Source organism: Ovis aries, chromosome 4 (assembly GCF_016772045.2).
Source record: "Ovis aries strain OAR_USU_Benz2616 breed Rambouillet chromosome 4, ARS-UI_Ramb_v3.0, whole genome shotgun sequence".
Classification (NCBI taxonomy): Eukaryota; Metazoa; Chordata; class Mammalia; order Artiodactyla; family Bovidae; genus Ovis; species Ovis aries.
The window spans coordinates 114,297,734-114,369,822 of record NC_056057.1 but is presented as its reverse complement, the minus strand read 5'-3'; the positions used below and the strand labels follow the sequence as shown (position 1 = coordinate 114,369,822).

General features: G+C 42.2%; 1 protein-coding gene across 2 annotated transcripts; it reads left to right on the top strand.

Moving 5' to 3' along the window:
• Positions 1–14,036: 14,036 nt before the first annotated feature.
• Positions 14,037–21,558, top strand: LOC105601949 (GTPase IMAP family member 4-like). 2 transcript variants are annotated; one of them, XM_027968982.2, is made up of 4 exons: positions 14,037–14,298; positions 14,923–15,029; positions 16,338–16,391; positions 20,523–21,558. In XM_027968982.2, the coding sequence occupies exons 2-4, from the start codon at positions 14,936–14,938 to the stop codon at positions 21,431–21,433; spliced, it is 1,059 nt and encodes a 352-aa protein (XP_027824783.1). In that variant the 5' UTR covers positions 14,037–14,298; positions 14,923–14,935; the 3' UTR covers positions 21,434–21,558. The 2 variants fall into 2 exon arrangements, with proteins under 2 accessions (XP_027824783.1, XP_060271185.1); XM_060415202.1 differs by lacking the exons at positions 14,037–14,298; positions 14,923–15,029; positions 16,338–16,391 and adding an exon at positions 16,423–17,784.
• Positions 21,559–72,089: the final 50,531 nt, after the last annotated feature.

The window sequence follows — 72,089 nt, the reverse complement described above, 5'->3', positions numbered from 1 at the left end:
TATACATAGCTTTTCCAGTGGCAAAGAGTAAAGTGGAGGTATGGTTACACATGGGTTTAGGGATTATGCCCAAGGGTTGGTCATATGAACTGTTTTGGGAATTTCTAGATATGCGAAAAGGAGCTGGTTGTAATACTGTTACTTTCTGGGTGATAGGGCCTCCAATTGGAGGTTTCCTGTTGTAGGAGGGAAGGTCACTGAGCAAAGATTCTGAGTTTGTCCAAATTCTGGGTTTGATGACTAGTGTGAAGATATTTAAGATATGAGACAAATAAAGGCTCCCCGTGATATGAGTGGTGTAGGGATATGCTACCAGTGGTCCAGTCAAGGATGGATGTGAGGAGGACTGAATCTCCCAGAGGAGTTATGGATAGACATATCCAGCAGTCTTTAGCCAATTGTGGGTCAGAAGCATTGAGAGTATGGGTTAAATTAAGGGTCCAGAATAGATAGTTGAAGTTAGGATTTTGAAAGTGTTCTTCCATCAGAGGAAAACAAACAAACAAAAAAAAGATAAGAATATGCTAACCAACATTTGGGGAAGTGAATGTAAGACTACTATGGAGAAGAATTAGATTTCAAACGGATAAAAGTTATAAAAGATTCTTTGCAGCCACAGGGTGGAGATGTAATCTTCAACATGTTTGAATGTGGATCTTTGAGGACTTGAGACCCAGATATCTGCCATGAGTTGTTCCAGAAATAATTGTAACCGTGAAACTGACAGGCTTATCTGAAGTCAGTTGGGGTTGGTGGAAGCTGTGAGAACTTTAGAGTTGTAGGGCCTGTGTGAGAAACTTGGTAAGTATTATTCTGGCAAACGTTCTTATTATTGAGCTGCATAACCTTTTTTAGTCGAGTAATGTGCACCCAAGGGGTGATTTCTTTTAATTTTGCAGCAGTAGGGGTCAGCAGAATTACCATATAGGGTCCTTGCCATGTAGGGTTTAGATCTGAGTGGGACTGACCTGTCATATAGACTTTGTCTCCTCTTTGGAGGGATGGTACGGGAGATTGGGATGTGGTCGAGGGAGTAGGTTATCCATACGTTGCCAAAGAGCATCTCCTATCTGGGCAAGTAAGGGAAAAGGAAGGTGGGATGGCAGTTTGGGACCATCCTGGGAGAAGGAAAGACCCAAAGGTGTTATGGGCCTCCCATACATGGCCTCAAATGGACCAATACTTAGAGGGTTTTGGTAAAGCCCAGACCTTAAAGAGGGCTAAAGGGAGGAGTTCAGTCCAATCTTAATGAAGTTTGATTGTTAATTTGGTCAGAGTTTCATTTAGGACTCGCTTGGTTCTCTCAACGTTACCAGAGGACTGGGGGTAATAAGGAATGTGAAACCTCCAAGGAATTTGAAGGGTTTGTGCAATATTTTGGGTGATTTGGGTTATGAACTCGGGCCCATTGTCAGAATGGAGGGAGGAAGGCATTCCAAATATAGAGAAGGTTTCAGTGAGAATAAGGCGAACCACAGTAGGGGCTCGTTTGTTAGTAGTCAGAAAAGCTTTAATCCATCCAGAAAGTGTATCTACGAAGACTAGATGAAATTTAATCCTTTTACGGGTGGAATGTGGGTGAAATCTAGTTGCCAGTCTTGTGCCAGAAAGATGCCTGTGAATTTGGTGAGTGGGAAAAGGAGGGGGTGAATGTTAGAATTAGGATTTGTCCACTGAAAAATGGTACAAGTTTGGGTGAGATTATTTAAATAAGTTGCATCGTCCTTGCTCAGCTCAATAAAGTTCTGAAGGAAAGACTTAAGTACTTTTGCAGAGGGTTGGAAAAGGGAATGTAAATATGAGAGTAATGTGTGGATGTTGCTAAGTCGCTTCAGTCATGTCCGACTCTGTGCAACCCCATAGATGGCAGCCCAACAGGCTCTCCTATCCCTGGGATTCTCCCGGCAAGAACACTGGAGTGGGTTGCCATTTCCTTCTCCAATGCATGAAAGTGAAAAGTGAAAGTGTGAATGTTAGGCTCATCAATTTGGGCTCTAGTAAAGACAGGACAAACAGAGGCAGCCTGAGGTTTTGCTTCGTGATTTGCTCTATTGTTATAAAAGGAGATAGGACTGTGTCGCTGATGTCCCCGGCAATATATTACAGCGTCTTGTTTTGGGAGCTGAGCCACATGGAGGAGTTCAGAAATAAAAGAAGCACTGAAAATAAATGTGCCCTATTGAGTTAGGAATCCGCTCTCCCTCCAGATTGTAATATTAGAATGTAGTTTGTTATAGACACACTTGGAGTCAGCGCAAATGTTTACCTTTTGGTCTTTGACTAGGGTCAAGGCTTGTGTAAGAGCTGTCAGTTCAGCCTGCTCTGAGGATGTGAGCTGGGAGTGTGGCTGACTTGATGAGGTAAGGGGGAATAACTTTGTTGGGCTGTCCCCGGACATTAGCTTATCTAGCCCCAAGTGGGGCTTGTTTCTGGCCACTGCCATCTATGAACCAGAATGGGACTATGGGGTCAGTCATGGCCTGATTGGTTATATGTTCAAAGGGATTAGGTGACATATCCAAGTTCTGAACACAGTCATGAGATAGATGCTCTGCTTCTGGATCTGGTGTAGGGAATAAACTAACTGGATTAAGAGGTTTCACCTCAGTTCAGTTCAGTTGCTCAGTCGTGTTCGACTCTTTATGACCCCATGAATCACAGCATGCCAGGCCTCCCTGCCCATCAGCAACTCCCAGATTTTACCCAAACTCATGTCCATCGAGTTGGTAATGCCATCCAGGCATCTCATCCTCTGTTGTCCCCTTCTCCTCCTGCCCCCAATCCCTCCCAGCATCAGGGTCTTTTCCAATAAGTCAACTCTTCACATGAGGTGGCCAAAGTATTGGAGTTTCAGCTTCAGCATCAGTCCTTCCAAAGTATACCCAGAACTGATCTCCTTTAGGATGGACTGGTTGGATCTCCCTGAAGTCCAAGGGACTTTCAAGAGTCTTCTCCAACACCACTCTTCAAAAGCGTCAATTCTTCAGAGCTCAGCTTTCTTCACAGTCCAACTCTCACATCCTTTCATGACCACTGGAAAAACCATAGCCTTGACTAGATGGACCTGTGTTGGCAAAGTAATGTCTCTGCTTTGTAATATGCTGTCTAGGTTGGTCATATATTTCCTTCCAAGGAGTAAGCATCTTTTAATTTCATGGCTGCAGTCACCATCTGCAGTGATTTTGGAGCCCCCCCAAATTAACTCAGCCACTGTTGCCACTGTTGCCACTGTTTCTCCATCTATTTGCCATGAAGTGATGGGACCGGATACCATGATCTTAGATTTCTGAATGTTGAGCTTTAAGCCAACTTTTTCACTCTCCTCTTTCACTTTCACCCAGAGGCTCTTCAGTTCTTCTTCACTTTCTGCCATAAGGGTGGTATCATCTGCATATCTGAGGTTATTGATATTTCTCCTGGCAATCTTGATTCCAGCTTGTACTGCATATAACTTAAATAAGCAGGGTGACAATATACAGCCTTGACACACTCCTTTTCCTATTTGGAACCAGTCTGTTGTTCCATGTCCAGTTCTGACTGTTGCTTCCTGACCTGCAATCAGATTTCTCAAGAGGCAGGTCAGGTGGTCTGGTATTCCCATCTCTCAGAATTTTCCAGTTTATTGTCATCCACACAGTCAAAGGCTTTGGCATAGTCAATAAAGCAGAAATAGATGTTTTCCTGGAACTATCTTACTTTATCGATGATCTAGCAGATGTTGGCAATTTGATCTCTGGTTCCTCTGCCTTTTCTAAATCCAGCTTGAACATCTTCAACCAACTTGAAGTTCACAGTTCACATATTGCTGAAGCCTGGCTTGGAGAATTTTGAACATTACTTTTCTAACGAGTGAGATGAGTGCAATTGTGCGGTAGTTTGAGCATTCTTTGGCATTGCCTTTCTTTGGGATTGTTTCCTTAATTTCACCTTTTAATAGTTCTTTGTTAGTGTATAGAAATGCAACAGATTTCTGTGTGTTAATTTTGTATTCTGCACTTCACTGCCCTCCCTGATGAGCTCTAGTAGTTTTCTTTAGGATTTTCTATATGTAGTATCAAGTCATTTGCAAACAGTGACAGTTTCTTCTCCCTTTCTGATGTGGATTCCTTTTATTTCTTTTCTTTTCTGATTATCGTGGCTAGGACTTCCAAAACTATGTTCAGTCAAAGTGGCAAGAGTGGGCATTATCAACTTGTTCCTGATCCTAGACTGAGTGCTTTCAGCTTTTCACTGTTGGGTATGATGTTTGCTATGGGTTTGTCATTGTTGTTATTTAGTCACTAAGTCATGTCCAACTCTTTTGGGACCACTTGGACCATAGCTGCCTGGCTTTTCTGTCTGTGGGACTTCCTAGGCAAGAATATCAGAGTGGTTAGCCATTCCCTTCTCCAAAGGATCTTCCCCACTCAGCTATTGAACACACATGTCTTGCATCAGCAGGCAGTCTCTCTCCCACTGAGCCACCAGGTAACCCATGGGTTTGTCATGCTGCCTCTAAGTCACTTCAGTCATGTCTGACTCTGTGTGACTCCATAGATGGCAGCCCACCAGGCTCCCCCCATCCCTGGGATTCTCCAGGCAAGAACACTGGAGTGGGTTGCCATTTCCTTATCCAATGCATGAAAGTGAAAAGTGAAAGTGAAGTCACTTAGTCGTGTCCGACTCGTGTCCGACTCAGTCTTATCGACCCAGGCAAGAGTACGGGAGTGGGGTGCCATCACCTTCTGCGATGAGTTTGTCATATATGGCCTTTATTGTGTTGATGTATGTTCCCTTTATGTCCCCTTTCTGGAGATTTTTTTATTATAAATGGAGGCTGAATTTTATCAAAACCTTTTTCTACATCCATTGATTATGATTGGATTTTTTTATTCTTCAATTTGTTAGCATGGTATAACACATTGATTGTTTTGCAAAAATCGAAAAATCTTCATATCCCTAGGATAAATCCCACTTGATCACGGTATATGACCCTTTTAACAAATTATTAGATTTGGTTTGCTAATTTTTTTTAATTTTACTATTCATAAGACTGAAGGGAAAGAGAAAATATTGGCCACAAACAATGAACAAAAGACAAATACAAACAGCAGTTAACATTTCTGAATTTCTAGATGTAAGTTCTAAAAGGACGTCAACACTCAGGACACTATGACATGGAATCATGATGTCAATCACCTCAAAAACAGAAATCTAATTCATGAGAAATGCTTTCTTTTAATAACAGAAAGGCATTTTTCATGATGGGCAGAGCTCTCCCAAAAGAAAACCAACAGTTGCAATTTATGGAGCCAATAAGAAAGATATTTTAAAAGTGTCCCACTCCTTAATAAGCTATACTCCAGTACTAAATATAAAAATACTTTTAAAAGTCTCCCACTCCAATAGATGCTCTACTCACAAGTTTTGCTTTTCATAAATACTTAAACTTTTTAGAATGTTGTTGTTCAGTAGCTAAGTGGTGTCCAAATCTTTGCAACCCTGTGGAATGCAGCATTCTGGGCTTCCCTGTCCATCACCAACTCCCAGAGCTTGCTCAAACTCATGACCATCAAGTTTGTGATGGCATCCAACCATCTCATCCTTCCTCTTCCCCTTCTCCTCCTGCTTTTAATCTTTCCCAGCATTAGCGTCTTTCTCAGTGAGTTAGCTCTTTGCATCAGGTGGCCAAAGTATTGGACTTTCAGTCTCAGTATCAGTCCCTCTCATGACTATTCAGAATTGATTTCCTTGAGGATTTACATGTTTGATCTCCTTGTAGCCCAAGGAACTCTTAACAGTATTCTCTAACACTACAGTTCAAAAACATCAGTTCTTTGATACTCAGCCTTCTTTATAGTCCAACTCTCACATGCATACACAACTACAGGAAAAACCAGTAGTCATTTTAGAATGTAGGAGTGAGTTAAAAGTGATTTTTCAATTTTACTATTTTTATTTCATTTGTCTAAAATAATATGCTATTCATTTTTGCATAAACTAGTCTCCTAGTCCTAACTTTGGAAAATCATTTATTTTATTCATCCATAAAAGTCCAGATACAGAACTTTAAGCTTTCAAAGTTGGACATACTTGCTTTTGAAAAGAAAATATTGTTATACCACAACATGTTCAGTTCAGTTCAGTTCAGTTTAGTTACTCAGTCGTGTCCAACTCTTTGCGACCCCATAAATCGCAGCACGCCGGGCCTCCCTGTCCATCACCAACTCCCAGAGTTCACTCAGACTCACGTCCATCGAGTCAGTGATGCCATCCAGCCATCTCATCCTTGGTCGTCCCCCTTCTCCTCCTGCCCCCAATCCTTCCCAGCATCAGAGTCTTTTCCATTGAGTCAACTGTTCGCATGAGGTGGCCAAAGTACTGGAGTTTCAGCTTTAGCATCATTCCTTCCAAAGAAATCCCAGGGCTGATCTCCTTTAGAATGGACTGGTTGGATCCTCCTTGCAGTCCAAGGGACTCTCAAGAGTCTTCTCCAACACCACAGTTCGAAAGCATTATTAGCTATCATAAATAATTCACCCACAGAATCTGGGTTGTATGAATGTGATGTTTCTGTAACATTTTACATAATAGTTTTAGATGATCCAAAGAGCCTGCAATGCAGGAGACCCGAGTTCAATCCCTGGGTTAGGAAGACATCCTAGAGAAGGGCATGGCAACCCACTCCAGTATTCCTGCCTGGAGAATCCCATGGACAGAGGAGCCTGAGGGGCTACAGTCCATGGGGTCACAAAGAGCCAGACACAACTTTGCATGACACAACACAGTCAGATACTATGTCTATATGGTCAGAAGGGAAACTTACTAGCAGAGCTTTAGGACGGCTGCAATCCGAACACTCAGATTTGAGGGATTCTGTAGAAAAAATACAAGAAAAAATGGAGAAAATGAATTTATGATAACTTAGATGATGAGGAAGAGAAACAATCAATAAAAATGAAAAATAAAGGCCACAAGAATGATAGAAGTCAAGAACAGATCTTTGTCAATCGACCAACTGCACCTTTGGTAGACCCCTGCTTTCAATCCTGAAAGCCCTTGGGATGATGGATTTGCTTTTAAACACAGATATCTATGCCTAATAAAATGACACCTTTACAAAAGGGCTTCCCTGGTGGCTCAAAGGTTAAGGCATCTGCCTCCAATGCGGGAGACCCGGGTTCGATCCCTGGGTCGGGAAGATCCCCTAGAGAAGGAAATGGTAACCCACTCCAGCATTCTTGCCTGGAGAATCCCATGGACGGAGAAGCCTGGTAGGCTGCAGTCCACGGGGTCGCAAGAGTCCGACATGACTGAGCAACTATACTTTCCACACCTTACAAAAGGGAGTTCTATGGCACAATTGCACGGGAAGAAGATGCTGTTTCTTCCTGTGGCTGTAACTCAAATCCTACTAGATCCTCAATTCTCACAAGGAGGAATGCACTATGATTATAATGCCATACCTTCAAAAACCATAAAGGAGATGAAACAGGCATGTACCCAATATGGAACCAATCCTCCTTATACCATGGGACTAATTCAGGTACTTTCACAAGCTGACTGGTTAATTCCTTATAATTGGGAAATGATAGCCAGAACTTGGTATCCACCTCAGAAGTTTTAAAATTTAGGTCCTGGTGGCAAGATGAGGCAAATCAACAAGCTCACAGAAATGTGACAGCCAACCCGCCAGCTGATAGAACACTTGATCAATTTGGGTAGTGGGGCACATTTTGGCATTCAAGCTCAGTTACAATTAGATCATTAATTACTCATTCAAGTGAGAATGATATGTTTAAAAGCCTAGGAGAGAATAAATCCACCCAGACAAGCCTCTATTTCATTTACCCAAATTAAACAATCAAATGGGGAACCTTATGTAGATTTCATTGCCAGGCTACATCAAAATTTAAATAAAACAGTTTCACAACCTGGGTTGAGAGATTTGCTGATGCAAGTTCTTGCTTATGACAATGCTAACTCAGGATGTAAAAAAGGTGATTCAGCCTATCAAAGCACAAGGTGCCCTTCTAGAAGAATATCTTAAAATTTGCCAAGATATTGGGTCAGAACCATATAAAATGCAACTTCTGGCTCAAGCATTGTCTAAAGCTAATAAAAAGACAGATATGAGATGTCACCAATGTAAAAACTTAGGATACATTAAAATAGACTGGAAAGGAAGAAGAAGGGAGTCAGTTTACAAATCATACTATTGGCTCTGATGCCACTCCTATTTGTATTGGTCTTGGAAGTATATGTCTTAAAACAGGATATCAAAAATGGCTGTCAGTTGTCAAGGAATCAAATACCAATAAGACTTCCCTCTTTCTGTTAACTGCTCTTATGTTTTTAGAAAAAGAGGAAACTTCCAGCATGATGAATCCACCTGACCTTCCTGATTGTGTTGCTGAAATTAGCCATGGTATTGAAAATTGGTTAAGATGGAAATTATGTAAAGGATCAGAAGGCCATTTATTATTAAATGTTGCAGAAGGTCCCATTATCGACTGGGGACCCTGAGGAATCCCTAAACGTATAGACTCTACAGTGTCTTTCCCATGGGTATAGACTGATAAGGAGATTAGTACTTACGGTAGTCAACCCCTTGTATGGCATGGGGTAGGATTAGCTCCCCCTGTGCCTCGTTTAGATCATTACCCTATTCAAGATGAAATATGGGAAACGCCCATAGCATTGAAAGAACTATGGCTTGGAATGGACAATATACTGAATATATTTTAAATGACCCAAAAGCTACCTTTAATTTTACAAAAAACTTTACCCACACTATTCAGACTTATATAAGAATTCCTTTTATTTTCATGATCAGACCAGCAAAATATGATCCCATTCGGGATTAGTAACATGTATTAACTGTTCATTTTATACATGTATAAATAATACCATTCCTTTTGGTAAAAGTTGGCAGAGTATTTACATTCTTAAAACAAGAATGATTCCAGTTGAATGGGTTCCAGTTGATTTACAAGAACCTTGGCAGGAAAGCCCTACATTATATGTTATTGAAGAAATACTGAAAAATCTTAAACGTGTTAATGTGTTTTGGGATTGCTCATTGCTGCCATCTTAGGTATGATCACTATTACCACTACGGCAGCCATAGCCAGAGTGGCTCTTCATAAATCTATACAAACAGTTCATTTTGTACAAGAATGGCATAAAGATGCCTATGTCCATTGGACCACTAAACAAAAAACTGATGGAAATTTGGCCTCCCAAGTGTCCGACCTTCAACAATCTGTTATTTTATTAAGAGATCAATTAGTCAGTTTACAAAAACAGGTGAGACTAAGATGTGATTGGAACTATACTTCCTCTTGCATAACGGCTTTCAAAAATAAAAGACAAAAGTCAATTGGGATAAAGTTAAATGACCCCTATTGAGTCAAGGTAATATTTCTGTAGATATTCAAGATCTACAACAAGATATACTAAAAGCTTTCAATAAACACCTTGATGTAATTTCTGGATCAGATTTTCTTGATACTGTTGCTAATAATCTTTCTTCTCTTAATCCCTTAAAACAGATCAAGACATTTGGATACCGAATTGCTCTGGTTATGGGAGTGCTATTAATTTTGCGTTTGTGTTTCCATCTAGTCTGGAGAAGAACGGTCAAGAGACAACGAAGCCAACAACAGCAACTAGCATTTCTCACCATTTCTCGTCACATGCAAAATCAAAAAGGGCGCGATGTAGGAGACAGGAAGAATAAAAGAAAAGCAGGCCTTGGCAAGGGCCGCAAGAGAAATTGATAATTATTGATAACCTGGATACTATAAGGCATGAGACTCTTGGAACAAGTCCAGAGGGAACGGTTTATAATCTTGAAAACAAGATATGATCCTGGGGTTGGAAAACCGACCCAAGACTGTTTCCCAACTGGCGTCTCAGAGTCACATGTTTTACGTGTCTGTTGGAAAATCTATAGATAAGAATATTGGTCTTAGTTACTGATTTGTTATTGATTACGGTTTCCTAATTACTCCACGGTTAATGATCATTTTGTTCTTTGGCCCTGAAGGCCACATGAGTTACAGTTTAACTCCCCACATATTCCTTCATTCACGGCTGAAAGTCTAATAAAGCTGGCTTGGATTCAGTTTCGGCACCTTCACCTTGCAGCAGTCTTGGTCCCCTGATCCTCGCTTTTCTCTGAATGGGTAACAATGGGGCAAACTCCTAAGCACAGTGACTATATGCAAGTGTTAAAAACTTAGTTAAAAGGTTTGGGAGTTGAGATATCTCACACCTCTTTTAAAGAATTGTTTTCTGCCATTGAAATATATTGCTACTGGCTAGATCCAGATAAAAGGACTTTGAGACATGAGGAATGGCAAGAAGATATGCGTTGTCTGTACCTTGCCTCCCAATGCAGTGAAATGATTCCTTTGTCTGTATGGTCAGTAGGGAATCTTATTAGCAGAGCTTTAGGACTGCTGCAATCTGAAACCTCGGATTCAGGGATTCTGGAGAATAAATACAAGAACAAGCGAAGGAAATGAATGTATGTGATAACATAGGTGATGCGGAAGAGAAACAAGCAATAAAGAAAAAAAAAAAAAAAAGAGCCACAAAAATGATAGAAGTCAGGAACAGATCTTTCTCATTCAACCAACTGCACCATTGGTGGAGCCCCCTCCTTTCAATCCTGAAACCAGTTGGGATGATGGATTTGCTTTTAAACCACAGATAACTGTGCCTAATAAAATGACACCTTCACAAAAGGGAGTTCTATGGGACAATTGCAGGGGGATGAAGACCCTGTTTCTTCCTGTGGCTGTAACTCAAATCCTACTAGATCCTCAATTCTCACAAGGAGGAATGCACTATGATTATAATGCCATACCTTCAAAAACCATAAAGGAGATGAAACAGGCATGTACCCAATATGGAACCAATCCTCCTTATACCATGGGACTAATTCAGGTACTTTCACAAGCTGAACAGTTAATTCCTTATGATTGGGAAATGATAGCCAGAACTTGCCTATCCACCTCAGAAGTTTTAAAATTTAGGTCCTGGTGGCAAGATGAGGCAAATCAACAAGCTCGCAGAAATGAGACAGCCAACCCGCCAGCTGATAGAACACTTGATCAATTAATGGGTAGTGGGGCACATTTAGGCATTCAAGCTCAGTTACAATTTGATCATCAGTTACTCATTCAAGTGAGAATGGTATGTTTAAAAGCCTGGGAGAGAATAAATCCACCCGGACAAGCCTCGATTTCATTTACCCAAATTAAACAATCAAATGGGGAACCTTATGTAGATTTCATTGCCAAGCAATGTCAAAATTTAAATAAGACAGTCTCACAACCTGGGTTGAGAGATTTGCTGATGCAAGTTCTTGCTTATGACAATGCTAAGTCAAAATGTTAAAAGGTGATTCAAAGCACCTCAAAGCCTCTCAAAGCACAAGGTGCCACTCTAGAAGAATATCTTAAAGTTTGCCAAGATATTGGGTCAGAACCATATAAAATACAACTTCTCAAGCATTGTCTAAAGCTAACAAAAAGACAGATATGAGATGTCATCAATGTGGAAAATTAGGACACATTAAAATAGACTGGAAAGGGTGACGAAGGGAGTCAGTTGACAAATTATACTATTGGCTCTGATGCCACTCCTATTTGTATTGGTCTAGGAAGTATATGTCTTAAAACAGGATATCAAAAATGGCTGTCAGTTGTCAAAGAATCAAATGAGGATAAGACTTCCTTCTTTCTGTTAACTGCTCTTATGTTTTTAGAAAAAGAGGAAACTTCCAGCATGATGAATCCACCCGACCTTCCTGATTGTGTTGCTGAAATTAGCCATGGTATTGAAAATTGGTTAAGATGGAAATTATGTAAAGGATCAGAAGGCCATTTATTATTAAATGTTGCAGAAGCCTCCATTATCGATTCTGGACCCCAAGGAACCCCTAAAGTTAATAGACTCTACAGTGTCTTTCTCATGGGTATAGAATGATAAGGAGATTAGTACTTACGGTAGTCAACCCCTTGTATGGCATGGGGTAGGATTAGCGCCCCCTGTGCCTCGTTTCGATCATTATCTTATTCACGGTGACACACGGAAAATGCCCATAGCATTGAAAGAACTAATGGCTTGGAATGGACAATATACTGAATATATTTTAAATGACCCAAAAGCTACTTTTAGTTTTACAAAAAACTCTATCCACATTATTCAGACTTGTGTAAGAATTCCTTTTATTTTCATGATCGAACCAGCAAATTATGATCCCAATTTGGGATTAGTAATGGACTTCCCTGGTGGCTCAGACGGTAAAGTATCTGTCTACAAAGTGGGAGACGGGGGTTCAATCCCTGGGTTGGGAAGATCCCCTGGAGAAGGAAATGGCAATCCACTCCCCTAAAGCTACCTTTCATTTTACAAAAACTTCTACCCACACTATTCAGACTTATATAAGAATTCCTTTTGTTTTCATGATCGGACCATCAAAATATGATCCCATTCGGGATTAGTAACATGTTCATTTTATACATGTGTAAATAATACCATTCTTTTTGGTGAAAGTTGGCAAAGTATTTACATTCTTAAAACAAGAATGATTCCAGTTGAATGGGTTCCAGTTGATTTACAACAACCTTGGCAAGAAAGCCCTACATTATATGTTATTGAAGAAATACTGAAAAATCTTAAATGTGTTAAACGTGTTTTGGGATTGCTCATTGCTGCCATCTTAGGCATGATTGCTATTACCACTACGGCAGCCATAGCCGGAGTGGCTCTTCATAAGTCTACACAAACAGTTCATTTTGTACAAGAATGGCATAAAGATGCCTATGTCCATTGGACCACTCAACAAAAAATTGATGGAAAGTTGGCCTCCGAAGTGGCTGACCTTCAACAATCTGTTATTTTAATAGGAGATCAATTAGTCAGTTTACAAAAACAGGTGAGACCAAGATGTGATTGGGTCTATCTTTCCTTTTGTGTAACGGCTTTCAAATATGATAAGGCACAGTTCAATTGGGATAAAGTTAAACAAGGCCTATTGAACCAAGGTAATATTTCTGTGGAGAAGGCAATGGCACCCCACTCCAGTACTCTTGCCTGGAAAATCCCATGGATGGAGGAGCCTGGTAGGCTGCCATGGGGTCGCTAAGAGTCAGACACGACTGAGCGACTTCACTTTCACTTTTCACTTTCATGCACTGGAGAAGGAAATGGCAACCCACTCCAGTGTTCTTGCCTGGAGAATCCCAGGGACAGAGGAGCCTGGTGGACTTCCATCTATGGGGTCACACAGAGTCGGACACAACTCACGTGACTTAGCAGCAATATTTCTGTAGATATTCAAGATCTACAACAAGATATACTAAAAGCTTTCAATAAACACCTTAATGTAATTTCTGGATCAGATTTTCTTGATACTGTTGCTGATAATCTTCCTTCTCTTAATCCCTTAAAACAGATCAAGACATTTGGATGCTGAATTTTTCTGGTTATGGGAGTGCTATTAATTATGTGTTTGTGTTTCCATCTAGTCTGGAGAAGAACAATCAAGAGACAGCAAAGCCAACAACAGCAACTAGCATTTCTCGCCATTTCTCGTCATGTGCAAAATCAAAAAGGGCGAGATGATGTACGAGACAGGAAGAGTAAAAACAAAGCAGGCCCCAGCCAGAGCTGCAAAAGAAATTGATAATTATTGATAAACTGGATGCTATAAGGCATGAAACTCTTGGAACAAGTCCAGAGGGCACAGTTCATAATCTTGAAAACAACATATGATCCCTGGGTCAGAAAACAGACCCCAAACTGTTTCCCAACTGGCGTCTCAGAGTCACATGTTTTACCTATCTGTTGGAAAATCTATAGATAAGAAATATTAGTCTTAGTTACTGATTTGCTACTGATTACGGTTTCCTAACTACTCCACGGTTAATGATCATTTTGTTCTTTGGCCCTGAAGGCCATATGGTTACAGTTTAACTCCCCGCATATTCTTTCATTCCCGGCTGAAAGTATATTAAAGCTGGCTTGGATTCAGTTTCGGCACCTTCACCTTGGAGCCGTATCGGTCCCTTGATCCTATTTTTTCTCTGAATTCTTGCGTCTCGTTTCTCATTCTTTCGCATATTGCACTTTCGGAAACCCTACTTGTCGAGCCGGTCTTGATAGGAAGTTGTTAGAAGACAGGAGGAGGGAGACGCCAACCCATGTTACTGTCTACCATTCAGGAGAAGCAGGGGACCAACTGATGCTTGTTCCTTACAGTAGGAGGAGAATTCAGCCATCCAGTGTCAGTGTGTAGAGAAGGTCAGTCCTCTGGTTTTTATATCTGAATTTGGATAAACAGAACAGCATTTAAGAATGCTGAAGACAGAGTCCACAGACTGGACTGTAGACTTTCAGAAATAACCCAAACCTGTGTGCTACTATTTCTGGTATCTTACTCCTTCTCCTAACTCCCACAACCAACATCAACTTTGTGAACAAAGCTTATTCTTTAAAATTCTGTGATTTCACCTCCCAGTGTATAAGAAGCTGTTTCCTACTCTTATTCCTAATCGACTTTCAAAAGAAATTGTTTCACATTTGTATTTGATGCATTCCTATCAGATGACTCTGTCTTTACCAAATAGCATTTTCAGCCTGTTCTAGTTAAAATCTGCTCTGCTAACAATTCTTCAAATGGCTTTCTCCATTGCCCAACCTTAGTAGGTAGTGATGAAAGAAAACATCTGAAATGTAATGCCATGTTTCAAGAGCAATGTGTTGTTAATAAGGAAAAGATGAGTTTTTTTCAAGCCAGATGCAAGTGAGACATAAAGCTTAATCACAGAGAAGGCAAGAAACAGTGGGGTTTTCTTAATCCATTCATTTATTGAACAAATATTTTTTGAGATCCATGCTTTGTCGAATACTGTGCTTTTTTCTTAGGGCATAAGGGCATATGCAAGACACAGAAGGTTCACCATCACTAAAGCTAACAGTCTACAAGGAGACAGTAAAAAAAAAAAAAAAAAATCAAACAACTTCCTGTCTTGGTATGTATTCTATAGAAACTCTTGGGTGTGGTTAGAACAAACTCTGCACCAAACCTCTCTTGTTGGTCGATGATGTGGGTAGAGAGACCCCTCTGGAGAAATAACAAAACACTGAGGCCTCAGGGCTGAGCAGGAACCAGCTGGCCATTGGGTGGGGGTGGGAGTGCTCCAGGGAGGGGGAAGTGCTCCTCAAAGGTCTAGGAGCTGGGGGAACTTTAGAGGATTCAGGGAACACTGAGGAGGCCAGTATGATGAAAACTTTTTGAGAGAGAAAAAGAGAAATTGATTGTGCAAGGCTTTCAGGACCATTCCTAAGGCTTTCAACTATTTTAAAAATAAAAAACAAAAGCAATTCATTAGAAAATCTAAATGAGAAAAAAACAAATATCAAAAAGGCATCTGACTATGTATAGAGAGAATAGCATGGAAATATACATTACCATATGTAAAATAGGTAGCCAATGGGAATTTGCTGTGTGAGTCAGGGACCTCAAACCAGGGCTCAGTAACAACCTAGAGGGATGGGATGCAGAGGGAGATGGGAGGGATGTTCAAGTGGGAGTGAATATGGGTAAAGCTATGACTGATTCGTGTTGATGTTTGGTAGAAACCAACACAATGCTGTAAAGCAATTATCCTTTGATTATAAATTTTAAAAAGGCATCTGACTATTGAGTAGAGGAGGGATTGAAGATACAGTATCATCTGGGAGCCTACTACATTGCAATCAAATGATAGCATTGGATTCACATGGAGATGGGGAGAAAAGGATAGTTTTTCATTTGGGAAACAAAAATCTATAGGATTTGGTGATGAACTGTGAGTAAGTGAGGAAAGAAGTGTTTTAGAGATGACCCCAAGATTCTGCATGAGCTGTTTCATGATGTCATTTACTGAAATGCGAACAAGGCTGGAGATGGAGGTCAGGGTTTCATTTTGTCCAAATCGGTTTGAGATGCCCACAGAATTGCCAAATGGAGAATTGGAATGGGATAGAAACGGTTGGAATTCTGGGAAGGGTCCAGGCTGCATACTACACATAAGTGGCACTCAGAGCAAATTCACTGAATAGAGGAGAAAAGGGCACCCAGAACCAGTGCCAAGAAAGCACCTGAAGCACTTACATTTCTGTAAAGAAAAATGACAGTCTGAAAATGAGACTGAGAGCAGGAATAAGTATTGAGAAATAGAAGAGAGATCGAGTAGCAAGTTTATGAAGAAAGGGAAAGTGTTGTTTACAGGAGGTTGATGTTTCTGGTTTGTTCTGCATGTCCCTGTAATAACATAGTTCTGTCTCTCTATTCCCAGGAATCCAAACCACAATGGCCACCCAGTACCTCAGCAAACTCAGGACCAGCCATGGTGAGAGGCTGCTTGGGGAGGGCAGCCAGGCTTTCAGAGAGGTCTGGGACTCTCCTGCCCTGTCATCCAGCCAACATGTACAAGAGCAAAACATTTTCAACCACATTTCTCAATTTCCCTTCATTTGCTCTGCTCTCTCATTCTCTCCACCCTCTCTGCATCCTCCTTGTGATGTAGCTTAACAGCAAGCAGGAGAGTTCCAGTACCCTGACTGCTCCCGGGCTTGATGAGGTTTCTTCTTTGCTACTTCCTACCATGTGGGCACATGGATCAGGGGCTATGGCCTCCCAGGTGGTTTCTCTGCCCCTCTCTTCAGCCCGAGAGGATTGGGAAGGAGGAATGTGGGGGTGATCAATGCCTCATTCAGGCCCCTAATTTCCCTGCTCGCAGTGGCCTCACTCTAAGCAACATACTCAACAGACTGATCACTCAGTTTCTCATACAACCCTCCCTCTACCCCTTTATCCTACAATAGATTCTATCATTCATATCATTAGCAATATGATTCTATCATCAAATCACCCCATAATTTAGGAACCTAAAACAGCAACCATTTAGATGGCTCTTAATTTTGAGGGTCATTCACTTGGGCAGTGCTTGGGTCTGGACCAACGTGGCTAATCTCGGACAGATTGACTCATGTGTGGGTGCTCAGCTGGTGGTTCAGGATGTAACACAATAATCTTGGATAGCCTCACAGACATGCCTGATGGTCAGCAAGCTCTGGGTCCACCAGGCAGACAGGGTAACAGGGCCTTGTGTTCCTCATCAAGTAGGCTAGTCCAGGGCAGGTGTAGGGTTCCAAAAATCAGAAAGAGAAGGATTCTCTTTCTCTCTATTGGATTCTCTGCTTTACCAAGTTTTCATGATCCTATGATCCAAAGCAAGTCACATGGCCCAGTCAGACTGAAGGGTTGGAGAAACAGACCCAGCATCTTGATGAGAGGAGCTGAGAATCCACCTTCCCAAGAGGCACGAGTGCAGAGATGGACTCTTTCATGTCTATGGCTGCCATCTTCAGAGGTTGCCCTCCATTCATTATTAGCATTGGCCAATGGTTGCAGTGTTGGCACTGGCCTTGGTGCCTTTTTACTGCTGGGCCACGATTTTCCTCCACCCTCTCTCTAAGGCCAACCAATGCCTTGGGATCTTGTGATGCTAACTAAAGAGTAGTATGAGCTCCCACCCCCATTTTTTTACATAATCTTGCATGCATGCACACTGTCATTTCAGTCATGGCTGACTCGTTGCAACGCTATGGACCATAGCCCACTAGCCTCCTCTATTGATGGGATTCTCCAGGCAAGAATACTGGAGTGGGTAACCATGCCCTCCTCCAGGGGATCTTCCCAACCCTGGGACCAAACCAGCATCTCCCATGTCTCCTGTATTGGTAGGTGGGTTCTTTACCACTAGCATCATCTGGTGCCAGGGTCCAGCCCCCGCAGGATCCAGGGGAGTCTGAAGGAAAAACGGTGTCGGCGATTGATTTAGAGAGAGATAAAGAAAGAATATTGTAGATAAGAAAATAGAGGAGAGACAGAGACTGATATTCCTTGGTTTACATAGAAAGCCAATAAAACTTCGAGACAAGAAGTTTGCCCTGTTCACGGAGGCCACAGGTGCCTTCCCGGTCTCCCAAGGGAGTGAAGACACAGAACGTCTTCCCGTTCAGGTCTTAAAAACCCGGGCAGATAAGTGAACGCAGGGAGCCTCTATGCTCCAAGGGATCAGCCCGAAAAAAGAAAGTAAGAGAGAAAAAAAGAGAAAAAAGAAACACACGGGGTGACCAAGCTTCTTCAAGAGAGGCCCATTGTTTTTATTTTCAAAAGGGTCTTTTATACCTTTACTTGTACATAGAGGGAAATGAAAGATGCAAAGTGATACAGAGTCAGCCCAAACATTACATCTGTTTTGGCTTCATCGAAACCAGGATTTTTCTGCAAACCTTTCCCATAAACAATATTGTGTACATTATCTTCTGGCCTTGAAGGCCTGTGAACATTTTATGACCCTCTTTTGATTAAGGTTTCTCAACCAGAAAACTTATTTTTCCTTGAAATGTTTTTTTTTAATATATTTCTAATCTACGTCAGCCTCAAACAGTATTAAACAGAGTTACGTTCTCACGAAGCAAAGGTGCAGTGAGTTACAAGAAAGAACCAATTAGCTCAAAAGTCTGATATGGTTAATTTCAAGGCTACACTTGTTTTTCTTACTTTCCAACTATGTTAACTAATGCACTCCCAGGTGCACAGTGGATAAAAGATACGGGAACTTAGCAACAAGCATCAGCCCAATAATGAAATCCTACACTAGCACTACTCTAATAACTTTTAACTCTTTGAAAGGCTCTATGTTTTAGGCTTTCTGTGCCTCTCACAGTTGGGAAGATATAAATAATCACATGTGTAGCTGTAAGAGTCTGGATATATCTGTCAAGCAAGCTAAAATGCTAACAGAGGGGTTTTGATTGGAAATATTTTTCCCATGTCCAGGAGACTTATTAGCTGTAGCCCTAAGTTAATTTTTTCCAGAGAAAGGTGGTCAGGAATAGCCCCGTGTTAATGTTAGAGGAGTTGGTGAAAGTCATGAAATAGTAAAACAGACAGATTCTGGTTTGGGGGGTAGATGCTCGAGAAAGCCTAGGGAGCCCGTTGAGTTCTGAAGCCTTGGTTAACAGTTCTCTTCCACATGACCTTGTCATGGGTGGGATCTCCCGTGGTGGCTCCCGGCAATCTGGGAAGCTCTTAGATAATCTTGACCATCAAATATCTAGTATTCTCAGTGTCAGGAAATTTACTTCTTTCATCCCAGGATTTTGGTTCTCAAATGAAGGAAACTCTGCCTTATGGATTCAGGGATCATTAAAAACTTGACCAGAAAGTGTGTGGGAGACGGGGGTTATCTACAGATTTTGTGGACATCACAGGATGGATTTCTGCAAGTTCCCTCTTCTCTTCGACTGAAATTTTTTCAAGGTTAGCCCACATCGCAGAATAGACTGAAAGGGACAAAGCAGAAGTGGAGACACCTGTTAGGAGACTACTGAGGCAGGGGTAGTAATGGAATCTGGAATGATGGTCTTCAAAACAGAGACAGGCCAACAGATTTGGAGCCAAGAGAACATGCTGACAGGCTGGGTCTGGAAAGTGGGGGGAAAGAGGGGAGTCAAGGGTGACTCCTAGCTTTCCAATCTGAGGACCTGGGTGAATGGTGATGGCTCTGAAAATAACCTGGAGTTGGTAACAGTGTCTATGCTGTTGTACATGGGATAATGTAGGCATTGTCTCAAAGCAGAAAGGGGTAGATATAACATAGGATTCCTCATGCAGGAATCAGACTCTTAAGTTCAAGGGCCAGCTGGCAAGGTCTGCCTTCTTGGAAAAACAGGCTTTCACTTGTGATTGTCAATTGCCTTCCCTCTGGTCCTGGGTCTATGCCTGACAAATCCAGAGGACTTTGACTTTATAGACACATTGCAGAGGTATGCAGAGACTTGTGGACTACCAGCACAAAAAGAGCTGGTAGATGATTTGGTGTTTAAATTCAGGTTTCAATTGCTGTGCTCTACTGCTCTGATATTAACTTTCAACTTTCCTAGGAAGTGGAATATGTATAAGTCAACTTTGTGTTATCTGCTATCTTATGAAGAACAGCTACTGGTAGCAACTCAGAGTCCTCTTCTTAACCACATTGTTTCCTCCTCTATGAGCTGTTTGCTTCCACAAGGTCAGAGTAAGAAGCTGAAAGGGATCCTGAAAAATATCTGTTGTTATTGTTGTTCAGTTGCTAAGTCATGCCCATGGACTGCAGCTTGCCAGGTTCCTCTGTCCTCTACTCTCTCCTGGAGTTTGTGCAAATTCATGTCCATTGATTTGGTAATGCTGTCTAGCCATTTTATCCTCTGCTACCCCTTTCTCCTTTTGCCTTCAACTTTTCCCAGCATCAGAATCTTTTCCAGTGAGTCTGCTCTTTGCATCAGGTGGCCAAAGTATTGGAGCTTCAGCTTCAGCATCAGTCCTTCCAATGAATATTCAGGGTTGAATATTTATTCGGGGGCAGGAGCCTTGCAGGGGAGAGAGTTGAAGTTCATTCTAACACTGGGTCTTCTGTTTCCTGATGTTCCAGGTCTTGCAAACCCTGAAGAGTCCCAGCTGAGACTTATCTTAGTGGGTAAGACTGGGGCAGGAAAAAGCGCAGCAGGAAACAGCATCCTCAGAGAGAAAGTGTTTCCATCTAGCTTTTCGGCTGTATCCATCACCAAGCACTGTAAGAAAGGAAGCAGCACCTGGAAGGGGAGAGAAGTTGTCGTCGTGGACACACCTGGCCTCTTTGACACGGAGGTCTCAGATGCTGAGACTCTCAAGGAGATTACCTGCTGCATGGTGCTGACCTCCCCAGGGCCTCATGCTCTGCTCCTGGTCATCCCACTGGGCCGTTACACACCCGAAGGCCAGAAAGCCACAGAGAAGATCCTGGCAATGTTTGGAGAGAGAGCTAGGGAACACATGATTCTCTTATTCACCCGGAAAGATGACTTAGATGGCATGGATTTCCATGATTACTTAAAGCAAGCTCCTAGAGCCATCCAAGAGCTGATTCGCAAGTTCAGAGGTCGCTACTGTGTTTTCAACAACAAGGCCACTGGAGCTGAGCAGGAGGACCAGAGGGAGCAGCTGCTGGCCCTGGTCCAGGATATGGTGGACAAGTGCAAGGGGAGATACTACACGAATAGCCTGTATCAGAAGATCGAGGAGGAGATTCAGAAAGAAACCCAAGTGTTACAAGAAAATTTCAGAGCAGAGCTGGAGAGAGAGATAGCTCAGATAATACAGAAGTTCGAAGAGGATATTAGAAAGCCGAAGGATGAACTAGAACAGCAAGAGTGGAAGGTGGAAATGGAAAGGCAATTGGCAGAAAGGGAGGCTCACTGGGTTTCAAGGCAGCAAACAGCCAGAGATGATGTTTTGAGTCAGAGTAAGATACTTGAAATCATCTTTAATATGTTACGGTTTTTTTCCTCTCTGTTTAAGGATTAAACCTCCAGAAGATCTGTCAATATTTCCTGCATATTTTGGGGTGGTCCTGCCTCATGTAATTCAGAGCATTTTCCTTTTCCTCTGAGACTCTCAGGGCTAAGGAGAGTAAAGTTCACTGTTGATAATTGGTATATGTTTGATTGATTTCATAGGGAAGGGATAAATTCTCAACTTGTGAAACTCCAAAGCAGAAAGTATTGATTTTCCCTAATTTGTGAATTCTTTCTCAGAGACACTAAGACAGGGAATGCAGGAGATCAAAGAAGATGATCCCAAGCTTTCTCTATTTATCCCTAGAAAAGATTTCTCCTCCAGATTCTTTCTAGATTGGCAGGTGATCTTCCCCTATAGCTTTTTCTTACTTATTTTTTCTAGATGGCACTGATCATCTTACCCTTATAGTTTATTTGAAAGATCAATTCTTTCCATTAGTTAAACTTACAGAAGGAGATACTGATAGAAATCTTTCTAGATGAGTGGAAATTTGTTTGCTTATAATTTTACTGAAGGCCTCAAATTGTTTCTTATCAACTGACCATTATCAACAGAGTTCCCTGGCAAACAGATCTTTCAGAACTCAACTACCTGAAATGGCAAAAGTCCTAAAAGATATTCAAGAGATAGGAGAATAATGCTTTCTGTATTCAGATGTATCTGTAGGAAATCTGTGACCAACAACAACCAGTTTGCTGAATAACCAGTTCTCTCTCTCCTTTTCCTGTGAAACTAACAGCTGCCCCATGAAGATGAATTGTTTGCTTATTGTTATTTTAACAAAATGTTTCCGTTCTCTCATATTTGTGCAAATTGGAATGTTTTATTTTTTTTTCTTGGAAAGCACCACTACTCTTTCTAAGAACACAGGGATGAATTTCAGTTTTTTATAAAAGTTCAAGATGATTTTGGTGTAGACTTGGTCCACCCTCTAGACATCTCCCCTCCCCTTTTTCTGTCAGAAGGTTTGAGCAATATTCTCAACCCCTCTGTCAGTCAAAGTCTACATTCTCCTTGGATTCATCCATTATGTACTGGTAGAAATTATGTGTAACTGAGGTTACACATAATTATATAATATATATATACTCATATATAATATATATAAAATAATATTTTCAATTTTCCATGCTGGGTTTACAAAAAGCAGAGGAACAAGATATCGAATTGCCAACATCCGATGGGTGATAGAGAAAGCAAGAGAATTCAAGAAAAACATCTAATTCTGCTTCATTGACTATGGTGAAGACTGTGATCTTCAAGAGTTGGGAATACCAGACATCGTCACCTGTCTCCTGAGAAATCTGTTTGTGGGACAAGAAGCAGAAGTTAGAACACTGCATGGAACAACAGACTGGTTCAAAATTGGGAAACAAGTATGACAAGGCTGTATATTGTCACCCTGTTTACTTAACTTATATGCAGAGAACATCATGAGAAATGCTGGGCTGGATGAAGCACAAGCTGGAATCAAGATGGCCAGGAAAATATCAATCACCTCAGATACGCAGATGATGCCACCCTTTTGCCAGAAATTGAACAGGAACTAAAGAGCCTCTTGATGAGGGTAAAAGAGGAGAGTGAAAAACCTGGCTTAAAACTCAACATTCAAAATACAAAGATCGTGGCATCTGGTTCCATCATTTTATCGCAAGTAGAAAGGGAAAAGGTAGAAACAGTGACAGATTTTCTTTTCTTGGGCTCCAAAATTACTGTGGATGATGATGACTGCAGCCATGAAATTAGAAGATGCTTGCTCCATGGACGGAAAGGTATGACAAATCTAGATAGTGTATTAAACAGCAGAGATATGACTTTGCCAGCAAAAGTCTGTATAGAGAAAGCTATGAGTTTTCCAGTGGTCATGTATGGATGTGAGAGTTGGACTATAAAGAAGACTAATCACCGAAGAATTGATGCTTTTTAACAGTGGTGTTGGAGAAGACTCTTGAGAGACCCTTGGGCTACACAGAGATCACATCAGCCAAACCTAAAGGAAAACAGCTTGAATATATTTTGGAAGGACTGATGCTGAAGCTGAAGGTCCAATACTTTGGCTACCTGTTGTGAAGAACTGACTCATTAGAAAAGAGCCTGATGCTGGGAAATATTGAAGGCAGGAGGAGAAGGGAACAGAAAAGGATGAGATGTTTGGATGGCATCACTCACTCAATGGACATGAGTTTGAGCAAGCTCTAGGAGAAGGTGAAGGACAGGGAAGCATGGCGTACTGCAGTCCATGGGATGGCAAAGGGTCGGACATGACTGAGTGACTGAACAACCACACACACACACACACACACACACACACACACACACACACACATATATGCTTGGTCGCTCAGTCATGTCTAACTCTTTGGGACCCTATGGACTATAGTCCACCAGGCTCCTCTGTCCATGAAGATTCTCCTAGCAAGAATACTGATGTGGGTGGCCATGCCCTCTCCAATATACACAAACACACATATATCAATAAATATATATAGATATATAATATATGTATATTATTAATGCTGCATAAGAGTCTCCCTCTCTGGTGTCTGGCTTTTTCTTTTTTTTTTTCTTGCCTTTTTTTTTTTTTTAACCAATTTACTGATGCTGTGTAGTAACTCATTTCCAGACTATAAAGAAAGCATTCAGCCTGGTCAGTTCAGTTCAGTTGCTCAGTCATATCCAACTCTTTGCGATCCCATGGACTGCAGCATGTCAGGCTTCCCCGTGCATCACAAACCTCTCAAGTTCGCTCAAACTCATGTCCATCCAGTTGGTGATGCCATCCAACCATCTCATCCTCTGTCATCTTCTTCTCCTGCCTGAATCTTTCCCTATAACAGGGTCTTTTCCAATGAGTCAGTTCTTCACATCAGGTAGCCAGAGTATTGGAGTTTCAGCTCCAGTGTCAGGGCTTCCAATAAATATTCAGGACTGTATTTCCTTTAGGACAGACTGGTCGGATCTCCTTGCAGTCCAAGAGACTCTCAAAAGTCTTCTCCAACGCCACAGTTCAAAAACATCAATTCTTCAGTGCTCAGCTTTCTTTACAGTCCAACTCTCACATCCATACATGACTATTCGAAAAATCAAAACTTTCACTAGATAAACCTTTGCAGCAAAGTAATGTCTCTGCTTTCTACTATGCTGTCCAGGTTGGTCATAGCTTTTCTTCCAAGGAGCAAGCATCTCTTAATTTCATGGCTGCAGTCACCATCTGCAGTGATTTTGGAGCCCCAAAATAAAGTCTGTCACAGTTTCCATTGTTTCCCCATCCATGAAGTGATGGGACTGGATACCATGATCTTAGTTTTCTGAGTGTTATGTTTTACGCCAACTTTTTCACTCTCCTCTTTCACTTTCATCATGAGGCTCTTTAGTTCTTCATTTTGGGCTATAAGGGTGGTGTCATCTGGATATCTGAGGTTATTGATATTTCTCCCTGCAATCTTGACTCCAGCTTGCACTTCATTCAGCCCAGAATTTTTCATGATTTACTCTGCATATAAGTTAAATAAGCAAGGTGACAGTATACAGCATTGACATACTCCCTTTCCTATTTAGAACCAGTCTGTTGTTCCATGTCCAGTTCTAAGTGTTCCTTCCGGACCTGCATACAGATTTCTCAAGAGGCAGGTCAGGTGGTCTGGTATTCCCATTTCTTGAAGTATTTTCCACAGTTTGTTGTGATCCGCATAGTCAAAGGCTTTGGTGTAGTCAATAGGGCAGAAGTAGATGTTTTTCTGGAACCCTCTTGCTTTTTTGATGATCTGATGGATGCTCGCAATCTGATTTCTGCTCCTCTGCCTTTTCTAAAACCAGCTCGAACATCTGGAATTCACAGTTCACATACTGTTGTAGCCTCACTTGGAGGATTTTGAGCATTACTTTACTAGTGTGTGAGATGAGTGCAATTGTGCAGTACTTTGAACATTCTTTGACATTGCCTTTCTTTGGGATTGGGATGAAAATTGACCTTTCTCGTCCTGTGGCCACTGCTGAGTTTTCAAAATTTGCAGACATATTGAGTGAAGCACTTTCAAAGCATCATCTTTGAGGAGCTGAAATAGCTCAACCAAAATCCCATCACCTCCAAAACAAAAACACCCAACTGTGGATGTGACTAGTGATGGAAGTAAAGTCCGATGCTGTAAGGTGCAATATTGTATAAGAATATAGAACGTTAGATCCATGAATCAAGGCAAATTAGAAGTGTTCAAACAGGAGATTGCAACAGTGAACATTGACATTTTAGGAATCAGTGAATTAAAATGGCCTGGAATGGGTGAATTTAACTCATGTGACCATTATATCTACTACTGTGGACAAGAATTCCTTAGAAGAAATGGAGTAGCCATCATAGTCAAAAAAGGAGTCTGAAATGCAGTACTTAGATGCCATCTCAAAAATGACAGAATGATCTCTGTTTCCTTAGCAAACCATTCAATATCACAGTAATCCAAGTCTATGCTCTGACCAGTAACAGTGAAGAAGGTGAAGTTGAATGGTTCTATGAAGATCTACAAGACCTTCTAGAATTAACACCCAAAAAAGATGTCATTTTCATTATAGGGGTCAGGAATGCAAATGTAGGAAGTCAAAAGATACATGGAGTAACAGGCAAATTTGGCCTTGGAGTACAAAATGAAGCAGGTCAAAGGATAAAAGAGTTGTCCCAAGAGTACACATTGGTCATAGCAAACACCCTCTTCCAACAACACAAGAGAAGACTCTACACATGGACATCACCAGATGGTCAATACTGAAATCAGACTGATTATATTATTTGCAGCAAAAATGGAGAAGCTTTATACAGTCAGCAAAAACAAGACCAGGAGCTGACTGTGGCTGAGATCAAACTCCTTATTGCCAAATTCAAGCTTAAATTGAAGAGTGCAGGGGAAACCACTAGACCATTCAGGCAGGTAAATTAGTTCTTTAAGTCCTAGGCTGCCAGATAGTAGAACAAGAGCTGTAGAACTGGAAGCTCTCTAGAGAAGATGTTGTCCAACCCCCTCATTTTGCAGCTCAAGTGACAGAGGCTTAAAGCAGTCGTGACTTGCACAAGCATGGTTGGTTCTGTCACTCTTACTGTAACCTCTGGCAAGTCCTTAACCACATCTGGATTTCTGCTCTCTCCTCTGTAAAATGAACTGGTGATCATCACAGCTAACAACTTCCAGCTGCTTGCTGTGTGCCTGACACTGTCCTGAGTACTTTAAGTGCCTTTTCTAATTCTCCCGACTTTCCAGAAATTATTTATGATCGGTTACCTTCTAATATAGAGGGGAATATCAAAACATAGAAAGGTTAAATAACTTGCCCGAGATAAGACAATTAGGAAATTTTGCAAAGCTGATCTATTAACCTAAGAAGAACTTCCTCCCAAATCCTCAAATTCCAATTATTAAATTTCTTCTAAGAAAACTGGTTGTGCTGTTGATCATCACGGGGAAGAGAAGCCCATGTGATATATCCTGACAGCAGTTTGCCCATTGCCTCCCAGGGCAGAAGGCAGACAGATTAATACTATGAACTGTGCTTTATACAAAAAGAAGAATGAAGCTTTTTTTCTTATCTCAAGAGTTTTGGAAGTTTGTGCCTGTTCATCTATTTATTGACATTGATTGGTTGTTTGCAGTGGCTGGTAGGCTTTATACCTTACTTGAGAATCTAGAAATAAGGAAAACAAAGTCCCTTTTGAGACTAACGTCATTCACTTAGCATAATGATTTGGGGAATCATTCAAGTTGTATGTGCCAAGAGCTTGTTCTCCTTTATTGCTGAGTAGTATTCCATCTTACTGATGTATCCCAGCTTCTCACTTCTCCTTCGCTTATGATGCAGAAGGTGCCGTGGTCTGGGCGCAGGGTGGAAAATAATTTCCAGACATGAGACAGAATGAGAGGGAAATAAAGTTTATTAGAGTGGGAGATGCTGTTAGAACAGCGGGCCAGCTCAAGGAAGAACTGATGTTAAACAGGAGTCCTTAGTCTGCTTTTATACCCAGAGTGCAAGGAGCAGGATAGGGGTCTTGTGGGTCATTTGCTGACTGGATAAGTCAGGTATACTGGGTGGGGGGAATTGCTAAGTTATTGCCAAGTCACTTCAGTCATGTCCGACTCTGTGCGACCCCAGAGACGGCAGCCCACCAGGCTTCCCCATCCCTGGGATTCTCCAGGCAAGAACACTGGAGTGACTTGCCATTTCCTTCTCCAGTGCATGAAAGCAAAAGGTGAAAGTGAAGTCGCTCAGTCATGTCAGACTTAGCGACCCCATGGACTGCAGCCTACCAGGCTCCTCCATCCATGGGATTTTCCAGGCAAGAATACTGGAGTGGGGTGCCATTTGCCTTCTCCCTATGGAGTATGAGGGGAGTCCGGTTATAATGCTCAGGAGGACCTCAGATCCATTAATAGTTACAACACGGGGGCGGGAAGGATGATAAAGGTCTGGTTTTTCTGTTCCTGCATTCCAAGACCCGCCTTGGTTTTATCTGCTCTGTTGTCCTTGGGTCACCACAGAAGGCTCAGCTTCTCTGTACACCAATGCTGAGTCAAATCTTGGAGACAGGGTTTTGGGTAGAAAAGGAGAGTTTCATTGCTTTGACAGTGAAAAGGGACACAGTGGTCTCATGCCCTCAAAGCCCTCTAGCCCCACTTGGGGAAGACAGTGAGAAGTTTTATTGCAAAGAGGGAGTGATCAGCTCTTGGACAATATTCTGATGGGCTGGTGGTGAAGTAAGCAGGAGTCAGTATCATCGACCTTCAGGTCCAACTGGTCTAGCATCTACACGCTGTGGGCCTCATACCATGGTTAATTGTTAACTTTTGCCACCAGGAGGGGTTTCAGTATCTGTAAACAAGTGCAAAGGCTTATTGTGTGTATCCTTTGATGGAGAAGCAAGAGCAAGACCTTACCCCAAGGCTCCTCTTGACTATTTCTCTGGTTTCCCAATTAACAACCTAATTAACAACCGCTTGAATCTGCCCACTGGAGCTCAGGAAAGGTCATGCAGGCTGAGTGAAGGCTGTTTCCTCTGATCAGAGAAAGAGGGGACACAAAGGTCTTGAGCCCAGGAGCCCCAAAGGGCCATGCGTGCCTCCATGTATTCTTATGCCCCTAATTGATTGCTCTTTGTTTGCTAACCTCCATTATAGCGTTGAATAGTAATGGATGGGAACGTTGCTTTCTTCATGGAAATGTCTTCATTTGTGCCTGCATGCGTGTCTGCTCAATTGAGTCAGACTCTTGAAACCCTATGGACTGCTGCCCACCAGGCTCCTCTGTCCATGGAATTTTCCAGGCAAGCACACTTGGGTAGGTTGTCATTTCCTACTCCAAAGGATCTTCCCAACCAAGGGATTGAACCCACCCTGAGTGTTTCCCAATTAGGCAAGTAAGATAGCAGCTGAACTACAGCAGGGTATTACAAGTATTTGAGTGTGCGTGTAGTGTGTAATCATATTAAGCAAATATCCCCCAATTACCATTTTCTTGGCGATTTTATCATGAATGGCTATTGAATTTTATTAAAGACTTAAAAAAATCATCCATGAAAATAATTGAGTGAATGACATTAACAGATTTCCCAATATTGAACCAACCTCTTTGTTTTCTATCCCTCTTGGTCATGAAGCATCACAGTCTTAATGGTGGTGTTGGCACCTATTTGCTAATACATAAAGTTTGGTCTTTTGTACTTGTACTTGATTTTAATTTACCTAACTTCACTTTTTCCAGTTTTTTTTTTTTTTAAGTAAGAATTTATTTTCTTTCTTTTGAAAGTGAAAGTGAAAGTAGCTCACTCATATCCAACCCTTTGCAACCCCAGGGACTGTATAGTCCATGGCATTCCCCAGGCCAGAATGCTGAAGTGGATAGCCTTCCCCTTCTACAGGGCATCTTCCAAACCCAGGGATTGAACCCAGGTCTCTCAACATTGCAGGCAGATTCTTTACCAGCTGAGCCAGCAGGGAAGCCCTTTCTTTCTTTTCCTTTTATTGAAAAAGTTTTTGGTGCAATGTATTTTACTCTGGTCACTTCTTTCAATGAAGCCTACAGCTTCTGATATTTAGTGTTTTCATTATTATGATCTTTAAAACATTCTAAAGACTCAGTTTGTATTTTTGCTTTCAACCAGAGTTGTTTAATACAATGGGCCATTTCAGTTTCCAGATGGAAGCACATTTTCCCAGAAGTAGTTTCTGGTTTTATCTCATTATGATCAGAAAATGAAGAACTAAAGAGCCTCTTGATGAAAAGTGAAAGAGGAGAGTGAAAAAGTTGGCTTAAAACCCAACCTTCTAAAAACTAAGATCATGGCAACCAGTCCCATCACTTCATTGCAAATAGGTTGGGAAACAGTGACAGACATTATTTTGGGGGGCTTCAAAACCACTGAAGATGGTGACTGCAGCCATGAAATTAAGAGATACTTGCTCCTAGGAAGAAAAGTTATGGCCAACCTAGACAGCGTATTGAAAAGCAGAGACATTACTTTACCAACAAACATCCATCTAGTCAAAGCTATGGTTTTTCCAGTAGTCGTGTGTGAATATGAGATTCGGACTATAAAGAAAGCTGAGTACTGAAGAATTGATGCTTTTGTACTGTGGTGTCAGAGAAGACTCTTGATAGTCACTTGGATTACAAGGAGATCCAACCAGTCTGTACTAAAGGAAATCAGTCCTCAATATTCATTGGAAGGACTGATGCTGAAGCTGACACTCCAATACTTTGGCCACCTGATGCAAAGAATTGACCCATTTGAAAAGACCCTGATGGTGGAAAGATTGAAGGCAGGAGGAGAAGGGGATGACAGAGGATGAGATGGTTGGATGTCATCTCCAACTCGATGAAGATGAGTTTGAGCGAGCTTCAGGAGTTGGTGATGGACAGCGAAGGCTGGCGTGCTGCATTCCTTGGGATCACAAAGAGTTGGACACGACTGAGCAACTGAACTGAACTGAACTTTTCTTAAGCTTTGTATTGTTGATGTAGGATTTGTGAGAAAAGATAGTGAGATGAGAAAAATGTTGTTTATATTTAATTCCTCTTGAGGTATAGTTACCTTTACAGACCTACAGTTTTGAACAAGTGTACGGAAAAGAGTCCTCTGAGACTATAAGTCAGTCACTCCCTGTGGAACCCAAATCCACTGGAAATGGCCTCTGTGGAAAAATTAAAGGTATATGTTTACGTTGTCTAAAATTTCATAATCTTTCCTAGGTCTTATCCTATATTTCCAGAGAAAACACAGAATTAAATGTCTGCTCTCATGTAAAAGCCAGTCCAATCTGATGTGTTAAAGAGCCCCATTAAGGACTTCCCTGGTGGTCCAGTTGATAAGACTTTGCCTTCCAATGCAGGTGGTACCGGTTTGATCCTTAGGTGGGGAGCTAAAGATCCCACATACCTTGCAGCCAAAAAACCAAAAAATAAAAGAAAAGCAATACTGTAACAAATTCAGCAAAGACTTAGGGAAGGAAAAAAAAAAGAAAGAGCCCCTTTAGGTAGTGTTCAGTCTCCATGTAAGTGACTCAGACACTTTCTGCAACCATTGTATTTATTTCCTCCCGTGGACTTAGGATGCCTTTACTGGACACTGGTTTGTGGAGAAAGATGGAGCTCTCCAGGCTTCCCAGGTGGTACCAGTGGGAAATAATCTGCCTGTCAATGCAGGAGACACAGATTTGATCCCTGGGTTGGGGAAATCCCTTGGAGAAGGAAATGGAAACTCACTCCAGTATTCTTGCCTGGAACATCCCACGGATGGAGGGCTCCAGTCCACAGAGTCACAAAGATCGGACACAACTGAGCATGCACACGTGCACGTGTGTATGGGGTCTCCAGCCTCAGCCTCTGTCTCCCTTACTTGCTGGGTGATGTCTCATGTCTGTCAAGCCTCTGAAGGCCTGCTATCCCCAACAAGAAAGTCCACAAGCTGGTGTAAAGGCACCAGGTTAGTTGATTTCTGATCCAGGCAGTGCCCTTTCACGGGCTCCTCAACTGACTTGACCACAGCTCCAGATGGTCTACATTCTCTGTGGCTGGTCAGGCAGTGGCTCTCATTCAGCCCTGAATATCAGCTAGAGGGTGATATTTCACGTGGTTGCAGGAAATACAACTTCACCAAAGTAGCTTAACAAAGGGTTCAATTTTGATACAAGGAGTTTACGGCTGGTACTCCAGAGCTGATCTAACTATCCAAAGAACTTGATTTTTTTCTTCCACCGGTTCTGGTATCTTTTGTCCCCAGAGTGGCAAGATAGCCGCTTCAGCTTCAGCCTCAGGTCAGAACTGCAAGCAGAAAGAACAGACACAAGAAGGAAGACAGGATGGCACTTCTACTGCAAAAGCAAAGCCAACCCACAGGGCTTCTTCTACCACCTCTTGGTCATATGCTTACCCCAGCTATGAGAAACACAGTACAACTCAGTATTTCACATGGGTCCGTTGCTGTGATAAGCAAAATTGTAATTTTGTTAGTAATGAGGAGGGGACAAATGCTGAGCTGATGACTAGCAGCACCTGCCATATGAGCTGGGGTGAATTTGCCGTACACTTCTCGCCCTAGAGAAACCTCATTCTCAACGGTATGGTGAATTCTCTTGACGATTCCCAACCAGACTTTCCTACAGTCCTAAACTCTTGCTCATTCTACACATGAACCAAGGAAAGGTCAAGAAAATAGAACCTCAGTGCCCGAGTCTGGTTCCGAAAAAGAACAGAGTCTTGTAACATACTAAATATCCTCCAGATAAATTTTGGAATAAACTACAAAGAACAAATACTATAAAGTACTGGGGAGGAACCAAAGCAGATAGAAAAGGCAAGTATTTCCATCCCTGAAATAAGGATAACATAAGGTGACATCCATGTTTGAAAGTTTTTTCCAGAGAGCACATGCCTCCTATTTCCCGAACATGGAGAGAAAAGTTTAGGACCATATGTGATTGCTTTATTCCTCTGCCTTTCTGCCTACTTTTCCCTATAAGAGGAGAGACTGTTCTCAACTTTAATTAGCTGGATTTCTACTGTGTAAAATGTTATTGTTTAGTGACTAAATCTTTTTCTGAAAATTGGAGAAGTGATAGGATGTGGATAATCCATTCGTTGACAAGGCTGTCATATTTTGAAAAAAATATATTAATATATTTTTAAAATATTGGAATCTGATATTTAGATTTTCCCATATTTTGTGAAGAGTTAGCTTGTATCAGAGTCACCTGGAAGACTTGTTAACCTACAAAGTTACTGAGTGAGTAGACCTGAGAATTTGCACTCCCAATAGTTCCCTGGCATTGCCAATGTGGCTGGTCCTCAACAGTGATTTGAGAGTGATTACACTGGAGCAACTATCCTGTTTTTGACAAAGAAATAGATAGTGGCTTCAAAACTTTTCAAGGAATTTTCTCTGCTCCAAGTATTACTAGCTAGATCCAGGGTGCCAAAGACCCTTCTCCTCTCCAGAATTCTGAAGGAAAAGTATACACACAAAGAATTGAATCTAATAAAGCAAAACACCATATTGTTACCAATATGCTAGGACTCCCTAGTAAAGATGAAGTGGAGATAAAACAGGGACCAGAAACCACAGTTAGGAGTCCCCCTTCTCCTGGAAATGGAAGAGAGCCCAGTTCAGTCCTGTTCAGTCACTCAGTCATGTCCAGCTCTTTGCAACCCCATGGACTGCAGCACAGCAGGCATCCCTGTCCATCACCAACATCCAGAGTTTGCTCAAACTCATGTCCATTGAGTCAGTGATGCCATCCAACCATCTCATCTTCTGTCATCCCTTTCCCCTCCTGCCTTAAATCTTACCTAGCATCAGGCTATTTTCCAATGAGTCAGCTCTTCATATCAAGTGGCCAAAATGTTGGAGCTTCAGCTTCAGGATCAGTCCTTCCAATGAATATTCAGGACTGATTTTCTTTAGGACGGACTGGTTGGATCTCCTTGCAGTCCAAGGGACTCTCAAGAGGCTTCTCCAACACCACAGTTCAAAAGCATCAGTTCTTTGACTCTCAGCTTTCTTTATGGTCCAACTCTCACATCCATACATGACTATTGGAAAAACCATAGCTTTGATTAGATGGACGTTTGTTGGCAAAGTAATGTCTCTGCTTTTGAATATGCTATCTAGGTTGGTCATAACTTTTTTTCCAAGGAGCAAGCAACTTTTAATTTCATGGCTGCAGTCACCATATGCAGTAATTTTGGAGCCCCCCAAAATAGTTTGTTTCCCCATCTATTTGCCTTGAAGTGATGGGATCAGATGCCGGGATCTTAGTTTTCTGAATGTTGAGTTTCAAGCCAACTTTTTCACTCTTCTCTTTCACGTTCATCAAAAGACTCTTTAGTTCGCGTTTGCTTTCTACATTAAGGGTGTTGTTATCTGCATATCTGAGATTATTGATATTTCTCCCAGCAATCTTGAAGCAACAGTTAGAACTGGACATGGAACAACAGACTGGTTCCAAATTGGGAAAGGAGTACGTCAAGGCTGCTTATTTAACTTATACTCAGGGTGCATCATGCGAAATGCTGGGCGACTAGTCAAAGCTAAAACAAGTGCTCATTGACACAATCAGGCAAGAACTGAGCAAGTCAAATACTGCATAGAGAAGCAAACTAAGGAGAGATAGGACATTCATCTGTGGAAAGAAGAAAAATAAAACCTAAGAAGAACAACTGATAACAACAATAAGACCCTTACATTTTGTGAGCTGTAAGAATAAAATGGAGTTGGAAGGAGGACAAAACCAACATACTTTGAAAACCTTCAAACATTACTATTCTGGGGATAAGCTATTTCCCTCCAAGTTTGCTGCTTTTTTCTGGCTTTTAAAACAGGATGGAGGAGAGTCGTATAGGAGTTCCTGTATCAGTTATGCAGAAAATACTAAACCCATCAGGCAAGATCACTGTGCATTGAAAATATTTTCGTGTCAATGGAAAATCACACATTTCCATCCATTGTTAACATAAGGAGGAGAAAGGCTTTAAAAAATAAAGACATACTCAAAGTGTTATGTCAATCATGTCTAAAGTCACACTTCTCATGTGGCTCTAAAGAAAAAGACTTGCAATTTTTAAAACTTTAAGTCCATTGATCTTTGATATTATTGTAAAGTTCTTCTCTGGGCAATTACTTGGTTGAAGGTTTTTCATGTTTTGTATACATTAGAACTTTTAGTTTTTTCCTTAAACATTTGCAAGAAAACTTTCCATAACCAACATAAAAATATTTTTCATTATCTCTCCAATTGAAAATGTTTTTTTTTTCACCCCATAATCCAAGTTGTTTTATAGCTGGCCCAAGTTGCAACTCCTGAGTCTGTTAAAAGCCGTCCAGAGTGTTTTTTGTTGGCCATTCAATTCTGGCTTCCATTACTAGTTTTGTCAAGTCTGTTTTTGATGGCTAAGAGGAACCCTTTCATCAAACCCTGTATGTATTTACTGAAAAGATCTCTAACACCTTTTTTTGTTTGTTTTTTCTTGGTTGCACTGCACTGCAATTACCATTCATCCTGAATGTTGTAAAACATCTTCCAGGCTTTTTCTCTCTCCTGTTCCAGTTTTAGTACCTGCTTTGTCATCTCCATTCATTCTGCACCAATAGCATGCCTTCATTTTGAAGCTTAAATTTTCTCCATGCTTACTTTTATCTAAAACTTAATCTGAATCTAATATAAGTAAAATAATCATCAGGATTTAAATTTAATAACAACTAAATGTAGCTCTATATCACTGTTACCCATGCTGTCTACACAAAGTATTCATAAAAGTACCGCAACACTCATTAGGAAGGTTGTTCAAAGGGAATCAGTCTTCGGACATCGACTAAATTGGTGATGATATGCTTATGTTTTGACACTAGAAATGATAAATGTTCCCAAGGTTTACATTACAATACAACAATCATATGTGATACAACCATTAGAGTGAAGTGCATTTCTACCCAAACAACAGAACTGTGTTTCATAGTAAAATATTTTACAGTGCCTCAGTGTTTAAATTAAAACAAATTATCATGAAATAACAGTTCAGTTTTCCAGGTATAGCTATATTTGAAAATGCTCAAGAACCACATATGGCTAGTGTCTACCATACTGGATACTGCAATTTCTAGAAAATACTCAAATATTTGGAAATTAAATACATTCTTCTTAATAATCCATGAGTGAAAAAGATATCACAAAGAATATGCAAAATATCATAAACTGAGTGATAGTGAAAAGAGAACACACAAAACATAATGAGATGCAAATAAACGTGTGTAGAGGGAAGTTTTATAACTTTCTGCCTTCATGTTAGAAAACAAGAATTTTTAATAGTTTACAGGATATTCTCCGTAGCATGTTGCAGAGACTCAGGATATTATTATGCTCTTCTGAAGGATCCTGGGTTTGCTCCAGTAGGCACTTAAATTACTGGTCGATGCCTTTGAACTTAACTTGGGAAGGCTTAATGTCATTACCAAGGGGCTGTTACCAGTTTTGCTGTTTCAGGGCAAGTCCCTAAGTCCTGAGGGGATCTTTACTCCCACTAGTATTTCAGTGGAATACTTGGTGGACTAGAATCTAAAATTCTGTTTTTGCTGCTGAGGGCAACTGCTGAAATCTCTGGCCGGCTTGTTCATCCTTCTAAAACGTTTCCCCTGGACCCTTTAGAGACCACAGTTCCTGGGTCATCCGAAGACTTGAAGGGAGTTTTTATACAGAATTGTTCATGCTTCCGCCAATGCCCCCTGTAGGAGTTCTCCGTCAACATCTACCCTTTCTGGCTGGCCCCAAACTTCATCCTCTTACTCTCACGTCCCTGTGAATTTCTGCTTGAGCGACATCCCTGGATCAGCAGGATGGGGACGTGCTCTTGGGGGGAACCACATACGTGTGATGACCATGTGGCCCCTGAGTGAAGTGTCAAGTTCCCCATAGCCTCTTCCTATACTTGGTCACTCTCAGTGTCTTCCAAAAGTTGTTTAAAAACTCTCATTATTTTGAATTTTCTACAGAGTGTATGAAAGTTATTACAGGAGAATTCAGAGCTGGAAAACTTCCCTGAGATTTTTTAGCCGCTGCTTTCATCCACCAAGGAGGAAGCAGCCTGTGGACTCACTGGTCACTTTGGACTCACCAGATCTCTCTCTTTCATGCTTTGCTCCAGTGTAGGGATTTTTCTTTTTGAAAATAATGAATTCCAAAGGTCACTATTTTCACAGCTTTGGCCAAGACAACCCTCTCTCTTCCCCCTACCCACAGAACCTCTTTCTTTCTGGTACACAAACCGTGGGATTTCCAGAATAAACTGGCAATGCCTTCCCTGTTCTCTGATGCTCAGGCATTGATGGTGTGAAGCTGCAGTTCCCCTTCCTTCTGAAATGTCATGGGAGGGATTTTCCTTGATTTTTAGTAGTAAAGGAGAGAAAACCCCATATTCCATAAAATTTTAAGCAATTCCTTTAGAATTTTTAATGAATGACATGTTTTGAGTGTCTTGTCATTTGCCATTTAGCGACTTGGTGTTTTGTGAGTGACTGTGCCTGTCATTTGGCCAATACTTTTATTTTCTAGGATGAGATCAACTAAGCCAACAGGGTTAAAAAGAAAGTACCTAAGTGAAAGATATTTATCTTCTTATCTTAAAGGAAATGCGAATGACTTGAGCTAATGGGTCTATTCACTTAGAAACAAAATGACTTTATTTCACTTATCCTTGAAGAATTTACAGATTTCTCCCAGTTATTTTTTTTCTTAATGTTTCAGATTTTCAATGTGACTTTAAATTTGTTTTTTTCACATTGTGCAAATTTAAGGTGTGCTGAGTGTTACTTTGGTAGACTGGTGTATCATAGTACGGTTGCCGTTTTAACAATGTTTAGCACATCACATACTTATACCACAATATTATTGTCTACATTCAGTATACTGTACTTTAGACCTCTATGGTTTTTTAGTGCTTGTGACAAGTCTGTGCCTGGAACACCATCAATCTTATCCCCTGTGCCCCCACTTCTTGGTAACCACCATTCTCTTCCTTGGTTAAACAGGTTTGACTTTTTCGATTCCACATATTACACAGTACTTGTCCTTCTCTGTCTGACTTATCTTGCTTCCAATTCTCCCAAATTCAATACATATACATAAGACAACTACAACTGGAATACCAACAATGTTCTTTTTAGAAAATTCAACAAGTAATTTTAATTTTCACACAGAAGAAATGATGCCTGAAAATAACAAAAGAAATACAAAAATGGTGACTGGGGAGGAAATCGGGGGTGGAGGGGAGAGTTCACATTACAATCAAAGCCACAGGAATCAAGTCAATACTTTATTCATATAGGAGTTGAGAAGATGGAAGACAAGAAGAGAGGCAAAAATTCTCACAGAAATCATAGGGAATATGAAAATTTACCATATGATAACTGCTGTTTCAGTTCAGCAGGAGATGGATCACCTACTTGGTAAATGGCCTGGCACAAAGGCTATCTTAAGCATACTCTGATATGTCTCTGTTCTGACTTGAGACCCTTTTAGCTAAAGACCTGCCCCAGCTTTCTCAGGGGTCCTCTGGGTGAGAATGAGATGACACCCTGAGGGGCAGGACTCTCCCAGGCCGGTAGGCCGCTCCTGAGGAAGTTCACGTGGTCTCCTGCTTCTTTCTTTGCAGCTTCCCTTTCTTCTTTCCTCCCTCCTTCCATTCTACACCCCCAAACACCTGGCTGGGGAACCCGCCTACAGGCCCAGATGCCCCTCGCTTTCTCCCCTCTCTCAGGGGAGAAGGGACGGGGTTGCAGGTCGAGCAGAGGCGGGGCTGGAAGTCTCCTCTGCTCACCATGCGGGAGGGTGGGCATCACGGGGGTGGGCATCACGGGGTGTAGTGCCAGATATGTGACCTCCCTTGTCCAAGCCTCCCTGGGAAGAGTTCCTCCACTGCCCAAGTCCACTTGGACCTCCGGGGGGCGCGGGTCCTGCAGCCAGGTCTAGGCCCCATTTCCTGAGCAGACCTGGCCCCTGGATACCCCTGCCCTGCTCTGCTCCTTCCCATGGAGCCTCTTTGCTGCGGGTTGTGGCCTCTTTCAAAAGTGAATCAAGAGCAGCTTCTTGACGCCCTCCCCTGTTTCTATTTGCCTTCTCCTCCCCAGCCCAGAGCCTGTCCTGCCCCACATGGTGCTGGGCCTTAAAAGCCATCATGTCTGCCCTCTTAATGGGCAAGGACACAACTCCCCGAAAGACGCAGAGTTGCCTGGTTGACATTCCATGCTGATCTGCTGCATCCCCTCATGAACTGGGAGCTTGAGCTTCCTCGAGCACCTCTGGTTGGAGACCCTTCCCAGGAAGAGGGTGAAGTTGGAAGCAGACAGCCTCTGTGTCCATCCTCTCCCTGCCATAATCGAAAACGCTACATTACCTTCACTTTTCCCAACAAGGAGTGTTGTGAGGGTGGGGGCCTTTCAGCCAGACCCTCAGCTCCACAGCACAACTCACACTGGGGTCACAGTCCTGAGCTTCACCGTTGAAGTTTGGGCTGGACACCCTCACCCAGGAGAATATCAGAACCATCAGCTGCGAGTAGATGTCTCATGCCCATCTAATACTGAGGACCCCAGATCCAGATTTTAGAAATGACTGTGGCTGGAAAGCCTGAAGGGAATTCCCTTCTCCTGGCCTTGCAGGTCCCAGGACCACAGCACATAGACAAGCACCAAATCCTAGCTGATTTCCAGTCTGTTCCCAGGGAAGACACTGCTGTGTCTCAGTGCAGAGCCCTCAGCCTCTTGAGGACAGGACTGGCACCATCTTTCTGCTCTCCCCAGCAGGGGTGTGCTTCTCCTGCCTTTCTGCCTTGGTGGGCTGACCCACCCACCAACTCTGACTGGAAGATATGGGCTCCCTCCAGCTTCTGCAGGTGACCTGAGTGAATGCCTGGGAGTTCCACAGAAACAGGGAAGGGCAATGTCTGTCTACTTAAATGCAAAGCTGGAGGAAGACAGCGCTTTCCCATCTGGGCAAGCCTGGAGACACTCATGCCATGCCTTTGGACTTAAAAGCCAAATACATTGAGCATGGAAGAGGAATTTTAAAGCAATACTTAACCCCGACTGCTGCAAAAAGGGTAAATTACGTGTGAGCACTGGGATTGTGGCTTTCCTATGCAGCTTAATATTATGGGTTTCTCCCAATGGCTCAGGCCACTGAAGTTCATCTAATAAAAACATAGTTGTGTTGAAATGCATAATAAATTGACAATCAATTCCTTTATCCAGGAAAGTGACAGATTTCCAGCATTCCTAAATTCCTGAGTTCTGTCTCCCCAGATTAGATGTCAAGTTGAGCCCATGAAAGTGAGGCCCCTGACCCTGATGAAACAGCTTTTGGAAGGAGGGAGCCCCTTGGGAAGACAGAGCCCAGACCTTCGGGCCCTTGGTTGCATCCTATGTGTTCACTAGTGCTTTGCAGCCCCCATGGTCCTGAGAGTCTCACAGTGAGCCAGCACGACACCCACCAAGTGCCTGGGGCGTGTCGTCTGTCACACCCACGAACACATCCTTCCAGACACTCAGTGAAGGGGCAGTGGCTGTGGTCTGTTACCCCCTTTGACCCACAGCACCATCAGGGGCCCTTCCCTTCTGTCAGGCTGCGGTGAAGGGAGGCCCAACCCAAACGCCCAGTGATGGCCACCCCGGTGGGTGAATCTCTGACAGCGGGGACTCCCGCTGCCCCTCCCAGCACACCACCTGCCCCTCAGGCCCCAGCCCCACCTCTCTCAAGTTCATGTCTGCTAGAAAGTTGTTCTACCTCCTGACCCGTCTGGAGAAGGATCCTGAGATGCACCTTCTTCAGGTTCAGCCAGAACCAGAACAATCAAAAGGAAAAGAATTTCTTTGATTTAGAACTGAATAAGATCATTCTTGAGGAAATGCAAAAATTCTCAATTTGTTATTATCAAATAGAATCCCAGCAAAAACTTGGATGGTACAGATTTGCCCCGAGTATACCAAGAAGATTGACTCTCAGGAAATGTTTAGTCTCTAAGGCATGTCCAACTCTTCTGCACCCCATGGACCATAGCCCACCCAACTCCTCTGTCCATAGGATATGCCAGGGAAGAACACCAGAGTGAGTTGCCATTACCTTCCCCAGGTCTTCCAAACCCAGGATCAATGCCTCCTGCATTGGCAGGTGGATTCTTTACTGCTTAGCCACCCAGGAAGCCCATATATCAGGAAATATTTTTGTATAATTTAAGGTATTATAAAGCTATGGAGCAACATAGCCAGTCATGGCCATACCTATTGGAAGGTAATGTAGTAAAAATTCAGCATCTAATAATTGGTTACCTTTTTACCAAAATAAAAATTTACACCTCAGCATCAAAGCCTGCACTTTATTTAAGTGGAAGCATTTAGATTCTGTCACAAAAGTCAGAAACAAGGTGGGGTGCCATATTGGGATTGTTGAACATTCTTCTAGATACTAGCCACAATATATTAACAGTGAACACATATATGTGATTTTTAAAAAACATCCAAAAGGAGGAGGAAAAATAATCATTTTTGGTTGCATAAAGAACTTCTACAAATCAATATCAAACCAGTTAGAAACAGAATTTAAACATGAGTAACAAATACAACACTTTAATCATATGGACTGGAGTGGGTTGTCATTTCCACCTCTAGGGGATCCTTCCAACCTAGGGATCAAACCAGGGTCTCCCACATTGGCAGGCAGATTCTTTACCATCTAAGCCACCAGGGAAGCCCCAACAAATATCTGCATGTTAAATCACTTCAGTCATGCCTGACTACTTACAACCCTATGGACTGTAGCCCACCAGGCTCCTCTGTCCACAGAATTCTCCAGGCAAGAATGCTAGAGAGGGTTGCCATGCCTTCCTCCAGGGGATCTTCCCAACATAGGGATCCAACCCGAGACTCTTATGTCTCTTGCATTGGCAGGTGGGTTCTTTACCACTAGAGCCACCTGGGAAACCCAAGGTACCAATTAAAAAGACACAGTTCTTTAACATATGAAAAATAATTTGACTACATTCATATTGAGTAATGTGTATAAAAAAGACAGGAACACAATTTTTCATTGATCGGATTGGCAAATAAAATCATTAACAAGCATATGGGGAAACTGACAAAATGTTGATATAACTAGTTTGGTTAAAATTTTTATTGTGGACACTCCAATAATGTCTATCAAAATTATAAATGCATCTACCAATTGTGTAGCAATTTCATTTCTAGGAGTCTATTCAGGTGATGCAATGATTTATTGCTAAATAACAAATCACTCCAAAACAGTGGCAAAAAACAAGTTTTGCTTATGATCTTACATGTCTGCTTGTACATCAAGCAGAGCACAGAAGGTGTCACTTGCCTCTGCTCCATGGAGACTGAGGCTTCACTTGGTGACTCAAATGGTTGCAAAGCTGGGACACTGGCCTAGCGCCACACCTCTGTGCCTCCCTGGTGGTCAACTGTGTTCCTTGGTTCCTCTCCCTGTTGCATCTTTTGCAGTTGAAATGTTCAAGATGGCCCCTTTGCTCCATTGCCAAAGTGGCAGTGATTTACTGCCAGTGGTTTTGATACCCTAAGTCACCATAATACTGTGAAGTCAAAGGAATTTAAAGGGATTATTGGTCAGCTTTGTCCATTGAACGAAGATGCGGATCAAAGAGCGCTCACTGAGGCTACAGAGTGAGGGTGTCATTATGTGGGAATGAACTGGTGAAGGGCCGGTTAGAAGAGACCACATTGAGGTATGCCCATGTCCAATTCCAAGGAGCTGACAGCTATTGCCACATCATGCTCTGGATGCTCCAGATGGAGATGATTGTGAGCCATCATCTGAAACCATAGACAAAGCAATGTGATGTAAGAAAACTCAAAGTGGAGTTCCTCTCTTCCCTCACTTGCTGATATGCCCCCCCTCTTGTAATAATGTAACCTTGTTGGTAGCTGCATCTTAGTGGAATGCTTCTGTTGATGTCCTTTGTTTGATGGGAAATGTTTTTAAAACATTTTAATTAAAATTTTAAATTATCTTGAGTAACAGGTAAATTTGATCTTGGAGCACAAAATAAAGCAGGACAAAGCCTAACAGAGTTTTGCCAAGAGAACACACTGGTCATAGCAAACACCCTCTTCCAACAACACAAGAGGAGACTCTACACATGGACATCACCAGATGGTCAACACTGAAATCAGGTTGATTATATTCCGTGCAGCCTGAGACAGAGAAGCTCTATACAGCCAGCAAAAACAAGACCAGAAGCTGACTGTGGCTCAGATCATGAACTCCTTATTGCCAAATTCAGAGTTAAACTGAAAAAAGTAAGGAGAACCACTAGACCACTCAGGTATGATCGGAATCAAATCCCTTATGATTATACAGTGGAAGTGACAAATAGATTCAAAAGATTAGATCTGATAGACAAGTGCCTGATGAACTATGGACAGAAGTTCCTGACATTGTACATGAGGCAGTGATTGAGACCATCCACAAGAAAAAGAAATGAAAAAAGGCAAAATGATTGTCTGAGGAGGGCTTACAAATAGCTGAGAAAAGAAGAGAAGCTAAAGGCAAAGGGGAAAAGAAAAGATATATCCATCTGAATGCAGAATACCAAAGAATAGCAAGGAGAGATAAGAAAGCCTCACTCACTGATCAATGCAAAGAAATAGAGGAAAACAATTCAATGGGAAAGACTAGAGATCTTTTAAAGAAAATTAGAGATACCAAGGGAACATTTCATGTAAAGATGAACACAATATAGGACAGAAAATGTATGGACTTAACAGGAGCAGAAGATATTAAGAAGAGGTGGCAAGAATACACAAGAGAACTATACAGAAATGATCTTCATGACCCAGATAATCATGATGGTGTGATCACTCACCTAGAGCCAGACATCCTGGAATGTGAAGTCAAGTAGGCCTTAGAAAGCATCACTACCAACAAAGCTAGTGGAGGTGATGGAATTCCAGTTGAGCTATTTCAAATCCTGAAAGATGATGCTGTGAAAGTGCTGCACTCAATATGCCAGCAAGTTTGGAAAACTCAGCAGTGGCCACAGGACTGCAAAGGTCAGTTTTCATTCCAGTTCCAAAGAAAAGCAATGCCAAAGAGTGTTCAAACTACCACACAATTTCACTCATCTCACACACTTCAAAGTAATGCTCAAGATTCTCCAAGCCAGCCTTTCACAGTACATAAACCATGAACTTCTACATGTTCAAGCTGGATTTAGAAAAGGCAGAGGAACCAGAGATCAAATTGCCAACACCCATTGGCTCATAGATAAAGCAAGAGAGTTCCAGAAAAAAACATCTACTTCTGCTCCATTGACTATGACAAAGCAACAAATTTGTCCAACAAATTGTGGACATTCTTTAGGGGATGGGAATGCCAGACCACCTGACCTGCCTCCTGAGAAATCTGTATGCAGGTCAAGAGCAACAGTTAGAACTGAACATGGAACAACAGACTGGTTCCAAATCGGGAAAGGAGTACATCAAGGCTGTATATTGTCACCCTGTTTATGTAACTTATATGCAGAGTATATAATGCAAAATGCCAGGTTGGATGAAGCACAAGCTGGATTCAAGTTTGCCAGGAGAAAAATCAATAACCTCAGATATGCAGATGACACCACCATAAGGGCAGAAAGCAAAAAAGAACTAAAGAGCCTCTTGATGAAAATGAAAGAAGTGAGTGAAAAATCTGGCTTGAAACTCAACATTCATAAAATGAAGATCATGGCATCTGGTCCCATCACTTCATGGAACGTAGATGGGGAAACAATGGAAACAGTGAGCGACTTTCTTTTCTTGGTCTCTAAAATCACTGCAGATGGTGACTGCAGCCATGAAATTAAAAGATGCTTGCTCCTTGGAAGAAATGCTATGACCAACTTAGACAGCATATTAAAAAGCAGAGACATTACTTTGCCAACAAATGTCAGTCAATCAAAACTATGGTTTTTTCAGTGGTTATGTATGGATGTGAGAGTTGGACCATAAAGAAAGTTGAGCGCCGAAGAATTGATGCTTGAACTGTGGTGTTGGAGAAGACTCTTGAGAGTCACTTTGACTGCAAGGAGATCCAACCAGTCCATCCTAAAGGAAAGCAGTCCTGAATATTCATTGGAAGGACTGATGCTGAAGCTGAAACTCCAATACTTTGGCCATCTGATGTGAAGAACTAACTCATTTGAAAAGACCCTGATTCTGGGAAAGATTGAAGGAAGGAGGAAAAGGGGACGACAGAGGATGAGATGGTTGGATGGCATCACCCACTTGACAATGGACATGAGTTCGAGCAAGCTGTGGGAGTTGGTGATGGACAGGGAAGACTGGCATGCTGCATTCCATGGGGTCGCAAAGAGTTGGACATGACTGAGTGACTGAACTGAACTGAGCTGAATTAAAATTTTACCTAGTAAGCTTTACAATTATTCCATGAGATTGACCTTTCTTACAACTCTGAGCATTCTTTGTTCACTGAGTTTTGCTTTGTTTTGCTTTGCACCCATAATTTCAGTGAAACTATGGAATTCAGGCTTCCTTCTTTCCTTCCCTCATTTACCAACTCACCCCACACATTTTGACCCCCAATGAACAGCCCTCCACCCTCCAACAAACCTCTTTTCTTTTTCTTTTCTTCTATTTTAAAATTGAAGTACACTTGATTTACATGATATTAGTTTCAGGTGTAGGACACAGTGATTCAAAATTTTTGCACATTATTCTACTAACATTATAAAGTCTTTTAAAAATCAAATGTAAAAGTCTATTCTGATTTTGTTTCTTATTTCTTCTTATACTCATTATGGTATATTGTGTTTTTCGAGGAATTTTCCCACTAGACTTAAGTAGTTGAATTTATTTGCAGAAATAAAACAGTTTATCATCCCTTTGATATGATTAGGAACTATAGTAATAATTCCTCTTTGAATTCTGATATTGGCAATTTCTTGTTATTTCTTTTTGTTTGATCAACCTGGCTAGAGACTTAATTTGACAAATTTTACAAAAATCTAATTTTGATTTCTACTTCACATTTTCCATGTTCTGTTTTATTACACACTTTTAAAAATGTCTTTTGCACAGCAAAAGTTTTTAATTTCAAAAGAGCTCAACTTATCTTTTCTTTCATAAATCATGCATTAAGTATTGTATCTAAAATGCCATCACCAAATCCAAGGTCACCTAGATTTCCTCCAATATTATCTTCTAAGACTTTTACAGTTGTACATCTTTGTCTATGATCTATTTTTAGTTGATTCATGTGAAAGATACAATGTCTGTGACTATGCTCTTTTTTCTTCTTTTTTGCATGTACATGTCAAGCATCATGTATTGAAAAGTCTATGCTTTTAGACAGACTCACAGATACAAAAAATAAAGTAGTGGATACATGGGGAGAGAGAGAAGAAGGGGGAAATAGGTTATCTCTTACATATGGGATTAAAATATATAAAATATTATGAAGCAAAGGATTAAAATATACAAAATGTTATGAAGCAAATAGATAAACAATAAAGATATACAACACAAAGAATTATAGCCACTATTTTTTAATACCGTTAAAGGGAATATAATCTGTAAAAAATACTGATTCACCATGCCATACACTCGAAACTAATATAATATTGTAAATCAAGTATACTTCAATTAAAAGTAAAAATGAATAAAAGTTTTGAAAAGACTATGTTTTCTTTTTTTATTCCTTTTATTTTAATTAATTAATTTTACTTTACAATACTGTCTTGGTTTTCCATACATTCACTTGAATCTGCCATGAATGTACATGTGTTCCCCATCCTGAACCCCCTTCCTGCCTCTCTCCCCATCCCATCCTTCTGGGTCATCCCAGTGCACCAGCCCCGAGCACCCTGTATCATACATCAAACCTGGACTGGCAATTCGTTTCACATATATTTTATATGTTTCAATGCCATTCTCCCATATCATCCTGCCCTCACCCTATCCCACAGAGTCCAAAAGACTATTCAACACATCTGTGTCTCTTTTGCTGTCCTGCATACAAGGTTATCGTTACCTTCCTTCTAAATTCTACATATATGCGGCAGCATACTGTATTGGTGTTTTTCTTTCTGGCTTACTTCACTCTATATAATAGGCTCCAGTTTCATCCACCTCATTAGAACTGATTCAGTTCAGTTCAGTTCAGTTTGCTCAGTCGTGTCCGAATCGTTACAACTCCATGAATCGCAGCAAGCCAGGCATCCCTGTCCATCACCAACTCCTGGAGTTGACTAAGACTCACGTCCATCGAGTCAGTGATGCCATCCAGCCATCTCATCCTCTGTCGTCCCCTTCTCCTCCTGCCTCCAATCCCTCCCAGTATCAGAGTCTTTTCCAATGAGTCAACTCTTCGCATGAGGTGGCCAGAGTACTGGAGTTTCAGCTTTAGCATCATTCCTTCCAAAGAAATCCCAGGGTTGATCTCCTTCAGAATGGACTGTTTGGATCTCCTTACAGTCCAAGGGGCTCTCAAGAGTCTTCTCCAACACCACAGTGCAAAAGCATCAATTCTTCGGTGCTCAGCCTTCTTCACAGTCCAACTCTCACATCCATACATGACCACTGGAAAAACCATAGCCTTGACTAAACGGACCTGAGTTGGCAAGTAATGTCTCTGCATTTGAATATGCTATCTAGGTTGGTCATAACTTTTCTTCCAAGGAGTAAGCGTTTTTTAATTTCATGGCTGCAGTCACCATCTGCAGTGATTTTGGAGCCCAAAAAAATAAAGTCTGACACTGTTTCCACTGTTTCCCCATCTATTTCCCATGAAGTGATGGGACCGGATGCCATGATCTTCGTTTTCTGAAGGTTGAGCTTTAAGCCAACTTTTTCACTGTCCTCTTTCACTTTCATCAAGAGGCTTTTTAGTTCCTCTTCACTTTCTGCCATAAGCGTGGTGTCATCTGCATATCTGAGGTTATTGATATTTCTCCCAGCAATCTTGATTCCTGCTTGTGCTTCTTCGAGTCCAGCTTTCTCATGATGTACTCTGCATAGAAGTTAAATAAGCAGGGTGACAATACACAGCCTTGACATACTCCTTTTCCTATTTGGAACCAGTCTGTTGTTCCATGTCCAGTTCTAACTGTTGCTTCCTGACCTGCATACAGATTTCTCAGGAGGCAGGTCAGGTGGCCTGGTATTCCCATCTCTTTCAGAATTTTCCACAGTTTATTGGGATCCACACAGTCAAAGGCTTTGGCATAGTCAATAAAGCAGAAATAGATGTTTTTCTGGAACTCTCTTGCTTTTTCCATGATCCAGTGGATGTTTACAATTTGATCTCTGGTTCCTCTGCCTTTTCTAAAACCAGCTTGAACATCAGGAATTCATGGTTCACGTATTGCTGAAGCCTGGCTTGGAGAATTTTGAGCATTACTTTACTAGCATGTGAGATGAGTGCAGTTGTGGAGTAGTTTGAGCATTCTTTGCATTGCTTTTCTTTGGGATTGGAATGAAAACTGACCTTTTCCAGTCCTGTGGGCACTGCTGAATTTTCCAAATTTGCTGGCATATTGAGTGCAGCACTTTCACAGCATCATCTTTCAGGATTTGAAATAGCTCAACTGGAATTCCATCAACTCCACTAGCTTTGTTTGTAGTGATGCTTTCTAAGGCCCACTTGACTTCACATTCCAGGATGTCTGGCTCTAGGTGAGTGATCACACCATAATGATTATCTGGGTCATGAAGATCATTTCTGAATAGTTCTCCTGTGTATTCTTGCCACCTCTTCTTAATATCTTCTGCTTCTGTTAGATCCATACCATTTCCATCATCTATCGAGCCATCTTTTCATGAAATGTTCCCTTGGTATCTCTAATTTCCTTGAAGAGATCTCTAGTCTTTCCCATTCTGTTCTTTTCCTCTATTTCTTTGCATTGATCACTGAAGAAGGCCTTCTTATCTCTTCTTGCTATTCTTTGGAACTCTGCCTTTAGATGCTTACATCTTTCCTTTTCTGTTTTGCTTTTCGCTTCTCTTCTTTTCGCAGCTATTTGTAAGGCCTCCCCAGACAGCCATTTTGGTTTTTGCATTTCTTTTCCATTGGGGATGGTGTTGATCCCTGTCTCCTGTACAATGTCATGAACCTCATTCCATAGTTCATCAGGCACTCTATCTATCAGATCTAGGCCCTTAAATCTATTTCTCACTTCCACTGTATAATCATAAGGGATTTGATTTAGGGCATACTTGAATGGTCTATCGTTTTTCCCTGCTTTCTTCAATTTAAGTCTGAATTTGGCAATAACGAGTTCAGGATCTGATCCACAGTCAGTTCCTAGTCTTGTTCTTGTTGACTGCATAGAGCTTCTCCAACTTTGGCTGCAAAGAATATAATCAATTTGATTTTGATGTTGACCATCTGGTGATGTCCATGTGTACAGTCTTCTCTTGTGTTGTTGGAAGAGGGTGTTTTCTATGATCAGTGCATTTTCTTGGCAAAACTCTAGTAGTCTTTGCCCTGCTTCATCCCACATTCCAAGGCCAAATTTGCCTGTTCCTCCAGGTGTTTCTTGACTTCCTACTTTTGCATTCCAGTCCCCTATAATGAAAAGCACATCTTTTTTGGGTGTTAGTTCTAAAAGGTCTTGTAGGTCTTCATAGAACCATTGAACTTCAGCTTCTTCAGCATTACTGGTTGGGGCATAGACTTGGATAACTGTGACATGAATGGTTTGCCTTGGAAACGAATAGAGATCTTTCCATCGTCTTTGAGATTGTGTCCAAGTACTGCATTTCGGACTCTTTTGTTGACCATGATGGCTACTCCATTTTTTCTGAGGGATTCCTGCCCACAGTAGTAGATATAATGGTCATCTGAGTTAAATTCACCCATTCCAGTCCATTTTAGTTCACTGATTCCTAGAATGTCGACGTTCACTCTTGCCATCTCTTGTTTGACCACTTCCAATTTGCCTTGATTCATGGACCTGACATTCCAGGTTCCTATGCAATATTGCTCTTTACAGCTTCGGATCTTGCTTCTATCACCAGTCATATCCACAACTGGGTATTGTTTTTGCTTTGGCTCCATCCCTTCATTCTTTCTGGAGTTATTTCTCCACTGATCTCCAGTAGCATATTGGGCACCTACTGACCTGGGGAGTTCCTCTTTTGGTATCCTATCATTTTGCCTTTTCATACTGTTCATGGGGTTTTCAAGGCAAGAATACTGAAGTGGTTTGCCATTCCCTTCTCCATTGGACCACATTCTGTCAGACCTCTCCACCATGACCCGCCCGTCTTGGGTTGCCCCACAGGCATGGCTTGGATCTGGCACACTAAGCGCGGGTGGCTGCGACCCTGTGCACTAAATGCGGCCGAGAGGAGTTACCCCACGTCCGAGGTTAGGAGCAGCAGCCTTGAGTGCCAGGCTGCGACGGTGCAGAAATGGCCGAGAGGAGCTACCCAAGTCTGAGGTCAGGGGCGGCGGCCAGGAGAAGCTACCCCACGTCCGAGGTCAGTGGTGGCTGGGAGGAGACACCTCACGTCCGAGGTCAGGGGCGGTGGCTGAGAGATGCTGCCCCATGTCTGAGGCCAGGGGCAGTGGCCAGGAGGAGCAACCCAAGGAGGGGTGGCTGCACGGGGGCAGGAGGGCCTAGAGGAGCTATCCCACGTTGACCGTCAGGAACGGAGGCGGTAAGGAGATACCCCTTGTCCAAGGTAAGGAGCAGCGGCTGTGCTTTGCTGGAGCAGCCGTGAAGAGATACCCTATGCCCAAGATAAGAGAAACCCAAGTAAGATGGTAGGTGTTGCAAGAGGGCATCAGAGGGCAGACACACTGAAACCATACTCACAGTAAACTAGTCAATCTAATCACACTAGGACCACAGCCTTGTCTAACTCAATGAACTGATTCAAATGTATTCTTTTTAATGGCTGAGTAATTATTCCATTGTGTGTATGTACCACAGCTTTCTTATCCATTCATCTGCTGGTGAACATCTAGGTTGCTTCCATGTCCTGGCTATTATAAACAGTGCTGCGATGAACATTGGGGTACACGTGTCTCTTTCAGTTCTGGTTTCCTTGGTGTGTATGCCCAGCAGTGGGATTGCTGGGTCATAAGGCAGTTCTATTTCCAGTTTTTTAAGGAATATCCACGCTGTTCTCCATAGTGGCTGTACTAGTTTGCATTCCCACCAACAGTGTAAGAGGGTTCCCTTTTCTCCACACCCTCTCCAGCATTTATTGCTTGTTGACTTCTGGATTGCAGCCATTCTGACTGGCATGAAATGGTACCTCATTGTGGGTTTGATTTGCATTTCTCTGATAATGAGTGGTGTTGAGCATCTTTTCATGTGTTTGTTAGCCATCTGTATGTATTCTTTGGAGACATGTCTGTTTTGTTCTTTGGACCACTTTTTGATTGGGTCTTTCTTTTTCTGGAATTGAGCTGGAGGAGTTGCTTATATATTTTTGAGATTAATTCTTTGTCTATTGCTTCGTTTGTTTTTATTTTCTCCCATTCTGAAGGCTGTCTTTTCACCTTGCTTATAGTTTTTTTTTGTTGTTGTGCAGAAGCTTTTAATTTTAATTAGGTCCCATTTGTTTATATTTGCTTTTATTTCCAGTATTCTGGGAGGTGGGTCATAGAGGATCCTGATGTGGTTTATGTCAGAGAGTGTTTTGCCTATGTTTCCCTTTAGGAGTTTAATAGTTTCTGGTCTTACGTTTAGATCTTTAATCTATTTTGAGTTTATTTTTGTGTATGGTGTTAGAAAGTGTTCTAGTTTCATTCTTTTACAAGTGGTTGGCCAGTTTTCCCAGCACCACTTGTCAAAGAGTTTGTCTTTTCTCCATTGTATATTCTTGCCTCCTTTGTCGAACATAAGGTGTCCATAGGTGTGTGGATTTATCTCTGGGCTTTCTATTTTGTTTCATTGTTCTATATTTCTGTCTTTGTGCCAGTACCATACTGTCTTGATGACTGTGGCTTTGTAGTAGAGCCTGAAGTCAGGCAGGTTGATTCCTCCAGTTCCATTCTTCTTTCTCAAGACTGCTTTGGCTATTTGAGGTTTTTTGTGTTTCTATACAAATTGTGAAATCATTTGTTCTAGTTCTGCGAAAAATACCGTTGGTAGCTTGATAGGGATTGCATTGAATCTATATATTGCTTTGGGTAGTATGCTCATTTTCATTATATTGATTCTCCCTTTGTTTCTTGATGAGTCTGACTAATGGTTTGTCAATTTTATTTATCCTCTCAAAGAACCAGCTTTTGGCTTTGTTGATTTTTGCTATGGTCCCTTTTGTTTCTTTTGCATTTATTTCTGCCCTAATTTTTAAGATTTCTTTCCTTTTACTGACCTTGGCATTGTTCATTTCTTCCTTTTCTAGTTGCTTTAGGTGAAGAGTTGGGTTATTTATTTGACTTTTTTCTTGTTTCTTGAGGTAAGTCTGTATTGCTATGAACCTTCCCCTTAGCACTGCTTTTACAGTGTCCCATAGGTTTTGGGTTGTGTTTTCATTTTCATTCATTTCTACGTATATTTTGATTTCTTTTTTGATTTCTTCTGTAATTTGTTGGTTATTCAGAAGCGTGTTGTTCAGCCTCCGTATGTTGGAATTTTTAATAGTTTTTCTCCTGTAATTGACATCTAATCTTACTACATTGTGGTCAGGAAAGATGCTTGGAAGGATTTCACTTTTTTTGAATTTACCAAGGCTAGATTTATGGCCCAGGATGTGGTCTATCCTGGAGAAGGTTCCATGTTCACTTGAGGAAAAGGTGAAATTCATTGTTTGGGGGTGAAATGTCCTATAGATAACAACTAGGTCTAACTGGCCTATTGTATCATTTAAAGTTTGTGCTTCCTTGTTAATTTTCTGTTTCGTTGATCTATCCATACATGTGAGTGGGGTAATAAAGTCTCTCACTATCATTGTGTTATTGTTAATTTCCTCTTTCATACTTGTTAGTATTGTCTTACATATTGCGGTGCTCCTAAGTAGGGTGCATATATATTTATGGTTGTTATATCTTCTTCTTGGATTGATCCTTTGGTCATTATGTAGTGTCCATCTTTGTCTCCTTTCACAGCCTTTGTTTTAAAGTCTATTTTATCTGATATGAGTATTGCTACTCCTGCTTTCTTTTGGTCTCTATTTACATGGAATATCTTTTTCCAGCCCTTCACTTTCAGTCTGTATGTGTCCCTTATTTCAAAGTGGGTCTCTTGTACTGCAATTCATGGGGTTGCAAAGAGTCAGACATGATTAGGCAACTGAACTGAACTGAACTCATAGGCCCCTTCCTATGTAGTCGGTGTTAACTACAGGGTTTTAATCTGCACCTGTCACTTCCAAAGACGTTCCCTCTGTTTGTTTTAACTTCTTCTGTTTGCTGCTCTCTTCAGCATCTAATTTCAGCCCTGATACAAGGGGTGCAGTGGTGGTCACTTTTTTTTAGGCTCACTTGTTCAGTCATGCTTTGGGAGGGAGGAACACTGCAAACAAATATCACTGGTGTGTGTTCACAGTGATTCAGCCACACTGGGTTTGCCCCTGCTCAGGGCATGTGTGCTTTCCCAGTCTACACTGCTCAGATTCTAGGTTGCTCTGCCAGGAACTGTCTGATGCGGGCCCTGGTTTGCATACACTTCCCAGGTCTAAGCCACTGAGGTTTAGGTTCTCTGGTACTCCACAAAGGTACAGACTTGGTTGGGCCTACATTTTGCACCTGTTCCAGATCTGAGCAGCTCAGGTGACCAGGTCCTTGGCTCCCATAGTCATCCCCATCTGAAGGCTGAAACTTATCCTCTCCCCCATCTCAGCCACTTGGTTTTCTGGGTGTACAAGGGGCGCGCTTCTCAGTTGCACCATGTGTCACTTCTGGGAAGCTGATCTCTGGCTACGACCCTCCCCGTGGATGTCAACCATCCAGAATCCCAAGAAATCTTGGTTAGCAATGAAGTCTTCTTGCAGTTTGTTATAGCATGCCTCTCTGGGGCCTCAATTGCCCCCTTCCAGCTCTGGCTGCCCTCGCCTGCCTGTCTCTGGTGGAGGATGGGCCTGTCCCCAGGCAGCTAGCTCTGCTCAGTCCTTTGTTCTGCGAGCTTGCCTGGCAGTGTTTAGGGCTTTTCCCAGGATCACCGGATAGCTATCCCACAGTCCAGGTTGCTATCTCAAGCTAGTTCCCTCAGATTGCCCTCAAGGCATTCAGGCCCTGTCCTTATCTAAGCAATACCGCCCACTCCTCCCTGTCCCTGCCCCCGCTTGCTAGTGGGGATGCAGGTGTCTGGACTGTTGCACCACTGGGAGTGGCTGTTAGGCTGTAATCTGTGAGGTTTAATTATTTACTTATTTTCCTTCCTGGTTATTTTGCCCTCTGAGATTCCAAGGCTCACCACAGCCCCAGCGGAGAGTGTTTCCCAGTGTTTGGAAACTTTGCTTTTTTTTAAGACTCCCTTCCTGGGACAGATCTCTGTCCCTCTTTTGTCTCTCTTTTTATCTTTTATATTTTGTTGTAACTCCTTTTGAAGACATTAGGCTGCTTTTCTGGGTGCCTGATATCCTCTGCCAGCAATCAGAAGTTGTTCTGTGGAATTTGCTCAGCGCTCAAGTGTTCCTTTGATGAGTTTGTGGGGGAGAAAGTGGTCTCCCAGTCCTATTCCTCTGCAACCTTAGGAACGCCTCCCCTATGTTTTCTCTATTAGATTATCTTTGCTTTTTTATCAAAGATCAATTACATTTAAAATAACTATCATTATGGTTGGATTTAGATACAGTTTTTTGTTTTTTTTGTTTTTTTTGGCTGCACTGGGATCTATAATTGTGGCATGCAGGCATGCAGGATCTTTAGTTGGGGCATGAAAACTCTTAATTATGACATGTGGGATCTAGTCCCCTGACCAGAGACTGCATCCAGGCCCCCGCATTGAGAGCCAGATTTATATCTACCTTTACCCTCTGTTTGCCCCATATTTTCATTGTTACTCTTTTTTCCATTCTTCTGTGTTGATCTCTTCAAAATTATTCTCTCTCCTTATTTGTTTTTTTTTCTACTGGTTGCTCTAGAAACTAAAGTATTTTCCCATAATGTATTATTCTCCACTTTTAATTCATAGTGGAACACTTCAAAGAAGATGTAAGAAACTTATGAACATGTACTTCGATTTAGTCCCTACCCTTCCTTTGTGATACTGTCATTTTTTGCTTCTTTGTGGGTCAGAAACTCACAACAGGTCATTATTGTTTTTGCCTTAGTCAATTTCATTTTTTAAAGAAATTAAGCAATGATTAAAATAGTAGTCTTCTCATGTTTCCCACATATTTAAAATGTCCAGAAACTTTTATTCTTTCCTGCTGACCCAAAGTTCTATCTGATATCATTCTGTTTAATCCTGAAGAATTTCTTTAACATTTCTTATATCTCAAGTCCTACGGGGGGAGGGGGAGTCTGGAGGGAGGGCAAATTTCTCCGGTTTTCCATCTTAAAATGTCTTTTCTCAATCTTCATTTCTGATGCGTAGATTTTCTGGGCCTATTTTTTATGTTTCTTCACCATTTAAAACCTATTCCATTGTTTTCCGGCTCATATGAGCTCTTATAAGAAAGTAGCCATTTTTCTAATATTGTCACCCTGTGTGTAATGTAGCTTTCCCTGTCCTCTAGTCAATTTTAAATTATTCTCTCCCGTCTCTCTATTTCTTTTTCTTCAGTTTAGTTCAGTTCAGTCGCTCGGTCATGTCTGACTCTTTGCAACCCCATGAATCACAGCACGCCAGGCCTCCCTGTCCATCACCAACTCCCACAGTTCACTCAAATTCAGGTCCATCGAGTCACTGATGCCATCCAGCCATCTCATCTTCTGTCGTCCCCTTCTCCTCCCCCAATCCTTCCCAGCATCAGAGTCTTTTCCAATGAGTCAACTCTTCGCATGAGGTGGCCAAAGTACTGGAGTTTCAGCTTTAGCATCATTCCTTCCAAAGAAATCCCAGGGTTGATCTCCTTCAGAATGGACTGGTTGGATTTCCTGCAGTCCAAGGGACTCTCAAGAGTCTTCTCCAACACCACATTTCAAAAGCATCTATTCTTCGGTGCTCAGCTTTCTTCACAGTCCAATTTTCACATCCATACATGACCACTGGAAAAACCATAGCCTTGACTAGATGGACCTTTGTTGGCAAAGTAATGTCTCTGCTCTTGAATACACTATCTTGGTTGGTCATAACTTTCCTTCCAAGGAGTAAGCGTCTTTTAATTTCATGGCTGCAATCACCATCTGCAGTGATTTTGGAGCCCCCCAAAATAAAGTCTGACACTGTTTCCACTGTTTCCCCATCTATTTTCCATGAAGTGATGGGGCCAGATGCCATGATTTTCATTTTCTGAATATTGAGCTTTAAGCTAACTTTTTCACTCTCCTCTTTCACTTTCATCAAGAGGCTTTTTAGTTCTTTTTCTTAGTTTTCAGTAATTTGACTCCAAAGTGCCAGGATTTTGTTTTTCTTTCTATTTCCCCCATGAAGTTAAGATTTTTGGATTTATGACTTGAAATTTTCTTCAAAATTTGAAAATTCTGGTCTTTATATCTTCAAATATTTTTTTTCCTCCCAGTTGAGTCTTTTCTTCTCTTTCTTGGATTCTAATTATATTAGACTGCTTAATATTATCCCACTGATTACTAGTGCTGTGCTTGTCTGTTTTTCATATTTTCCTTTCATGCTTTAGTCTCAGTTTCTCATGATCTGTCTTCACGTTCACAAATCCTTTCTTCAATGTCAATATTCTATGAGGTTCATCGAGATTACAGTGCTAGAATTAATACTTTTGAGTTATATTTCTCTCATGAACTCTTAACTCATTATATTTATTGTTCTATAAATCCTTTAGCACTTTTATAATAGCTAAAGTCCTAAGATCCAATGAATGAGTCATCTGTAGTTCTGCTTCTACTGTTTAATCTTTGATTATGAGCCATATTTTCCTGACTCTTCATATATCATATATATTTGTATTACAGACAATAAAACTGAAGTCTAACAAGCGTAGGCAGCTTTGACAGTGCACCAGGAGGGCAGAGAGGAACTACCGCACCCCCAAGGTCTGGGATAGTGGCTGGGCAGAGCTACCCCAAGTCCGAGGTTAGGGGCATCATCCCGGAGGAGCTACCCCACGTCCCAGGTAAGAAGCAGTGGCTGCTCTTTGCTGGAGCAGCCATGAAGATATACCCCACATCCAAGGTAAGAGAAAACCAAGTAAGATGGTAGGCACTGAGAGAGGGCATCAGAGGGCAGACAGACTGAAATCAGATTACAGACAACTAGCCAATCTGATCACATAGACCACAGCCTTGTCTAACTCAATGAAACTAAGCAATGCCATGTGGGGCCAGCCAAGTATGACAGGCCATGGTGAAGAGGTCTGACAGACTGTGGTCCACTGGAGGAGGGAATGGTAAGCCACTTCAGTATTCTTGCCTTGAGAACCCCATGGACAGTATGAAAAGGCAAAAAGACAGGACACTGAAAGAGGAACTCCCCAGGTCGGTAGGTGCCGAATATGCTACTTGAGATCAGTGGAGAAATAACTCCAGAAAGAATGGAGGGATCGATCCTCATCCCAGTTGTGGATGGGAGTGGTGATAGAAGCAAGGTTCAATGCTATAAAGAACAATATTGCATAGAAACCTGGAATGTTAGGTCCATGAATCAAGGCAAATTGGAAGTGGTCAAACAGGAGATGACAAGAGTGAACATTGATTGACATTCTAGGAATCAGCAAACTAAGATGGATTAGAATGGGTGAATTTAACTCAGATGACCATTATATCTACTACTGCGGGCAGGAATCCCTTAGAAAAAATGGAGTAGCCATCATGGTCAACAAAAGAGTCTGAAATGCAGTACTTGGATGCAATTTCAAAAATGATAAAATGATCTCTGTTCCTTTCCAAGATAAATCATTCAATATCATGGTAATCCAAGTGTATGCCCCTACTAGTAATGCTGAAGAAGCTGAAGTTAAACAGTTCTATGAAGACCTACAAGACCTCCTATAACTAACACCCCCTAAAAGATGTCCTTTTCATTATGGGGAACTGGAATGCAAAAGCAAGAAGTCAAGAAACACCTGGAGTAACAGGCAAATTTGGCCTTGGAGTACAGAATGAAGCAGGGCCAAGGCTAATAGAGTTCTGCGAAGAGAACACACTGGTCATAGCAAACACCCTCTTCCAACAACACAAGGGAAGACTCTACACATGGACATCTCCAGATGGTCGACACTGAAATCAGATTGATTATATTTCTTGCAGCCAACGACGGAGAAGCTCTATACAGTCAGCAAAAACAAGAGCTGACTGTGGCTCAGATCCTGAACTCCTTATTGCCAAATTCAATGGAAGTTTCATCCCTAATTTTTCTGAGCCTCCAATTCACACTTGAAATGAGATCTTAAAAGACTTGATACCTCATTTCTCCCATATCTCTTCAGCCCCTTTCAACAACCCTCATCTTATTTGATATATCTCTGCTCCTCCTAACAACCAAACCTTCCCTATCACACTAATCCACAACCGACCCAAACAAGCAATTCAATTCATTCTTTTATTGATAAGCTTAGGAAGAGCAGGGATTGGAACAGGAACTGCAGGGCTCATGACCTCTTTAAAGTACTATCACAGCCTCTCTAAGGATCTTACTGAGAGCCTAGAAATAGCTGCTGGCCTTATCACTCTCCAAGGCCAATAGATTCCCTGACAGCTGTGGTCCTTCAAACCAGGAGAGGATTAGACCTTCTCACAGCAGAAAAAGGAGGTCTTTGTCTTTTTCTGGGCTTCCCTGGTGGTTCAGAGGTTAAAGCGTCTGCCTGGAATGTGGGAGACCCGGGTTCGATCCCTGGGTCCAGAAGAGCCCTTGGAAAAGGAAATGGCAACCTACTCCAGTACTCTTGCTCCTCCCATGGAGGGAGGAGCCTAGTAGGCTACAGTCCATGGGGTCGCAAAGAGTCGGACATGACTGAGTGACTTCACTCACTTCACTCACTTTGTCTTTCTCTAGATGAAGCCTGCTGCTTCTACGCCAATAAATAGGGTGTTGCAAAACAGGCAGCAAGGAATCTGACAAATAGGGCCTCAAGAATACATCAACATCTTAGTAAATCATGGGAAAACTGGTTAATCAATTGAAATTGGAAGCCATGGGTCCTACCTTTACTGGGCCCCCTTCTCATATTAACCCTTATTCTGACTTTTGGCCCCTGTCTAATGTGTCTTTTCTCAAAGTTTCTGCAGGACTACCTATGAGCCTTCACCAGCCAGACTGTTCATGAGCTACTTCTAACTCGCTCCAGTTATCACAAGCTTCGAGCCCACTCTGACTTCGCTTAACCCACATCCCAGCCTATTCTTATCTTACCCCATGACAATGCCCCAAACTGTTGCAGGAAGGTGAACCCCTTCCAGGGCCCAAAACTGGGCTCTTGTCTAACACTCAGAAATGATTATCTGAAGAGAGACATGCTGACAAAGCAAGAGGTTTTATTGGAAAGGGTACCTCGGTGGAGACCAATAGAGTAAGGGAACCCAGGAGAACAGCTCTGCCATGTGGCTTGCCATCTCGGGTTTTATGATGATGGGATTAGTTTCTGGGTTGTCTTTAGCTAATACTTCTGACTCAGAGTCCTTCCTGGTGGTGCATGCATTGTTCAGCCAAGATGGGTGCCAGAGAGAAGGATTCTGGGAAGTGGTTGGAAATGTAGTGTCTCCTTTTGACCTTCCCCGAACTCTTCCCATTGGTGGAGGATTATTAGTTCCGTGTTCCTTAAGGACCTCCTGTTGTAAAACAATTCATGCAAATGGTTATTATGGTCCCTGGCAAGGGTGGGTGGTTTCAATCAGTGTGTTTCCCCTAATAAAACCAACACAAGGCAGATACAGAAGCCTGACCTTCAGCCCTTACCCTATATCAAAAAGGCTGCAACGTTAGGGTTCACAAGGGGCTCATAGCATATAGTTAAAATATGGCCCATTGTGGTGCCCTGACAAACAAGTGATGAAGTCACAGTGGCCACAATGCCCTGGTGGGCAACCTGTTTTTCCTGAAGGCAATATCCTGTTTCTCCCTGCTGGTGCCAGTTTCTCAAGACTACGTGACCCCCAAACTGTGAGACTCCTTCAACTACGTGACAACAAGACCCCAGCTGCGGGCTAAAGATAAACTAAGGCCCCCTCCCTTTGGGGCACAATTACCCACCAATAAGTATAAGAAGGGTTGTCTGTAAAGGGAGGGCACTGGTTTTTCTCTAAAGCCAGTTTCTTTCTTTCTTTCTTCCTATAATGAATCTTTTCCTGTCTGAATGCTTGGCTTACTCTTTTTTTCTCCACGGTCACCTTACCCAACAATTCAAAGCTGAGCAGAGTAATGGAATCACCCCTAGCCCCTGAATCAACCAGCCCTGAAGCCCACCCCATCTCTGATTTCTGATTATGTCAGCCAATAAATTTCCTTATTACTTCAGCCATTGGAGTTAGGGGTTTCTTTTACTTGCATTTGAAAACATTTGAACTAATAAAGAGTTCTTCATATCTCTTTAAATAAATCCTAAAATTTATCAGAACACCAGTATTTTCATGCTTCCTGCCAAACATTGAATCGAGAATAAATAAATGAATTTATTTTATCAGGTGACAGGGAGGACCTCTGCCTATATCTAAAGTTCCCACTTCAAGAAATGGAAATTCACTGCATCCCAAGAATTTGAAAAAAAAAAAAAAAAAAAAAAAACCTGAAATGAATTATTCTGAAAATGACAAAAGGAGGGGCAGAGGAAATGGAATGGCCCCCAGGTGGTCTTTTCGGTGCTTGCTTCACCTTTTGAGGGAGAATCAGTTTTCATGTTTGAACAATTTCCAAGAGATGACATTGGGGAACATCCGTGTATGAGTCAAGGTGGAGCACGACCCTGTCTCCTCTACTGCAAAATATTCCTGGGTTCACCCTCCAGCTTTACTCCCCTAGAAATTCAACAAAGGTGGAATGCCATCTGGCTCACTGAGAAACTCTGCTCCTGGGGTGAGAGATGCTTTCTCATTGCCGGGAGGCCTGGGAACCCACCATCTGCATCCCTGGAGGGAGGCCATCCTCCAGCAGCCCTGCTCCCAGATAGTTTCTTTAGTGAGTTTCCCTGGCCCAGTGCCTTCCCTGGAGGGAGGAGGAGACCACCCAGCCCAGAGGGCTTCAAGGTCTACTCCATCATATCTGAAGACTCCACCCTCCTCTGCTCAGCCCAGTCTCCTCTGAGGCCCAGGCAGAGGAGGGAGCCAGGGTCCCCAGGAAGCCAAAACAGAAAGCTGGCTCCCTCCCAACCTTGATATCAGTGCCACTCAGTGTCAGTTCATCAGTGTCAATTCACCTCCTTGGTGTCCCCATTCCTGTTCTGTCCTCTCCATCCCCACACCTCCTGTTATGGCTCAGGCCCCAGTGGATGGCTGAGATGGAATTCTTTCTTCTGAATGTGATGTCATGTTCCCAGGCTCACACTTATTTCATCCAACTGCCACATTCCTGCAGTGTGATCTTCTTGAAATTCCTAACCTGCTTAAAAACCTCAGGGAGAAAGCCCTTGAACCCACCCAGCACCCCCTCCCTCCCCCCAGCCAGGTCCCTTCCTGCCTCCTCCAGTGATTCTCAATCTCCTGCCTGACCCAAGATTATGGGTTGGGGCAGAGACTTGGATTACTGTGATACTGAACGGCTTGCCTGCTCCCTCTGCCTGAAGTCAGTCCTGGAGAGAGTGGCCAGCACATTTCTAGAAGCCCCTGCCAAAATCTGGCCAGGGTGCCTCTGCCCCCAAGCCTGCACTCTCCTTCTGGTTGACATCCCACTGTGGACAAATTTCTCTCACACCCATTTTTGCTTTATTGTTCATTGGCCACACTGGGTTTTCATGGCTGCCCGGGCTTTCTTTAGTCATGACAAGCGAGGGCTACTCTTGCTTCCCTGTGTGGACTCTCACTTCTGGCTCACCCTCATTTTTATATGCCTTCTTCCCTCTACTGCATAGGCGCCTTTGGCATTAGTTCTCTCAGATCCCTGGTGCCCAACAGAGACCCTGACCCTTGGCACTCACCTACGTGTGGGTGGAGAGGGATTGGATGAAGTCAAGGAAGTGAGTGAGTGAAGTCGCTCAGTCGTGTTCGACTCTTTGCAACCCCATGGTCTGTAGCCCACCAGGCTCCTCCATCCATGGAATTTTCTAGGCAACAGTACTGGAGTGGGTTGCCATTTCCCTCTCCAGGGGATCTTCCCGACCAGGGGATTGAACCCGGGTCTCCTGCATTGCAGGCAGACGCTTTACCGTCTGAGCTACCAGGGAATCCCAAGGGAGAGGCCAATTTGGCTCAGACAGTTTGGGAAGACTGCACTGAGGAGGAGTCCTTGGTCTGAGAACTCCGAGTTGCTTGGTGTTTCAAGGGTTTGAGGAGCTCACATGTAACACTCTTTGCATGAGACTGGAATCTGTTGTGGGATAGCAATGTCGGGATCAACCGCACCTTTATTACCAGCAAGGACATGGACAATGAGTTGGGCATCACAGAGAGTTCATCATTTACCCACCCAGTCACAGGCTGCCTGTGCGACTGTGGGTCTTCCCTACAGGGTACAAAATGATGGGCAGCTATCCCATAGAAGGAGAAGTTGGGAAAGGGTCACCCAGACTCTTCCTCATCTGATTTCCTCTTTCCACTGACTTGGTGACCACCACTCAGACTTCACCCCAGTGTCTGCCCACTACTCTTTTCTACCACTGAATATGCAATGCCACCCTTTCCCCAAATTTCTACAGGTATCACACACGATTGTGCTGACCTTGGAGTTCAAGAAGTTCAACTACATCCCAGCTTAACCCATGATGGAAAACTTCCTCTAAGACAGGGATTGGCAAGCCACAGCCTGCAGAGAAAATCCAGGCTGAGGCCAGTTCTGTGAGCTGAGGAGCATTTTTTTACAGAAATTACAGAAGTAGATCAGGAAGAAAGTGGGCCAGGGGCTTCAGTAAACACGGAGTAAGTTGCCTCAGTGTCTAAAAGGAAATTGATGAATTGGCCTCCCACAGTTATTAATACATGGAGTTCCTCAGGTGTAATTAGGATGGGAGCTTGTGTGGGGAGCCCCGGGCACCTTCATTCCTGTTTGTCTTGAGAGTCTGAGCCCTGAAACCTGCACCTCTAGGGGCAGTCTCTCTTCCAGTGTGGTCCTTTTCAGACCGGATATGAAGCCAGGGGCGGCTTAGATGCCTGAAGGCAATTCCACTTGAGATGCCCCGCCTTTCCACAGTAATAGCAAGCCCATTCCTTTTCATCTGGGTCCCTCTGGGCATTTTTCTCAGGCTATTTAAGAATGGTTCTCATAGTCATTGCGAGGGCTTCTGCCTATTCCTTTGTCTTTTCCTGTCTTTCTTTTCCTCATATTCCCTACCATAATAGACTATCTGAGCCAGTTGTAACAGATTATCTAAAGACTGATTTGGTCCATTGGCCGTTTTAATAGCTTATGGCGGATATCTGGAGTCGATTGAGTCTATATAGGAATTTACCAGGAGCTTCTTTCTCCTGTTCTATATCTGCCAATTTGCCATAGTTTAAAGGCTTAGCATGGGCCTGCCCAGTCCTTCAAGAATACATCTGACAAAATGACTCTGATCCTATCTTCCTTTAGCTGTGTTGTAGTCCCAGTCTGGCTCTGTAGTTGGGACCGCCTGATTCCCAGTGGAGAGGGCGGTTATCTCGTCCTCCCTCTTCCCTACTGATTCATTACCAAGCCATTCATCTCCATAAGCAACTGCTTTTCCCAAAACTCAACGTTTTGAGTCAGGAGTCAGTGTTTGTCCCAAGGTATATATCACATCCTTCCAAGTAAGGTCTTAAAGCAGAGTAACACCTTTAAAAGCTCTAATATATCTTTCTGGGTCCTCTAAATAGTCTCCCAGATCCTCCTTGATTCTTTGTATTTCTTGATAAGAAAAGGGCTTATATTTTGCTTTCAAATATCCATGTATAACTGTAAGCAAGCCAGGTGATGCTAGGTTATGTTAACACAGTGAACTCTTGCTTTGCTTTCTCATTCTGCAGGAAAGCAAGAAATGTTTGAATACGCATAAGTTGATTATCTCCCTTCAAGCTGAAAAGGCGTGAAATAAAGAAAGCCTTCTTCTATGGAATAAGAAGCAAGACTTTTACTTATTATTATTATTGGAATCAAACCAAACTTGCTAGACTAGAGAATAAAAGTTGCCTTGATGTAAATGACAGTGGTTTGTTTGACGTACTGGGCATTTCCAGTCCCAGAAACTCGTTGTATCAGATGGACATCCCAGGGGCAAAGAGGAAAGTACCTCTCAAGCACCTTCCAGTGGGAGTGTGGAATTGGGGTCCAGGGCTCCTCTGAAGATGGACATGAGAGGGAGAAGGGGAAGAGGCCCGAACATGGTCACCACCTCCTTCCCTCTGAGCAGCTGTGAGAAGAAAAACTTGTGCCCTGACTGAGGGACAGCAGCAACATTCGGGACAAATTCAGGATAAAGTAATTTCCTACTCTGTTTTAAATAAAATGTCTTTCCTTGTGGGTCTCCCAATAACAACTTAAAAATCCCAGTAGACATAACCAGAAATTGGCAAAACCATGGAGATCAATGTTTCATTCAGATGAGGACTATTGTGTCATTCTTGGTATTAGAAAAGGTAAGCCTGCATTGGAAAAGACAAGCATGCAATCTGCAATTATAATTGAGACAAACTCTGAGCCTATGGGCTTCCCTCATAACTCAATCAGTAAAGAATGGGCTTGCAATGCAGGAGAACTGGGTTCAATTTCTGGGTTGGGAAGATCCCCTGGAGAAGGGAATGGTTACCCACTCCAGTATTCTTGCCTGGAGAATCCCATGGGCAGAGGCGCCTGGCAGGCTATAGTCCATGGGGTCACAAGAGTCAGACACAACTTAGCAACTAAACCACCATCACTGAGCCTATATTTTATTTATTCAGTTTTAAAGATTATGTAGTTATAAAAAAAACATCTTAAGGAAAGAAATAAATACACTGAGTAATGAAATAAATTCCATGATGTGCAATGAACAAATCTCAGTATTTTGGCATTTTTATTACTGCTTTTCAGTTTGATTAAAAAAGTTAAAACTTTACACATATAGTTTCATTTATTTATTTTTTTTACTTCCCCAACCCTGAGTCTCATTCTCCCTCTCCCTTTAGAGGCAAACAATATTCTGAGATGTTTATGTGTCTATCTCATTTGTGTATTTACATTTGTACATACACATCTATCTATAGTTAAGATACAGTACTTTTTGTTATTTTAATCTTTTACAGAAGTGACATTAGTTTTGTAACATCTTATCCAATTCTTTCTTAACAAACATTTGGTGTTCCAAATGCATCTTTGTTACTACCAACAGTAGTGCTACTACCAACGTGACAATCTCTCTGGAATGTCCAGCTTCTGCCTGACTAGATGTTGCCAAATCTGACGCCAGGAAACTTGTGCTGAGTCATGCTGGCAACAGCCACGTACTAGCAAAATCTTCGCCTACACTTGGTAATACTAGATTTTTTATTTTATGCCCTGCTCGGCATACAGTAGGATGACTTAATTGGTTTAAACTTGCATTTTATTAATTAAAATTGAATTAAAAATGATTTCCATAGTTGACTTGCTACTCAGCAAATTTGCTATTTCTACCTTTTCACATTTTTCTATTCATTCAGTCGAGATGCATAGAAATGGTCCTTATTGAGGAAACCATCCCCTGTCACACTATCAGAATATACTAAAATAACTGCTTTCCTTTCCTTTTCCTCCTGCACCCCTTTTCTTTCCTTAACCCCCGAGAAGAGCATTTTCCTTAACCCCTTCTCCCACTTGGTGTCCTTGCCTCTGGGAAATTATACTCCAGCTTTTGCTAAAATTGCTCAAATTCTCTGACATCTTTTCTATCTCAGATGACATTTTCTATTGGAATCAGTATATTGAAGTAGTAAAGACAACGATGACAGTCGTGACAATGTTGATGATGAACTTCACCATCATAATAACCCTCTATGCAGCCATTTGTAATTTTCAATTTTTCTTTCATAACTGTTATTTTAATTGTTTGCCCTAATTCCCTATGATATGATTGAGATAGGTATTAAAATTTCTATTAAAATATTAAGAAACTGAGTCTCAGCTAACATGCCCATGTTCACACAACTGTCATGGAGCTAAGAACAAAAATTGGCTCATTTTGCCTGCATATTCTCCTCGGTTCATCAGGGAGGAGAAGTGAAGATAAAGTCATTGAGCCTCTTGGAACACCACATACCATGTTGCCATCCATGGTCAGGACATAAACTGAAGCAGTCAGGCTGGAAGCTTGTCCTAAAACCAACAAAGAGAACTGTATTGCAAAAATTTGGGTGCCTTTTACTTTTTTTTCTTCAGACTATTCAAGCATAAAATCATAGGGGACAGAAGTTGCTCAGAATGGAAAAATTTCAGTTTAAATAATCTGGTGTTTCTACATGATTTGATGATCAGTGTGACCCAAATGAGGCTCTGTGGCTTCCACAAAACACCATCAAAGTCCCAAATTGGGGAGCAGAGGTGCAGCACCATCCTCCTAAAGGATCTTCTGAGTAGGTCAGGTTGCCAGAAGGAGACACATCTCACAGAGGAATAGGTTTTTTAGGGGTGAATATTAATAAATACCAAAGTGTGCAGAGGCTAGTCAGAAAGGATATTGATGGAAATGCTGAAATGACAGGGTATTAAAAGGACTGAATCAAGCCTAGGAAGAGATCCGGAAGCACTGTAAACCTGAAGCAACGTGACACGTGTCAATTGCAGAACAGACAAAAGTGGGGGAATGAAGAATGGAGGTAGATTTATTTTCCACAAGGAAAATCCTAATCTTCCCCACATGGGATCAGGAATCATGAGAGAGCTGGTGTGGAAGCAGAGATCTTATAGGTATCTGACAGGAACAGCAGGGGGATCTAGCTTAGGGGGGAGATTGAAGCAAATGAACATCATATACCTTTTGATCTTTAAACTGGATGAACCTGATGTTATCTTGGTGGCTGCACAGGTGCAGGAGGGCCAAGAAGAGCTATGCCACGTTCAAGGTCAGGAGAGGTGGCCGTGAGGAGATACCCCTAGTACAAGGTAAATAGCAGTGGCTATGCTTTGCTGGAGCAGCCGTGAAGAGATACCCCACACCCAAGGTAAGAGAAACCCAAGTAAGATAGTAGGTGTTGCAAGAGGGCATCAGAGGGCAGACACACTGAAACCATACTCACAGAAAACTAGTCTATCTAATCACACTAGGACCACAGCCTTGTCTAACTCAATGAAACTAAGCCATGCCGTGTGGGGCCACCCAAGACAGACGGGTCATGGTGGAGAGGTCTGACAGAATGTGGTCCACTGGAGAAGGGAATGGCAAGCCACTTGAGGATTCTTGCCTTGAGAACCCCCAGAACAGTATGAAAAACCAAAATGATAGGCTACCAAAAGAGAAACTCCCAATGTCATTAGGTGCCCAATATGCTACTGGAGATCAGTGGAGAAATAACTCCAGAAAGAATGAAGGGATGGAGCCAAAGCAAAAAAACAATACCCAGTTGTGGATGTGACTGGTGATAGAAGCAAGGTCTGATGCTGTAAAAAGCAGTATTGCATGGGAACCTGGAATGTCAGGTCCATGAATCAAGGCAAATTGGAAGTGGTCAAACAGGAGATGGCAAGAGTGAACATTGATATTCCAGGAATCAGTGAACTAAAATGGACTGGAATGGGTGAATTTAACTCAGATGACCATTATATCTACTAGTGTGGGCAGAAATCCCTTAGAAGAAATGGAGTAGCCATCATGGTCAACAAAACAGTCCGAAATGCAGTACTTGGATGCAATCTCAAAAACGACAGAATGATCTCTGTTCATTTCCAAGACAAACCATTCAATATCACAGTAATCCAAGCCTATGCCCCAACCAGTAATGCTGAAGAAGCTGAAGCTGAATGGCTCCATGAAGACCTACAAGACCTTTTAGAAATAACACCCAAAAAAGATGTCTTTTTCATTATAGGAGACTGGAATGCAAAAGTAAGAAGTCAAGAAACAGGTGGGGTAACAGATAAATTTGGCCTTGGAATATGGAATGAAGGAGGGCAAAGGCTAATAGAGTTTTGCCAAGAGAATGCACTGGTCATAGCAAACACCCTCTTCCAACAACACGAGTCTAGACATGGACTTCACCAGATGCTTAACACTGAAATCAGATTGATTCTATTCTTTGCAGCCAAAGATGGAGAAGCTCTATACAGTCAGCAAAAACAAGACCGGGAGCTGACTGTGGCTCAGATCCTGAACTCCTTATTGCCAAATTCAGACTTAAATTGAAGAAAGTAGGGAAAACCACTAGACCATACATGTATGACCTAAATCAAATCCCTTATGATTATACAGTGGAAGTGAGAAATAAATTTAAGGAATTAGATCTGATAGACAGAGTTCCTGATAAACTATGAAGGGAGATTCGTGACATTTTACAGGAGACAGGGATCAAGAACATCCCCATGAAAAAGAAATGCAAGAAAGCAGAATGGCTGTCTGGGGAGGCCTTACAAATAGCTGTGAAAAGAAGAGAAGTGAAAAGCAAAGGAGAAAAGGAAAGATATAAGCATCTGAATGCACAGTTCCAAAGAATAGCAAAAACAGATAAGACAGCCTTCCTCAGCGATCAATGCAAAGAAATAGAGAAAAACAACAGAATGGGAAAGACTAGAGATCACTTCAAGAAAATTAGAGATACCATGGGACTATTTCACGCAAAGATGGGCTTGATAAAGGACAGAAATGGTAGAGACCTAACAGAAGCAGAAGATATTAAGACGAGGTGGCAAGAATACATGGAAGAACTGTACAGAAAAGAGCTTCACGACCCAGATAATCACGATGGTGTGATCACTCACCTAGAGCAAGATATCCTGGAATGTGAAGTCAAATGAGCCTTAGAAAGCATCACTTTGAACAAAACTAGTGGAGCTGATGGAATTCCAGGTGACCCATTTAAAATCCTGGATGATGATGCTGTGAAAGTGCTGCACGCAATATGCCAGCAAATTTGGAAAACTCAGCAGTGCCCACAGGACTGGAAAAGGTCAGTTTTCATTCCAATCCCAAAGAAAGGCAATGCCAAAGAGTGCTCAAACTACTGCACGATTGCACTCATCTCACATGCTAGTAAAGTAATGCTCAAAATTCTCCAAGCCAGACTTCAGCAATACATGAACCATGAACTTCCAGATGTTCAAGCTGGTTTTAGAAAAGGCAGAGGAACCAGGGATCAAATTGTCAACATCTGCTGGATCATCGAAAAAGCAAGAGAGTTCCAGAAAAACATCTATTTCTGCTTTATTGACTATGCAAAGCCTTTGACTGTGTGGATCAAAATAAACTGTGGGAAATTCTGAAAGAGATGGGAATACCAGACCACCTGACCTGCCTTTGAGAAATATGTATGCAGGTTAAGAAGCAACAGTTAGAACTGGACATGAAACAACAGACTGGTTCCAAATAGGAAAAGGAGTACGTCAAGGCTGTATATTGTCACCCTGCTTATTTAACTTCTATGCAGAGTACATCATGAAAAATGTTGGGCTGAAAGAAGCACAAGCTGGAATCAAGATTGCTGGGAGAAATATCAATAACCTCAGATATGCAGATGACACCACCCTTATGGCAGAAAGTGAAGAGGAGCTAAAGAGCCTCTTGATGAAAGTGAAAGAGGAGAGTGAAAAAGTTGGCTTAAAGCTCAACCTTCAGAAAACGAAGATCGTGGCATCTGGTCCCATCACTTCATGGGAAATAGATGGGAAAACAGTGGAAACAGTGTCAGACCTTATTTTGGGGGGCTCCAAAATCACTGCAGCCATGAAATTAAAAGACGCTTTCTCCTTGGAAGAAAAGTTATGACCAACCGAAATAGCATATTCAAAAACAGAGACAATACTTTGCCAACAAAGGTCCGTCTAGTCAAGCCTATGGTTTTTCCAGTGGTCATGTATGGATGTGATAGTTGGACTGTGAAGAAAGCTGAGTACCAAAGAATTGATCCTTTGAACTGTGGCATTGGAGAAGACTCTGAGAGTCCCTTGAACTGCAAGGAGATCCAACCAGTCCATTCTAAAGGAGATCAGTCCTGGGTAATCTTTGGAAGGAATGATGCTAAAGCTGAAACTCCAGCACTTAGGCCACCTCATGGGAAGAGTTGACTCATTGGAAAAGACTCTGATGGTGGAAGGGATTGGGGGCAGTAGGAGAAGGGGATGACAGAGGATGAGATGGCTGGATGGCATCACTGACTCGATGGTTTGAGTTTGAGTGAACTCTGGGAGTTGGTGATGGACATGGATGCCTGGCGTGCTGCAACTCATGGGGTTGCAAAGAGTCGGACACGACTGAGTGACTGAACTGAACTGAACTGATGTTATCTTGATGCTATCTCATTTATCAAACCACTAGAGTAGGCTCTCTCCTGCTGTTTTAGGAAAGGTAAAAATATTTTCCTTCTGCCTTATTCATGAGTTTCTCCTTGCCCATCTGCTTGAGTCTCTCTGTTTCCCAGCATTGCTGGTTATACAGTTTAGCATCACGATTTCATAACATGACTTTCACAAGGGGTTGACAGCAGACCAAAGGATGGTTCTTGTACACGCTGGGATCTTTTTCCCATAGCATAGAATTCTACATCATGTGGTAGGAAACGTGGCTATATGGGGAAGAATGGGGTGGCTTTCAGAAGATCAAGGCCTTGGAACAATGTCCACTCGCTGGTTTCGTTTGGAACATGGCTCAGTGAGGGTACTCATCCTGTGGAGCCCTAGGAATGGATTCCTACACCAGGCTTCTCTGGGAGTTGGTGCTTGTCAGGGACGGGGTGGGGGTGGTATGGGTGAAGTTATGAAGGTAAAACTTAAGATGCTCGCTCTACCTAGTTGTGAGATTCAGTTTTCTCATCTATCAAATTGTTGTTCAGTGGCTCAGTCCTGTCCAGTTCTTTGGGACCCCATGGGCTGGAGCACACCAGGCTTTCCTGTCCTCCACTATCTCCCAAAGTTTGTTCAATTCATGACCAATGAGTCCATGATGCTATCTAACCATCTCATCTCCTACTGCCCCCATCTCCTTTTGCCTTCAATCTTTCCCAACATCTGAGAATATTAACGAAGATTTATGAAATGCTGTGAAGCTTAATGAAATGCTGTGAAGCTTAATGAAAATCAAAAGAGCTAAGAAGTAGGCTGAAAGTGAAAGTAAAGTCACTCAGTCGTGACTCTTTGTGACTCCATGGGCTGTAGCCTACCAGGCTCCTCTGTCCATGGGATTTTCAAGGCAATAGTCCTGGAGTGGATTGCCATTTCCTTCTTCAGGTGATCTTCCCAACCCAGGAATCAAACCCAGGCCTCCTGCATTGTAGAAAAGCCTTTGACTGTGTGGATCACAATAAACTGTGGAAAATTCTGAAAGAGATGGGAATACAGACCACCTGACCTGCCTCTTGAGAAATATGTATGCAGGTCAGGAAGCAACAGTCAGAACTGAACATGGAACAACAGACTGGTTCCAGATAGGAAAAGGAGTATGTCAAGGCTGTATATTGTCACCTTGCTTATTTAACTTCTATGCAGAGTACATCATGAGAAACGCTGGACTGGAAGAAACACAAGCTGGAATCAAGATTGCCGGGAGAAATATCAAGAACCTCAGATATGCAGATGACACCACACTTATGGCAGGTAGTGAAGAGGAACTAAAAAGCCTCTTGATGAAATTGAAAGCGGAGAGTGAAAAAGTTGACCTAAAGCTCAACATTCAGAAAATGAAGATCATGGCATCCGGTTCCATCATTTCATGGGAAATAGATGGGAAAACAGTGGAAACAGCGTCAGACTTTATTTTTGGAGGCTCCAAAATCACTGCAGATGGTGATTGCAGCCATTAAATTAAAAGACGCTTACTTCTTGGAAGAAAAGTTATGGCCAACCTAGATAGCATATTCAAAAGCAGAGACATTGCTTTGCCGACGAAGGTCCGTCTAGTCAAGGCTATGGTTTTTCCTGTGGTCATGTATGGATGTGAGAGTTGGACTGTGAAGAAGGCTGAGCACCGAAGAATTGATGCTTTTGCACTGTGGTGTTGGAGAAGACTCTTGAGAGTCCCTTGGACTGCAAGGAGATCCAACCAGTCCATTCTGAAGGAGATCAGCCCTGGGATTTCTTTGGAAGGAATGATGCTGAAGCTGAAACTCCAATACTTTGGCCACCTCATGCGAAGAGTTGACTCATTGGAAAAGACTCTGATGCTGGGAGGGATTGGGGGAAGGAGGAGAAGGGGACGACAGAGGATGAGATGGCTGGATGGCATCACTGACTCGATGGACGGTCGTGAGTCTGAGTGAACTGCGGGAGTTGGTGATGGACAAGGAGGCCTGGCGTGCTGCGATTCATGGGGTGGCAAAGAGTCAGACACGACTGAGCGACTGAACTGAACTTACCATCTGAGCCGCCAGGAAAGTCAAGAAGTAGG

Bases quoted from the DNA above. Each gene is read 5' to 3' on its own strand.
- LOC105601949 (XM_027968982.2), top strand. From the start codon at position 14,936: ATGCAAGACACAGAAGGTTCACCATCACTAAAGCTAACAGTCTACAAG. The intron at 15,030-16,337 runs GTATGTATTCTA...CTCTATTCCCAG, and splicing joins TCAAACAACTTCCTGTCTTG to GAATCCAAACCACAATGGCC. The intron at 16,392-20,522 runs GTGAGAGGCTGC...CTGATGTTCCAG, and splicing joins CAAACTCAGGACCAGCCATG to GTCTTGCAAACCCTGAAGAG.